Source organism: Panicum virgatum, chromosome 3N (assembly GCF_016808335.1).
Source record: "Panicum virgatum strain AP13 chromosome 3N, P.virgatum_v5, whole genome shotgun sequence".
Classification (NCBI taxonomy): Eukaryota; Viridiplantae; Streptophyta; class Magnoliopsida; order Poales; family Poaceae; genus Panicum; species Panicum virgatum.
In genome coordinates, this window is record NC_053147.1 from 33,781,608 (window position 1) to 33,852,038 (window position 70,431).

General features: G+C 45.5%; 4 protein-coding genes, 2 long non-coding RNA genes and 4 other non-coding genes across 12 annotated transcripts; 4 read left to right on the forward strand and 6 right to left on the reverse strand.

The window, feature by feature from the left end:
* Positions 1 to 25,419: 25,419 nt before the first annotated feature.
* LOC120665778 (60S ribosomal protein L13a-4-like) lies at positions 25,420 to 28,443 on the reverse strand. The gene is made up of 5 exons (XM_039945457.1): positions 28,310 to 28,443; positions 26,920 to 27,202; positions 26,706 to 26,822; positions 26,523 to 26,610; positions 25,420 to 25,743 (listed from the first exon to the last, which is right to left on the reverse strand). Exons 2-5 carry the CDS (start codon positions 27,189 to 27,191, stop codon positions 25,600 to 25,602), a joined length of 621 nt encoding a protein of 206 aa, XP_039801391.1. The 5' UTR covers positions 27,192 to 27,202; positions 28,310 to 28,443; the 3' UTR covers positions 25,420 to 25,599.
* Positions 25,938 to 26,021, reverse strand: LOC120668243. The gene has a single exon (XR_005672340.1). It is a non-coding gene; the product is annotated as a small nucleolar RNA SNORD24 (small nucleolar RNA).
* Positions 26,237 to 26,315, reverse strand: LOC120668245. The gene has a single exon (XR_005672342.1). It is a non-coding gene; the product is annotated as a small nucleolar RNA R12 (small nucleolar RNA).
* A 1,263-nt stretch (positions 28,444 to 29,706) lies between the features above and the next one.
* On the reverse strand, positions 29,707 to 32,702 carry LOC120665779. Of its 2 annotated transcripts, none has more exons than XR_005671328.1 (5): positions 32,237 to 32,702; positions 32,033 to 32,152; positions 30,206 to 31,538; positions 30,024 to 30,111; positions 29,707 to 29,936 (listed from the first exon to the last, which is right to left on the reverse strand). It is a non-coding gene; the product is annotated as an uncharacterized LOC120665779 (long non-coding RNA). The 2 variants fall into 2 exon arrangements; XR_005671327.1 differs by having other exon boundaries at positions 32,033 to 32,155.
* A 136-nt stretch (positions 32,703 to 32,838) lies between these two features.
* Positions 32,839 to 35,938, forward strand: LOC120665777 (60S ribosomal protein L13a-4-like). Of its 2 annotated transcripts, none has more exons than XM_039945455.1 (5): positions 32,839 to 32,991; positions 34,105 to 34,387; positions 34,485 to 34,601; positions 34,694 to 34,781; positions 35,591 to 35,938. In XM_039945455.1, the coding sequence occupies exons 2-5, from the start codon at positions 34,116 to 34,118 to the stop codon at positions 35,732 to 35,734; spliced, it is 621 nt and encodes a 206-aa protein (XP_039801389.1). In that variant the 5' UTR covers positions 32,839 to 32,991; positions 34,105 to 34,115; the 3' UTR covers positions 35,735 to 35,938. The 2 variants fall into 2 exon arrangements, with proteins under 2 accessions (XP_039801389.1, XP_039801390.1); XM_039945456.1 differs by having other exon boundaries at positions 32,872 to 32,991; positions 34,079 to 34,387.
* LOC120668246 lies at positions 34,989 to 35,067 on the forward strand. The gene has a single exon (XR_005672343.1). It is a non-coding gene; the product is annotated as a small nucleolar RNA R12 (small nucleolar RNA).
* On the forward strand, positions 35,299 to 35,381 carry LOC120668232. The gene has a single exon (XR_005672329.1). It is a non-coding gene; the product is annotated as a small nucleolar RNA SNORD24 (small nucleolar RNA).
* An 11,678-nt stretch (positions 35,939 to 47,616) lies between the features above and the next one.
* On the forward strand, positions 47,617 to 50,557 carry LOC120665781 (E3 ubiquitin-protein ligase MARCHF9-like). Its single transcript, XM_039945459.1, has 7 exons — positions 47,617 to 47,812; positions 47,929 to 48,000; positions 48,394 to 48,461; positions 49,623 to 49,737; positions 49,841 to 49,924; positions 50,011 to 50,118; positions 50,215 to 50,557. Exons 1-7 carry the CDS (start codon positions 47,678 to 47,680, stop codon positions 50,290 to 50,292), a joined length of 660 nt encoding a protein of 219 aa, XP_039801393.1. The 5' UTR covers positions 47,617 to 47,677; the 3' UTR covers positions 50,293 to 50,557.
* Positions 48,852 to 49,623, reverse strand: LOC120665782. The gene is made up of 2 exons (XR_005671329.1): positions 49,247 to 49,623; positions 48,852 to 49,169 (listed from the first exon to the last, which is right to left on the reverse strand). It is a non-coding gene; the product is annotated as an uncharacterized LOC120665782 (long non-coding RNA).
* A 2,684-nt stretch (positions 50,558 to 53,241) lies between the features above and the next one.
* Positions 53,242 to 55,497, reverse strand: LOC120665780 (pentatricopeptide repeat-containing protein At3g62470, mitochondrial-like). Its single transcript, XM_039945458.1, has one exon. It carries the CDS (start codon positions 55,442 to 55,444, stop codon positions 53,501 to 53,503), a length of 1,944 nt encoding a protein of 647 aa, XP_039801392.1. The 5' UTR covers positions 55,445 to 55,497; the 3' UTR covers positions 53,242 to 53,500.
* Positions 55,498 to 70,431: the final 14,934 nt, after the last annotated feature.

The window sequence follows — 70,431 nt, forward strand, 5'->3', positions numbered from 1 at the left end:
ATTTGTGTTTGTTGGATGTTATCAATCTTTACAATAGTCAGGGGGTCATATTTATACCCCACGCTAACACAATCCTAGCCGATTATGACAAAACACAATTCTATCTTAAGGACCAAAAAATATTCTAAAAATAAGATAACTCTTGCCAAACTGAAGCCAAAATATCTGGTCAACTTCCCCCTCTTCGGTCAGCAAGATCTTTGACTGTGGCACACGATCACCTCTCCAAATCCACTGATCGTACAATGCAGAACATTTTCTCCTTCGCAACACTCCTCCTTGACACATGCCAAAATCTGGTGTCAACACATGCCCCCTAATTTCGGAGTAAAATGTCCTTTTACTTTGAAATTAAGCATTGTCATGATTACGCTGCCGAACGGTCCTTTCACTTACTGCCGTCTCGCTTCCCGTGCGGGTGGCAAACGAAAATCTCTTCTTTGCCCTCAACCTTCCTCCTTCCCATCCGCACAACGGGAATCTGTTGATTCATATTCCGTCTTTTTACTCGCACACCCCTAATTAAATCAATAGGTACTATAGTTTCTTCATCGGCCAGAGCTATAAATCACCCCTTCGGCACTATAGTTTCTTCATCGGCACGCAACCGATTCATCTCCCCCATCTCGGGCTATAAATCACCCCTTCGGCACTATAGTTTCTTCATCGGCCAGAGCTTTCTTTGCCTTCTTCTTTCTCAAGCCCTCCAAAAACCCTAGCATCTCCTTCTTCTTCTGAGCAAATGGCCAGCAACAAGCGTGCCGGCGAGGGTTCTTCCAGCGCCCCTCCACCGCTTCGTCCACGCCTTGGGTAAGACCTCATTCTTTTTGTCAATGCCGCATCTCAGATCTGATCCTGACCACCTTCTCATCTCTGCAGAGACGCCGCCGTTGAGCTCCCGATCAACTTCCAGACCCTGGACGAGGGTACCCAAGGCTACATCCGTGACCTCCTCCGCCAACTCGCCGAAGCCCACCGTGACCTCGATCGAGTGCAGATGGACCAGGTCGTCATCCGCGGCCGGCTCACCAACGCCGACACCAAGGTCGCAAGTAAGTTTTCCGGCCATGTCTTCTTTAGTGATCTTCTCCAAGTTTTTACTCTAACCTTTTCTTCTCCCAGACTTGGAGACACAGGTCTAGACCCTCCTGGAAGCCTCCCGAGTCGCCATAGACTTGGTGAACGCGAGGGGGAGTACCGTCGCCGCACACCTCCGGAACGTCCCGGCCCGCATCACGGAGGTCGCCGAGCACTGAGTCCACACGGGCGCCGCCAGGGCCATCGCCGTCGTGTCCACAATGTCCGGGGTGGACTACCGGCAGTGGGAGCCAGTCTTCCCCGAGTGGGGTGCAGCGCGGGACGCCTTCGATGAGTTGGATGATGATCTCAGCCTTGCCGCTGATGCCATTGTGACCGACGTGAGCTTGGATGGGGTTGTCAGCAACCTCTTCGGGGTAGAGTCAGATTAGGTTGTAGCATGTAACAGCCTATCTAGCTCTTTGTAAATATAATTAATGAACGGGTCGCCTCCCCTTTGTCTTTTGTCTTTTGTCTTTATTTCGCTACGATTTAATTTCCTATCTTGCAATCCACGACCATCGTACCGAACGAACCAACACACTTCCATGATCAAAAATCGAACGGAAAATCTAAATCAAATTCGAATCGTATATCTGGATTGTATTTTAATCTAAGGGTGATATATGTCGTATAGGCCACGAAAACACTCGAATGCATTACGATACGATCAAGTCTTTTCTTATTTTGCGCTAAAAGCGATACGTTTTTCTGTATCGGCTATTTTGAAACAAACCGATCTTTTCGTGAAATTGGCTATGCATCTACCCACACACTTGGGTAATATTTCTTCAGATATTTTCCATTAAGTGCAATGAAAAACTCTTCTCCTTCTAGTGTCTCCAGAAAGTACGCGTTCCCAGGAACACATTTGCTGATCATGTACGGCCCTTCCCATGTTGGGGACCATTTGCGGAACTTGGGATCTTTCGTTCCTATCGGCAAGACCAGTTTCCACACCAAGTCCCCTTGGTCAAAAGATTTAGCTTTGACTTTTTTATCATACCATCGGCCCACTCTAGCTTTGTTAGCCTCGATATTGATGAGAGCATTCAGCCGATGCCTAGCCAAATCTTCCAACTCATCTTTCATCAATGTGGCATAATCTTTGGCTATGAACTGATCTTGAAACGCAACCCGTCTAGAACCAAGTCGAGTCTCCCAAGGAAGCACAGCTTCATGCCCATAAACTAGCTGATACGGAGACACTTTAGTAGCCCCATGGAAAGACATTCTGTAGGCCCACAAAGCTTCATTAAGAGTTGTATGCCATTTCTTTGGTTGTTCTTCAATTTTCCTCTTAGTTAACTTAATGATCCCTTTATTGGAAGCTTCTGCCTGACCATTGGCTTGAGCATAATACGGAGAAGAATTCAACAATTTAATTCCCATACTCGCAGCAAACTCTCCAAACTCCTCTGAAATAAACATACTGCCTTGATCAATCGTAATAGTCTGTGGAGTACCAAACCGATAAACAATATGTTCCTTCACAAATTCAATCATCTCTTTGGATGTCACAGTCTTCAAAGAAATCGCTTCAACCCATTTAGTGAAATAATCTGTTGCTACCAGTATGAACTTGTGATTCTTACTGGATGGTGGATAAATTTGTCCAATTAAATCAATTCCCCATCCTCTGAATGGCCACGGCTTAATGATAGGATTCATAGCCGATGCCGGTGCTCTCTGCACATTTCCAAATTTCTGACACCCTTGACAACCTTTATAATAAGTGAAGCGATCTTCCAACACAGGAGGCGATGTTAAATACTGCTTAATTTCATCCAATGCCTTTTGCTGTGCTTCTCCCCATACAAATTTCTGATCGGTCTTCAACTTCAATAGAGAACTAAACGGCTGTATTTTACCAGATAGATTAGCAATACATCTCAGAATAAAATTAATCTTGCCGATCAATTATTGAAGTTCAACTTTTGTTTCTGGAGCCACTACTTTGTTAATGGCTGTAATAGTTTTCTGACTAATCTCAATCCCTCTTTCATGAACCATAAATCCAAGGAACTGACCAGCCGACACACCAAACGCACACTTGTTAGGATTCATCTTCAATCCATGTCCTCTAGTACATTCCAAAGCCTTGCGTAAGTCGGCTAAATGTTCCTGGTACCCCTTGGATTTCACCACAACATCATCAATGTAAATCTCAACAATCTTGCTGATGATCTCATGGAAAATATAGTTCATGGCTCTCTGGTATGTTGCTCCAGCGTTCTTCAATCCAAAAGTCATGACAACCCATTCGAACAAACCGACATGCCCTGGACATCTGAATGTAGTTTTATGAATATCTTCCTCAGCCATGAATATCTGATTATATCCAGCATTCCCATCCATGAAACTGATCACTTTATGTCCTGCAGCAGCATCCACCAACATATCGGCAACTGGCATTGGGTAACCATCCATCGGCGTAGCTTTGTTGAGATTCCTGAAATCGATGCACACACGTAGCTTCCCGTTCTTCTTGTACATAGGAACTACATTGGATATCCACTCAGCATATCTGCATTGCCTGATGAACTTTGCTTCTATTAACTTTGTGATCTCGGCCTTTATATCCAGTAGAATCTTAGGATTGCACTATCTTGATCCTTACTGATGTGGCTGATACCCAGGTTTGATAAGCAACCGATGCTCAACAATAGACCGATCCAAACCTGGCATCTCATAATACTCCCAAGCAAAACAATCTTTGTATTCTTTCAACAGCTTGACTAACTCTTGCTTATACTCAGGATCTAACTTAGCACTAATAAACGTCACCTTGGTCTATCTCCATCTCCAATGTCTACTTCTTCCAATGCATCGGCCGACGTGAACCCATGCCCCAACTTCCCTTCATCTTCTAGGAACTCATCCATTAGGAATGGTTTGGAGAACCGACTGCTTGGATCGGTAGAAGCATGGTAGCTATGTTAATAGGTGTAGCCGATGATCCTGATTGTTGTCCATCATCAACCTTTGGCTTGACACACCAAACTTCAGATCTGACTCCTCTCCTGGGAGCCTCTCTTCTTTCCTCTTCTTCCAGTGCCTCTGTCTGACGCAGCCTCTGAACTCGTCTCTTCTGTGATCTGGTCAAACCTCTCGGACACCATCGAGGCCGATCAATATTATCATGAACAGGCTCTCTCTCTCTCTGGACCCCTGCGATGTGGGTACTCATCTGGAACTTGAGTAGTAGCAGCCCCCTCAATTCGCTCATCGGCAGAAATCCTTCCCCCTGCAGGATCACGCAGCATGGTCCTGCCCCCCAAGACGATCATGCACTGAAACCCTGCCCCCCAGCCGATCATGTACAGAGATGTGTCTGTCATCGCCCCTCTCTCTAATGATCGGCCCTCGAGGCCTTTGGTTGAAACATGGCGTCTTGTGCGATCGGTCTTCACGGTAGAAATCGTTGCACTTTGGGCAAGTATCCACTGTCGGCAGAGTCAAGCCTCCCTCCCAATAGTACACAAAGAAAGGACATCTCCAGTTCCCTTCATGTCGTCGTGCAGACTCTTCCCTATAATGTCTCCTTTTTTATCATGTTGGAACTTGTTCAGCAACATCTAAGACGTGACCTTCTTCTTTGGTACCGCTGATTCTTCTTTCTATTGCGGCTCTTTGCCCTTGGCTTCATCGGCCGTTATCTGTGCTTTGGGATCAATAGTCCCAGATTCCTTGGCCGATTGCGACGTGAGCATCTTTGTTTGTAGTGCATTCCCATTCTTTCAAACATCTACCATATTTGCTGGAAACGGATGCCCATCAATCTTCATCGGCTTTTTGGGTGTTTCAAATTTGAGCCTACCCTATTTCTATAGTCGATTGTGTCTGTTAATGAAACACTTTGCACTCATTGGTGTCATGAGATGTTGCATTGTGCCACTTGCAATACTTGACATTCTTCAACTCTTGATCTGTCGGGATTTTATGATATGGCTTCAACTTAATCTGCCCCTCTGACAGCAACAAGTCGATGATCTTGTCAGCCTTGGTAATATCAAACTCATACTTCTCGAGCTCTTTCTTACCAAAAGGACATGAGATCGGATTCTTATTGTTCTGAACCCATTCAGCCGATCCCACCATCTGATCATCATCTGAATCAGAACTATCTGAGCAGTCAACGAAATTGACCTTTTTCTGGAAGTTGCCTCTCTTCTGCTCATACGGTCTAGCCTCCCCTGTCATCCTGTTAGCCATCTGACTGATGCCGTAGAACTCTTGAGAAGCATACTTCTCCTTGATGTGTGACAGGAGTCCTTGGAAGGCAACCTCTGCAAGCTGCTGATCAGATAGAACCAGACTAAAGCACCAGTTCTTGACATCTCTGAACCTCTGAATAAAGGCAGCGACCGATTCATCATTCCTTTGCCTCAGGTTGGTCAAATCGGTCAATTTCATCTCTTCTATACCAGAGTAAAAGAACTAGTGGAACTGCTTCTCCAGATCGGCCTAGAATATAATGGAGTTGGTTGGCTACATTGTGAACCACGTAAAGGCCGATCCAGATAAAGACATGGAGAACAAACGCGCCTTCAATGCATCGTTCTGAGCTACTTCTCCACACTGTATGATGAATCTATTAATGTGTTCCATTGTGGAGACCTCCCCCTATCCAGAAAACTTGGTGAAATCTGGAAGTTTGTACTTGTGGGGCAATGGCAGTTGATCATAAGCAGCCGAATATAGAGTTCTGTACATCTGATTCTGCTACTTTGGCTTCAAACCAAACTGATCTCTTATCACCTTAGCAATATAGGACACCCAGTCAATCTATTGACCACCAGCTGATGCTGCCTGTGGTACTGGTGGAGTCATCGGCAAGGCTGCCGATGCTGGCTGGACACTCGGTGTGGTCATCGGCTGAGCAGCCGACGCGGTCTGTGTGACTTGCTGAGGGGATTGATTGGATGGCGATTGGTAGAGCACCATCTCATTACCATGATTGTTCTGCACTATTCTCTAGTTAGGTTGCTGTTGTGTCATAGGAGGCACATTCACGTGATGCACAAAACCAGTCGCAAGATCATGGAAAACCCAGGTGACTCCGTTAGCATGGGGAATCCTATTTGCCAGGACTTCTGTAGGAGACTTGGGCTGCAGTATCATTGCCAGATTCTATTGTTGAGGTGTCGGCCATGGGGCCGACACATTGCTTGGGCTTGTTGGCGAAGGTACTGACGCGGGTGTAACTGACGGCTGTGAAGCCGGTGCGGCATCCTGAGGCTGGGTAGGCTGTGGAGCCGATGCATTGACTTGTTGATTCATCGGCTAAGAAGCCGATGTATTTGGTTGCCCTGTTGGAGATGGAATCATGTATTCTGGAGGCATACCAAGTCCAGTAGTAGGATCCCAACTAGTTGGGTATCCTGCCATAAAGCTTCCCTGTGCATATGTAGCCATTGGTGTGGAATTGGTGTACATAGGAGGAAACTGAGTTGACGCTATAGTACTAATCGGCTCTGCATCTATAACACCCTCATCTACCTAAGCTTGAGGATGAATCTGTGACGTCCCAGTAGCCAATCCAATAGGAGAAAAGACCATCTGATTGGCCTGTTGATAGGCCGGTCCCACGAAACCAGGTGTTCCCTTATTTTGTAGCGTCTTGAGAACAGCATTGTGGACATAGTTGTCCATAATCGGAGCGTGATTGTCCGATCACCTGATTCATTTGATGTATCATCTTGTCCTCCTTTTGTGACTCATTGTAGGGTGGAAGAGTAGGAAAATCATACTTTTTTACCTCTCCACTCCTGTTGGTGCTGTAGGATAAGAGGAATTGTTGCTCAAAAGCTTCCATGACCGCCTGGAGTTCTGCCTTTTGTTCTTCCTTCAGCTTATCCTTGTCGATCAGGATTTGGTTCCACTCGGAAACCTCTGCTTTCCCTTCAGTTGACATCTTGATGTTTCTTGTCCCACCAAGTGTGCCAAAAGATGTGTTGACGCGAGATGATCACACACCAAGCCCAGGAGCCCTGTACGCCAAGCCCGGACTGCACTTGATTTGAACCAAGGCGTGTGTAAGCATCTAGGCCCTCTAGGTATGTTTCGGTGATTAATGACAACCATTATTGTGACTAATGAGTTTGTGCAGCTTAATGAATTATTATCGCTCATTGGATCATGTGTTAAAGAGGCCCCTCAATTTCATTATTCAAAAAGGCGATCTCGGTATTCAACTCAAGTTTATAACAAGACTAAGGATTTTTCTAATCCTAAGTGTCGCAAGGTTGAGAAGGACACTTAGGTTAGTATAGGTTTTATAGTTTTGTAGAGGTCGCACTATTAAGAGGGGTTAAGGCCAAGTAACTTGAGCATGGACATGGTCAATCAAAAATAAATGCACACTATGGTCACTCAGGTTCTCAGAAGTTCAAATAAGTGGTTTTCCACTTATATCTCAAGAATATTTGGATTTGATTCAAGACTCAAATCAGAAAAGGCAAAATCAGAAAAAGTCTATACACCGGTTTAACCGACAACTCCAATTTTCTATACGTCGGTTAAACGCAGTTGTTAGAGTCTGGACAAGTACATACACTAGTTAAACCAACAATATTTGAAATTAACGTTGGTGCAGTTGTCCAGAATGTTGGTTTTTCCAGGGATTTCTAGTTATACTCACTGGTTAAACTGACGATATTTGAAATTAACGTCGGTGCAGTTGTCCAGAACGTTGGTTTTTCCAGGGATTTCTAAGGTTATACTCACCGGTTAAACCGACGATGGATTTGAGTTAGCGTCGGTGCAGTTGTCCAGTGAGTTGGTTTTTTAGTTGATCGGTGGACAACTACACTCACCGGTTAAACCGATGATACGTCGATTAAATTACCCGAGTTGTAACGGCTAGTTTACCAAATGGGTAGTTTACATTCATTGGTTAAACCGCCGATGACTTTTGGAGGACCGTCGGATTAACCGGCGTTGCGTACTTTTCTGGCAGCTTTTCTCCAACGGCTCTATCCGCGTGAGCTGCCTATATATACCCCTCCAATGGGTCATTTTGAAGTCTCTTGACACCAGGCAACATTCATATACTCATACTATTGTTGAGAGCCACCTTGAGCTTCATATTCCACTCATTTGATCATTCAATCATCCAAGAAGCAAGACTAAGGACTTGAGTAGAGAGAAGCTTGTGTGCATCCGTTCTTGGTGATCGGTTCTTTCTCAAGTGAAGGCCCTAGCTTGTTACTCTTGGTGATTGGCAGCACCTATGCGATCTTGGTGATTGAGGTGTTTCTTCCGGAGCTTGCCAAATTGATTGTGGGAGCCCGAAGAAGTTTGTATGTGGCTTGAGCTCCACCACGCTGGGATGGTGAATGGAGACTCTTAGTGAGCACCCTTGTCTCGGTGACTTGGGAGGTGACAAGACTCTTAGTGAGTGTCACAACGTGGATTAGGGGTGTGTGCCAACACATCGACACCACGGGAAAAAATCCGGTCGTCTCTTGCCCACTCTTTACTTTCAAGCACTTACTTTCATGCAATTATTCATGTGCTTGACCTTAGATATCATAGCTTAGCTCTACCTTACTTAGTTTCATATCTTGTTATATCCTTTATAGCTTGTGTAGTTTGCTTAGTTACCCGGTTGGTGAATTGAGCCTTACTAGTATTGCATAAGTTAAGGTTGCTTTATTTTGTTTTAGAAATTTGAAAAAGACCCAATTCACCCCCTCCCCCTCTTGGTCCATCGATCCTTACAGCGTGCCAGTCAATTTAACCTGTAAATTGACAAGGAAACAACAAACTGTCAAATTCAAAAGTGTATCGGCTGGATTTCTGAATTACTCTTACGTGGGGTATCGGCAAGGCCCTACCGATACAGAAGACGACAATAGATCGGGTATGATAAGCATGTAATAAGAGCGATCTACAAGGGATCGGTAATGAGCTGCCGATGCCGATAAGCAACTAGACGGCTAGATCTAAAGCCGACACGTGCCAGGTAACAGTGTACAAACCGACGAATGTATGGATCTGGACAAAGCTAAGCATATGATCAAATCTAATCGGCTTTACAAGATTTATCATGATAAACAAGGAGCTTACAGCCGATTAAATGGATCACTAAGTGTGGCGGAACCACCCAAACTAACTGGGCCCGGGTGCACTGATCTTTGTTGCTAAGCAACTCTGACCCAAATTGGCACTCACCGGTAGTTCCTCGAGTGAAGCCTCGATAAAAGCCACGCTCTTCCAGGATCAGCAGACAACACTCACACGAAGGTGAGCCCAGAGATTACAACACAAAACATTTCATACATCTCAGAGTGATTGCAGCGGAAAGGAAAATTTATTACAAACCATATTCAGATTAGTAAAGTACTACAGAGTTCCATCTACTCAAATTATTCAAGTCTCATTGTTCAGCGGAAGCATTAAAAGATAACTAGTGAAATAACGTGACGCATCGATAAAGCCCGCACGAAAGCGTCACTCAGCGGGAGGGTGGTCAGCGCCAGCTGAAGGACCATCCCACTCAAAAGACCAGCCCGGAGGAAAGGTACACGGCCAAGCAAGACTTGCAAACAGGTCTTCGAAGTTAGTACCTGAAAAACAGTGCCACAAGCAAGGCTGAGTATACTAATACTCAGCAAGACTGACCCGTCACCGGATATAACATAGTCCGATAACTAGACATGCAAGGCTTTTTGATTGGTGGGGTTTGTTTTGCCAAAAACACCACTAAATGTTGATCCTTATTTTCAGATTTTATTTAGCCATCTTCCAGTTGGATTAAGCATTCTAAGTTTGCATCTAACTCTACACAAACATGGTAGAGTAACCATTTAATCAACCAGCAGTATTATCATCATCATGTTCCACTTGTTACTCTATGTGACCGAAATCATTAAGCAGTCTCATGCCGTGAGAGGCGGACGATTCTGAATCGGATTTCAACCTGGCCAGGGGAACCTAGACCACACGTATGGGAACCAAGTCACCCACACAACATTTCCCCTTTCTTTCCAGTCCGTGGATCCGGAACACCCTCCCCGACTACAGAGTCCGACCACTCTGCACCCGTACGTCCGGACAAAAATAAAACCTACTTCTACCAAGAGGGTGCGAGATCGTTCCACTCGCTGGTCCAATCAGGTACTTCAGCTTACCGATTACCATATTTCTCGGCATGTGGCTAGTACTTTCAAACGCTTAACGAAATGAGCCACACCCCGCGACCTTAGCCATTTTTGACTACACCAGCGGGGTCTCACAACTACACAACCCCGCCCGTTGTCCTTATATTTCAGCAGGAACTAAAGTCAGCCAACTCCTATAATCTCGCGAAAGGCAGGAAACCTCTCGACTTTTACCGCACCTAGTTAGCGGGGCAACTAGTCGAGAAAAAGATCCGGATAACAAACATAGGTACCTAGTGATCATGCACCTAAGGTTTTCGATCAACTCCTAGAAAACATAAATGCACAAAACCAACTATTACCATACATTAATAGATAGATAGCAGAATGATCATTCGGAAAAGTAGTGGGATTATGCTCCGGGGCTTGCCTTCTTGGGCACTGTTCAAAAGTAGCCTTGGGCTCTTCCGAACATTGGTTCGGGTCTTGATTCAAGTCAGTAATATTAATAGAGACACTCTCCGGAGTGGTAGTATGCGCGGGCACCAACTCGTAATCACCGTCGAGTAGATTTACTGTTTCTATATGCATGCAGAAATGATATTGTTACAACATGATATAAACATATTTTTTTATCACTATAAAGTTGTAGTCCAGAATAACACATGTTTGTTGTGGTGGTCTTAGTTAACTCTATTTTCTGGGCAATCGTTTATAGAGTAGTTCTTAATTTCACTTTACTTCATAAAAGAGCTGTGTGTTTTGATTTTCATTCTTATCATTAAAACATAGCAGACTTTCACTATTTCATAGCAACCAATTTACTCATGAGCTAGTGATGAAAAACTAAAGTAACACAGATCCCAAACTTTAACATCTATGGTGTAAATTTCAGCATCTAATCATAAAGCAATTAACCATAACAAAGCATGTAAGTAGATTACTCTAGTTGCTTCACCTTTTTGCACAGAAAGTTTGACATGGGTTCTGGCGCTACAAATTTTATGGAAGCATCTACCAAGCATCTACTCAGTACTGTAATTTTTCCAGATTTTATTCACTTACACAGCTGAGGTAATAAAAAGAACAAAAACAACAAGCCATTAACTAAGATTAATTCTCCAGAGAGTTGTACTAGGGATATGGTTCTCAAATTTTTACCAGAGCCTACTCATGAGCTAAACATACTCCAGAAAAATTATCGAGCTTTATAACCACCAGATAATTTAGTTATGCATTTAACATAACATGATTTAGCATAAATTTCTCAAGGTGCATTTAACTAGTACTGCATATGAAATTTTTATTACAGATAGAACATACTGTAATCAAGATCATATCCAAAGATCAAGATCAGTTATGGTATAGATTACTCAGAACAAAAATAGTAAATCTAGCCCTAAGATGCTAAGCATGAATATTCAACAAAGCAAAACTCAGTAACTGCAGCTCAAAATTTTTAGACAGGAACATATAGCTAAAAAGAGACTTCAGAAATAAATATAGATTTTTCTGAGCATAAGAACTATATATGGAGAATTAAGTTGATTAAACAAGCATAAAACATGGTATATAGTAAATGAACTCAAATAAATCTGAAATTTATGGATTCACAAGATTTCGGTTACAAATGTATGTAGTAAAAATTCCAGAGCAAGTTCATGTGCATATTTTCCAGTATTAAATCGAGAAATCTAGCAACAGATTAGAGAATCTTGATTGTTCTAACATGATAACTGTTTTGGTTGGGTGTCATATTTTTACTGTGATCTTAATATTCCATTAGTGATAACATATCCAAAAATCCAGGTCATTTGCTGAGTATAACTTCATGAACATGCATAAGGTTATTTTCTTATTCTTTTTCTCAGATTAAAATAAAAGCAAAATATGAACATGTGAATGTAACAAAAGTTGTAGTTCTTGTTCTAAGGATTCCAGAACAGTTGAGTTTGCATTTTTATGATTTTTCTACGATTTTCTAGGAATTTTTGAAGTTTGCTGTTTTGAGGTTCATGTACATTTTGCAGTTGGACCCCTGGAAGTTTTGGTTCTTTTAATTTGGGGTCCCTGGCGGAACTGCACAGAACAGAGGGGCGGCGGCGCTGGGATTTCCGGCGAGGAGAGTCGCCGGCGGCGAGGGGAAAGTGGGGGAAAATGGAGAGGGGCTCGAGAGCTACCTTTGGGTGGCCGTGGCTCATCGGGATAGGGTCGGAGGAGGCGGGTTCGCGGAGAGGGGCGGCCGGCGGTGGGTCTGCTCGCCGGCGTCCATGCTCCGGTGAGGGAATGAGGGAAAGGATGGGTCGGAGAGCTTCAGGAGGGCGATGGGGTTCCATTTCAGGGGTTGGTTCGGGGCGTGGATGGCCGGAGAAGGGGGCTCCGCGGTGAGCTGCGGCTCGCCGGAGTTACTGAACGGAGCGGCGGCGGTTTCGGCGCGCGAGGAGGGTCGTGTTGGCCTTTTATAGGCAAGGGAGGAGGGGGAGGTCGAGCTGGGGGTGAATTTGCCGGGGAGAACGGTGCTGGGGAAGGCGCGCACGGCCGTGGCAGCTCGGCCGGCCATGGTGGTCGCCGTGGAGAGCACAGGAAGGGTGGGGGGCGCGTGGCGAGCTCTTGTGGCGCCAGGGAAGGTGGGTTGGGGCCATACCAGGGGCGCGGGAGCGGTTTTGGGCGGAGGCGCGATGCGTGGGGCGGCCAGGTGGCTTCGCCGGCGTACGGACGCCGTCGTAGGCGCGGTGCAGGGAGCCGGAGGTGGAAGAAACGGTGAGTGGCAATTTCGTAAATAAACCGAAGTTCCAAACTCAGTTCTGTAATTTTAAATTTTCTCCCTCTTCTTGGCTCCAAATGAAAAAGTATTGAATACCACTTTTGCTCAGTTTTTCCAGATCTACAACTTTCGTGTTATGCACTTTTTCATTAGAGCAATGGTTTGAGAGTTATTTAATTATTTCCAAAAACTGCCATTTAAGATACTTATCATTTTATGTGAATTTTGGCACTTTTACTCCTAGGCTTCAACTAGGTTTTTGTTGAACATGACATGGTGAATATGTAGATTCATTTTCCTATGCATAAGTGCATTGGTTTGAAAGTTATTTTTAACTTCCTTATTTCTAGAAATTGAACTCTTGTTTATTTAATTTGTTTGAATTAGTAGCTCTTCACAAATCCAAGAATGGTTCCAATAATCATTTCATGTGATGGTTTTCCAGTTTGAATTTGATTTGCATAGAAAGTTTATAGATCATTATGAAAGGTGTATTTTATTACCTTATTACCACACATGTCAAGTCAAGTTTAAAAGGGTATCAATTATTGTTTTTCAAACACATTGCACTCAAACACATGCACACATACATTCACACACAAGTTTGCAAGAACTAGACATAGGGTTCTTATTTAAGTTTTCTTAGCTCATTTGTGTGTGGAGTTATGTTAATTGCCTGGCTTTGGTTAAACTGACACCAGAGGTGTCACACTAAGCCGGATAGTTTGTGAATGAATCTAAACGAGAAAACAGCGATGCGCCCGAGATCAAAGCTTAGATAAATTCGGTAAATTTTGAATAGATCTGAACGAAACCACAGCGATGCGTTCGGAAGCTAAAGCTCAGATTTACTCGGTAAAAAGACTTTCCAGCAAACCAAGTCGCTCGAATGTGAGGCGTTCTTGATAAACTTGAAAGAACTCGCAGAAAAGAAAAAGATGGCAAGTCGCCGACAAAAAAGTAAATTGCAAGTAGAGTAAATTTGTGTTTATTGGATGTGTATCAATCTTTACAATAGCCGGGGGGCTCATATTTATACCTCCACGCTAACAATCCTAGCCGATTACGGCAAAGCATGATTCTATCTTAAGGAACAAAAACTATTCTAAAAATAAGATAACTCTTGCCAAACCGAAGCCAAAATATCTGGTCAACTTCCCCCTCTTCGGTCAGCAAGATCTTTGACCGTGGCACACGATCACCTCTCCAAATCCACCGAGCCTACAATGCAGAACCTTTTCTCCTTCGCAACACTCCTCCTTGACACGTGCCAAAATCTGGTGTCAACATTATGCTATAATTTTTATTCAGTTTTATCCAATGCATTGACATGTCTCTTTGGTAACCATTTTACAGGATCATCCCAAAGATGCTGAGTTCCTCAATGTTCCACTGGTCAACTATGTCCAGATGCCGGCCATCTTTGCAAGTGGTGTGGCTACAAGCAGGTATGCAATGGGCATCAATGAACCACTAGGAGCACCTGCACCAGAAGATCCAATTGAAGTGGATGCTGAGGAACCAGCAGTAACCCATGAGGGAAAGTGCAACGCTAGTGGCCAAAAGAGCAAGGCTGCAAGCTGTCAGACACTAGGCAAAAGGAAAAGGGGCATATGTGAAGAGGGTGCATACATTGCTGGTCTTACTGATGATGTTTGGGGGTTTGTAGATGCACTCAAGGAATCAATTCACTCAGAGGGAGCACCTGGCATTTTCAATGCAGTGATGAGTTGCAACAACTTCACAAAGGCACAACTCATGTTCTATCTGGACCATCTCATGGAGCACAAGAAGACGGCGCTGGGTTCCTGGGAATGTCTCCAGATGACAAGGACCTGTGGCTGGCTACCCATCTGACCAAGCACAACTTCTATGGCTGAGCAGAGCTACCGTTTTTTGGATCTCACACACCTAACCACCTGACTATTTGGGCCAATGGCCAATATTATGTAACCTGAAATGGAGTTCTAACACCCTAGACTTGAACTTTACGTTGCAATTGCAAGGTTCTATTGCCTTGCTTTTTGTAAATTAGCTTAGAAATGGTTGTCGTGGTGGTTTGTGCATGCATGCTAAAACTTTCTGAGTATGCACACATTGGTTGAGATGAATGAGATGGTGGTGTCCAGAGGGACATAAGTTTCATTATACTTGGCGCTTGTTTGGTTTACTTAATTATCTAGATGTCTCGATTCTTTGTTCTTCTGTATCTAATTCCATGTTAAACATTGTAGATATGAAGTAGTATGTTGTTTTCATTGGGAGGAAGCCGGGTGTGTATGCTGATTGGGAGAGCTGTCATAACCAAGTGATTGGATTCAGCCGTGCTTGCTACCGGTCTTTCAAGACAAAGGGAGATGTAGTGGCTGCCTATAATAGGCATCTGAGGGCTACCAAAGTATCTGAACCTGTACATGATGCGGAGTTCGAAGGAGTGCAACCAATAGAATTTGGTCGTGCTTTCATCATTGCACTAGTCATGGTGCTTGTAGTTGCAGGAGCATTTGCAAAGCTGCTGATGTAGTGTCAATTTATCCTCAAATGTGTGTGAAATGATTGGTGTACTGCCAAGACAATTTATCATCAGACTAGTCAGTGTTTCATATATTGCCAAGACAAATGTGTGTGAAATTGAGATGTCATGATCTCCAGTTCAAAGAGAAACACACATTTGTCAACCTGATTCAGCAAGGTGGCATTAACCTTACCAGCTTCAGTTCACGACCCAACATTACAACATCTAGTCACAAAAGCTAAAGACAAAAGAAGTCAAACAGCCAGGTAAACACCATCCACTCCCATAGCATCACCAGGTGCCATAAACCAGTTTCACAGAACATCTACTCTAGTAAACCAAGTCCAACAAATCAAGCTACAGCTAACACAAAAGCATCTTGGAGCTGTCAACCTACATCGGCACCAACTGCATGTCACTTCTGCTTCAAGATGACCCCAAACAACAGAGAAACCATCACGCCAAGCATGCACAGGATGACACCAAGCTGCAGAGTTGTGCATGAAGCTCTAGCAAACCTAGCCCTCTGGATGGACTCCCTCTGATATTCCTCCTTCTCTCTGATGAGCACAGCTCGCTCTTTGGTCCAATCTTCCTTCTCACTTAGCAGAGCCTCCTTCTCTTCAAACATCTCATTCCTAAGGGAAATTGCGCCAAGGAGGTCGGCTTTGGCTTCATCTGCTTTCTTCTTGTACATTGCTACGACATCCCAGAGTGCGCATGCAACTTCTTGGAACTTAGGTGGCCATTCATCATCAATTCACTTCACAAAGTGACACATGGATGACCTCCCCTGTTGGACAAGTAACAGACAATTCAGTTGTATCAAATGTGCAAGGTTTCTACTCCAAATAGTTGGCCATTAACTTGTGACAAGCACATACATTTCACAGAATTTGATTAGACAATTCCTACCTTCATAGGACACCCAAGGTAGCAACGGCCAGTGTTGGCCCCATCCCAGCAGAGCATTTGCCTAGGTCGCTTCCCATGGCGGCACCTATACTAAGTCACATGATCAATTCCACCCCATTCATCTACCTCCTTGCCTTCTAGGATCTCATCAACCGATACCAGCTACAAACAACCCCAAATGTACCAAAGTTCAAGCAATTTCAATATGGTGCACATGTACATAACAAATCAACCAAATTCAAACACATTTTGATGCACAGTTAACCCTAGCGCAAACCCTAGCAGCCGATTAATTCCAAGATTAATCTACAAAGGAGTTGAAGGAATGACTCAAACCAGCGTTAAAAGCGACAAATCAGTGTTGTTGTCCTCCGAATTGTTGTCATTCTCTTCGGCATCCTCCTCCTCTTCGGCATCATCATCCTCTGCCGACTCCAAAATGGGGGCCTCCGAGCTGCTTGACCCGATTCCGCTGCGGCTCTTCTTCATGGCTGCCGCAACCGCAGCAGCCTCCTCCACCTTGCACTTGCACTCGTGGTAGTCAAGGCACCCGGCGCACGGTCGCCCGGACTCGTAGATGAAGGGGGAGTAGTTGATGACAATGGGCGCCGAGGAGGAGATCTCCATCGACTTCGCGCGAGTAGAGGCCGGAGCCGCATCTCGCTTGGCAGCACCCCTCCTGGATCCCGACCCAGCTCCACTCATGACGCTCCGGCAGGCTTCACATCGGCGAAGGGATGAGAACTCGAGGCGATGGTAGCGGAGGAGGCAATGGCGTGTGAGTGGTAAGAGTGACAAGGTAGGGTTTGGGCGAAGGAGCGCTGGGCTTTAGTATGGGCCGAAACGGTGACGACACCGGTAGAGTGGATCGGTGCTCACACCCATGCCAAATTGACCAACCAATCAAACTCATTTTGCATACCACAATGCAGCCCAACTCTGAGTTTAGCAATCCAAACACAATTTAAGATGGGCCAGATCTCCCAGTGCAGCCAACCAAACATAGCTACAAAGCCTAGCATAAGTCTGGCTGGACCTGGCCATGCATAGATCTAGGCCTGATTTGGGCTAGCCCAACAAACCAATCACACCCTAAGTAACTCCAAACATCCACAAGTAACTCCAAAAGACTGACCGGTAGATCCTAAAAGAATAGCATCAATTAAATTCTTAATTAAACAATTTTAAATACAGATGCTGAGTCGAGTCGAGGACTCAGATCCTAAAAGAATAGCACTAGTCAAATACTTAGTAATGGAAAAATAGCACCGGTTAAATCCTTAGTGACAAGTAGATTCCATTTAAAAAAATCCTACCAGCTATCTACCAGCCCATTTGAGCTACGGTCCGTAAGCTTCAATTCAATCACCTAGACATTCTTAAAAATCAAAACAAGAAACATTTCCAAACATTTCTTTTTTTTAGGGCATTTCCAAACATTTCTCAGCAGTAAGCTTCAATTCAACCGCCTAGACATTCTTAAAAATCTAAACATTAAATACTTCCAAACTTGAAATGTGCATTCGAGAATAGCCTTAGCTAGATGCCCGTACGTTCCGAACCTTCTGGGCCATCAGAAATGACGCTTGAGCCCCTCAATAATTCTTTAGGATTAGCAACTCCAACATTTCTCAATCTAACTTTACTATCCTTGTTTCTTTGAAAAAAAAAGTAAAAAAAAAACTCTGTCCAATAATTCCTTATCTCAATTCCCCGTCTTCTAACAATTGCAAATCCAGCTCAACCATGCGTGGCATCGCACCTCCCGATCTCGTTTTTCATCGCGAGCTTCTTGCCGCTCGCACCGCACTTCTCCTTCGCCGGCTGGATCTCTAGCGTGGCCATGCGGGGCGCGCCAGATGAGCGCCGCGAGCGTCTCGAAGGTCCGCTGCACCGGCAGACTTCTTAATCATGTCGGCGTCGGCGCTGACCCTATCGGCTCTGGGGAGTGGCGCAGCATCGTCGGGAAGATGGCGGCCTACCGGAAGGGCGAGGTGGCGCCATGATGCTAGCGTGGACGGCCGTCTCGTGGCAGCTCTGCATGATGGGACTCATGGGGTTGGTCTTGGCACCAACGGGATCAGGCAGCAGGGGCATCGCCGCCTCCGCTTTTGGGTTCCGCCCTCGGCCCTCCGCACGGACCGCGACACCACACCGAGCAGCGCCGCGCGCAGGAATGTCAGCAGCTGGCACGCGGTGGCCGCAAGGTTCACGGAGAAGGCCGCGGGGCCCTCGGCCCTCCTGCCCGAGGCGGAGGACATTGCCGTGGTGGTGGCGGCGGCCTCTACAGAAAGTGCTCCCCTTTCTCTGACACCACCAATCTCTACTTCCGCAAGCTCTACGTCGTGCTCTTCCGCAACCGATCTTCTCGTCTCCTACTTCGCCATGGCTGCCTGCGCAAGGGGCATATACCGCCGGCCACATTGGGGAGAAAAAATGGAAAACTATTGGAGATGGACTTTTTTTTTCTCTCGCCATATCTATTTGGGGAGTTGGCGAATATCAAATTTTAGAAAGAAAATATAAAAAACTCTTGGAGATGCTTTAGCAACTTCAATCAGTTCCCAATCTCACTACCCGGTTCTTGTTTTTTTGGAAAAAGAGAAAAAACTCTTTCCAATAGTTCCATATCCTAGTTTCCCATATACTAACAATTGGCAAATCCCTCTCTCCTGTGCTTAAAAATAGACACACCATCACTCCTCCCAATCGCCCTTCCTACTCGTGCGTGGCCCAGCCATTCCCCTCAACCTCGCTGAGCGCGCCGACAACTGGTTGCGCCTCATCACCAGCAAGAGGCTCTATTCTGTCTCCCAAGACTGTAAGAACCGTCCAATTTGATACTATTTTAGCCAAACCGTCGGTCATTATCATAAAGATAAGAGCTAACGCGCGCTCGCCCGAGAGCATGCCACGTGTTAACCCACATCTAAAGACACAAACAACCGACACGTCATTTGCCCAAAATAATATCAAATCCGATAGTCCTGGTACGTGCTTGCCACATGCCCAAGATTAAGCACACGTATCGTTATACAAAAGATACATCATCAATGAACCATAAAGAGCAATTTTAGTCATAAAAAGAGTACAACATTAGGGATTATAAGTCATGACAAGGATAGTTTAAATCTGGAATGAAAATGTTCCAATTACAAGCCTTGGGCTCACGATTGACATAAAAGAGATAGGAAACTAAAGTTTAGTGTTTCAACATGCTCGCACATACGCAACAGATAAAGTGATAAAAGCGTAACAAAACAATGGCGTCTTACTCAAGGGCACCATTGCGGCCACATCGATCGAACAACTTCGGGCTCACCTGCAACTTAGTTTAAATAGAAAAGCAAGATGAGTACAAAAGGTACTCGCAAGACTTACGCAATTATATAAACAAGGAGTATGCAAGGGGGCTCAAATGAGGCTTTAAGGTTAAGTTATTATTGCATAAGCATGAGCTCTCTAACCAACAACTAGCTCTCTAGCAAAATTAATTAATCTTGCCCAATCCACCACAAGTTTTAGTTGATTATGACAAGAATAAAATAATTCAACATAGAGATGGCATAAACCATTACCAACACAAATGAAACTTTTTACGAAGAGTTCATGGGATAGTGAGCACGCTCATGTTCGAGAGCGCGGCAATTTGAATTTATTTAAACCTTGCAAGAGTGTACTACTTTATCCACACGACGCAAGGACCATGCGACTTACCCAATCAGCCAAAGTTGGATAAAGGGGTACTCACATCAACCGTTCTCAATAAGGTTCAATCGATGAACATCACGCCTAGCTTACGCGGAGAGTCACCTAGGTCCACCGGGGACGCCCCTAAGCCTCTCTACATAGCCCCTTGGACATGTATCTAGGACCGCGTATCAAAGACCAAGTCAAAGAAGGTAATTGGCTCATCCATATCATTATTTAGGATATGTGGTAGCACGAAAAGTTGCTCAAAACCAATGTCATCCACGGACGTTCCTTAATCGGTTCAAGCGGACTATGCCTCCGAGACTCCTTTCTCTAGGCCCTATCCTTCCGCACAAACCACGAAACCAACTTTCCAACATAACCATCACCAACCCTTCCAGCATAGCCTAAACCGAACATGTGCGATCAAGGTAACCAAGTGGGGTGTAGTGTGATCCTATTCCAATAATTTCATCACAAGTGATAAACTAATTCTAAGCATTGCTAAGCATCTAGTCCATCATTTAGTTACTAACTACGAGTGGCAAGGACATGGATACAACAAGTCAAGGAAGGTAAATGAATAAAATAGGTACAAGAATGCAATAGATAACATAATATACATAACCCAATAATACCCAAATGAGATAACTAAATTAACTTAAATTAAATAGGTGCAAAGAATCATGCTTAGCTGCTTGCCTTGGTTAGCTTCGGGCTCAACCACAAACTCGACACTAGGCGCAGGCTCAACGGACTCGGTGGGCTCAACGGGCTCGTTCTCCGACGGTTGGGTCACTATAATGCATGAATGAGATGCATGCATTAGAATGATGCTATAATTGCGCATGAAATGATGTCATGAAGATTGAATGGTTCAACATGCGATAATGCACAAAAATGACACAAGCAATAGCAATCACGCACAAGTCACTAATACAAGAATAAATCAACAAAAATTTATACAGCAAGCATAAATCATGAAATAAATTAAGTATATAGAGGACATCATAAGGAACCCAATAGAGTTGGATTTGCAGCAAAAACATTTTTCTATAATTACTTATGAATATTCCAAGTTTCAGCTATTCTAAAAAAGTTAATTCAGAAAAGGCATGGAAATTTAATTGAACAAATCTAATAAAATTACCACAGATACTAGGCATGAATACAAAGCTAGCAAAACCAGTTTCATCATTTTAACATTTTTCTACAAAGAGTTATGTAATAAAAAACCTTTCACACAGCAAGTAAATTGAGATAAAACCCTAACAAACATGTGAGACTCAAGCAAGAAAGTTGTACTACTGAAAAAAAAATCTCCAGGAACCTAACAAAATTTGTTTTAGCATTTTTAGAATAGTACACTATTATAAAAGCATTTTATTCACTTTTCCAACAATAAATCATAAGTAAATCTACAAGACAGTAACATGCAAAATAATATTTTTCCAGAGTAGATCTAAACATTGTGAATCCAACAAAACAAGTTTCACATTTTTCGGAGCTCTGTACAAATTTACACGCATTTTACAAAAACACAACACAACTCAAGGATCCCTAAATGCTAGATCCACCCGAGGGCAGCCAGCCCAGAGGCCGACAGGCGGGCCCCATGAGCGGACGGACCCAGGCCAGGTCAAGGCAGCCTCTTCTGGCCTTGACCCGCGGCCAAGGCGCGCCTACGGTGCGCACGCGCACGGCGCGCGGCTAGCGCGACGCGGCGGCGACGGCAGCGGCGAGGCGGGGCCGGGGAGCGGGCGCATGGCGCGTTCCCGAGGACGGTGAGGCTCACCGGCAAGGCACAGCACGGGGAGCGGCAGTGAGGAGGTGGCGCGATGGCGACGGGCGGTGGCGGGCGGAGGTGCTCGCCGACAGCCCTGCACGGCGAAGGAAGAGGTCAGGTAAGGAGGGGAACGTGTCGAGGAGAAGGGGGAGATACTCCCTGCGCGAGGAATCGAGCCATGGCTCACCGAATACGACGAGTCGACGGCGGCAAGGAGCTCCGGGTGCGGCGGCTATGGTGGAGCAGGAGCTAGGGTTTGGGGGAAAATGAAGGGGCCGCCGGCATGCGGGTTTTAAAGGGAGGAGGGGGAGGCGAGCGGCCGACGGGGCGCCGCGGCTTCCGGCCACGGTGGCCAACCGGCGGCCAGCAGTGGGGGCGCCGCCGCCCTTGCTGCCCAACGGGCGAGCGAGGTGGCGCGGTGAAGGCGGATGGAGGGGATGACAGGTGGGCCCGGGCGAAGTGGAACGACGGTTTAAGTTTGAAATTCAAAATGAAGGTTTTCCAGGGCTAAAAAATTCACGAAATTTTCACTGAAGCTAGATAAAATCTCCAAGATCATTTTCCAAGAAGAATCACTCAAAACTCTTTTGTAGATTGGTCACAGTAAAATAAACAAGACGGCTGTTTTTAAATCTTCCAAGAAGTTTATGGCTCAGGTAAAAAGGCATAAAATCCCAGAAAAATATTTTAAAATCGGAATTTGAAATCTAGTATTTGAATAAAATTTTTAGAGGCACAGTTACATGACAAAAATTGAACTTACTGCATAAGCATACGTTCAAACAAGGCAAACAGTTAAACAAACTTTTGCAACCTCGTCGCGCTGGCCGATCAGAGCCTCAGATCCTTCGCCCTTCCGACGCCGCCCATTGGATTCGCCGGGTTCCATGCCGTGGCTGCGCTCAACCTCGACCAGGTCCTCTTTCCCACCGAGAATGGGTGGAGGCAGGTGGAGGCGACGTTCGCCGCGGCTCCAGGCCTCCAGGAGCTCAACCTGAAAGACATCGTCTTCAGCGTAGCCGACGAAAGCATCCCTGGCAAGTGGGTTCTTGGAGGGCCCAACCTCCGGCGGCTTGTGCTGTGCTTGAGGCTCGCCTGCGCTGGCTGTGGAGCTTGGGGACCTGCCCAAGCTGGAGGATGCCAACGTCATAAGAGTTTGTTTTATTTGGTGATCTCCCCGCCCCGCCTCCTGTGCATAAAAATGCGGCACGGCAACGGCGGGCGGCTGCAGGGAGGCGCCATGGACATGCGATCACGGGAGAAGAATCGTTTTGGCAGGACAAGGGGAGATCGCGGGAGCACAAAACTTGTGGGCACTTTTTGATTCTTGGGGAGAATAAATGAGCAACTGTTGGAAAGTCTTTGACATACATGGCATTAAGAAAGTTGGGTGTGCCATACATGCCACTAAAAAATTGAGTGAGTCATTTATGCCATCGCGCGAACTTCTTTTGACGTTTGTGGCATTCCATCCATATTCCGTTAGAACTTAACATAATTAGAGGCCTTACAAGTGGGACCCACCAATCCAAATGACCATTGTGCCCCTGGGACCCCACCTCGCTCCTACGGTCCGTGCGCCGCCGCCGCCGGCAGGGCGCCGCCTGGGCGTGCCGCCGCCGCCAGGGCGCGCTGCAGCCGCCGCCTGGGCACGCCGCAGCCGCCGCGGGCAGGGGGCGCCGCCGCCTGTGTGTTTGGTTCGGTTTCGTGTGGGGAGCGGAGGGAGAGCCATGGCCGCGGTGCTCGGCGGTTCGTACCAGACACCGCGGTGCGGTGGCGCGGGGTGGTGGCGGGGGACGTGGCGAGGCGGCGAGGCGTCGCGGCGGAGGCTCGGGCGCAGGCCGGGAGGCTGGAGCGGGCGGGCGTCGCGGCGCGGGACGCTGAGGCGCGCGCTGGCTCACCAAAGCACGCGCCGCGGCCTACGAGGCGGACGCGGCCGCCGACCGGTGCAGGGTCGCGGCGCGCCGCCGCAGGGCCCGGGAGCAGCAGCAGCCCCACCACCACCAGGCAAGAATGCAGGATCGCCATCGCCGCTTCGATTAGTTTTCCGCGAACTGCGATGCGATCATGGCACTAGCTTATTCAGCGCCCGTGTCGCAGCAGGTCGTCTGTCGATTGACTCGATCCCCTCCTTTTGCTTGTTCCTTGTCGGCAGCAGGCTCTTCCTCGGCTGTTGTCCTCCTGCTGCGACACGGACGAGCCCGGCGGCGACGTCGCCGCTGACATCAGGAGCCTGAACCGGAAGCTGCAGGTCATACTCAAGGAGAAGAACCGGCTGCAGCTCCGCTCATTCCTCGGCGACCACCACCAGGCCGCGGCACCGAGGCACCGGCAAGCTCCGGGGACCCGGGCACCTGGCGGCGGCATCGTCGGCTCAAGGATCGAGGACGACGTGGCCGGACTCGTCCGACAGCTGACGGAGGCGGACGGGCAGGCCGGCTGCGCGGTCGTCGCCATCGTCGGCCCCGACGGCATTGGCAAGACCACGCTCACAAACAAAGTGTACGACAGCGAGAGGGTGCGACGCCGCTTCGGGGCAAGGGCATGGGTGCGCGTCCCAAGGGAGTCCACCGAGGCCGCCCTGCTCGCTCAGGTCATCGACTCGTTCGGCGGCGGCACGACGGGCGGCGAGAGCTTCGCCGACCTCGAGCGGACGCTGGCGAGGCTGGTGGGGAAGAGGAGGTTCCTGCTCGTGCTGGACTACGTGCGGCGTGGCGGGGTGTGGGAAGACGTGCTGCGGCGGCCGCTCCAGGGCGCGGGGCGCGGGGCGCGGCAGCAAGGTGCTCGCCACGACGCGGCACGGCAACATCGCTCGGGAGATGGGCAAATCAGTCTTTCTCCATCTCCGTTAGTGTCTATTAGACTTCTTTCCGTCCAAAGTGGCATGTGTGTCAAAAAAATTCGCGCGATGGCATAGATGACCCAGCCAACTTTTTAGTGGCATGTACGACACACCCAATTTTTTTAAAGGCATATATGTCAAAGACTCGCTTTTGGAGGAACTTTTTTTTCTCATCCTATGTCTATTTGGAGAGTTGATAAATGAGAAAAAATAAGAAACTGTTAGAGATGCCCTCTTTTTGCCGTCTCCAAATAATCTTATCACAATCCAACTATTTTATTGAGAAAATCGCGACTCCTTATTTATTTAGAAAGAGTTGGGATAAATTATTAAATTGTCCCAATAATTATTTGGAAAAAAAGGTGAATTATTAGATTGTCCCGATAATTATTTGAAAGAAAAGGAAAAATTTAGAAAGACTGCTGGAGCACTAAGCAGAAGGTTGTTCAAGTGTGATGAAATAAGCAGGCGAAGGTATCTGTAATTTGTGAAGCCCCAAGCGCAGTAGTAGGTCACGGTCGTCTCTGCTTGAAGTACATCGAGTCGAGCCAATACAAGATCCAAATTGGACTTAAAAAATGGAATAGTAGTAGGAACAACAGACAAGATTCTGATGAACAATCAAACTACATTAGCGAAACACAAGCAAACTAGAGGCACATGTAGAGGACAAGTAGCGAGACGGACAGGCAAATGCAAAAACACCAAGGCATGCACCAATGACACTTGACAAACGAAACGGTTCATTCGACTAGAAAATGTTTGAAATAACAGTCGCAGAAGGTGATGGATAACACGTTTTACCACTAAGATTATACTGTCACAAAGTTTTACCAAACTACTTAAAGTAAGGGGCAAGATGTTCAACAAAACTGGTGACGCACAAAAGAACACAGCTTCTCAGTACTTGATCGGGGCAAGAATCTTCAGCTGAGATCCCAGCTTCTCCTCAGCGGCCTTCTCAGCCTTGACACGGAGCTTAGCCAGTTGCTTCCTCCTCTCATAGGCAACCTTGGCCTTCTCCTTCCTCTTCTCCTCGAGCTCCTGATCAAGGACAAAACACATGGGCAGGCAAACTAATTTACAGCAGAAGCACCAAATAACATGGGGCATATGACAAGAGCTATAAAAGCAAACCTTACAAAAAAAACATACTCAATGTAAAAACAAAGATGTGATATCAAATTCCAGCTAACAGAAACTCAACAATACAATGAAGATGCCGCAAAAAAAGTAATGACATCAGAGATCTTGGTGGTTTAGGATCATCAAATGGGGCGCACCCATCAAGAGTAGCAAATATTTTGATCACCTCACCGGCTCATCACAAAACAGGAGCAAATTACATAAAAATGATGGAGCCTTTAAAGAATCATACAATACAACCTGAAAGTACTATACTAAATCTAGGCAGTTAGATTATTGTGACCAAGTCATAAAAACTGGATGTATAATCATAAAAAGCACAAGCATCAGCTAACAAGCATCACAAAACTGGATGTCAAAATAAAGGCGAACATGTTCTGAAATGGCATGGTCTTGTCAGAAGTAGCTGGTTGTTAAAATCATATTGAAGAATCAATGGGAATCCGATTGATTTTCTTCATCATCCAGAACCATGACATTTCAGAAATATCAACATTCAAGCATCAATAGCAAAACTTCTAGTACCACTAGAATTAGCAAGCATCACATTACTTGTACACAATACTAGATGTAACAATTTGAACAGTTCTCCCTATAGTCAGTTTCCTTCAGTAACGAGCATGTGGTGTCTCCATGCAAACAAAGTCACATAAGAACAATAAAGAGGGGGTGCTTACCCTGATGGTGTCATGGTAGTTCCATCCGACCTCTTTGGAGAGCTCGCCGAGGAGGCAGTACTTGTGCCCAGGCTGCAGCCTCAGAACCCTACAAAACACACCGAGAAAATACCATCAGACGCGGATCACAAAGGCAAATCAGTAGTAATCAAGACGTAATCTCGATAACAATTGAAAACATACTTGAGCGCGTCAGGGATGACCATGCGCTTGGTCCTGTCGTACGGCGGCGGGACGCCCTCGTACGTCTTGAGCCTCGCGAGCGCAGCCTCTCCCCTCTTGGTCTTGTGCGGAATCATACTGCAAAAACCATAACAAGCAGGAAAATCTCACCAACCAAATCACAAAATGGGCAAAACAAAGCACGAACCAAACAGATCCAGTGAAGCTCACGTACCCGCGGATGGTGCGCCACAGGATCTTGGCTGGGGCGCGGAAGTGGATGGGCCCGTGGGACGGCTTGGTGTTCATCCTCTTGCGGAGGAAGCGGAGGTACTTCATCTTCTGGCGGACGAGGCCACCAGACATGCAGATCTCGTCACAGCGGACCACCACAACCTTCTGGCCGTTGAGCAGCTCCTTGGCGATAATCGAGGCGAGGCGGCCGTGCATGTGGTGGCGCGCGTCCACCACGATGCGCTTGGCGCACACGCCGGAGCCAGACACCATCGCGCCCTTACCTGTGAGATAGATAAACAAAGTTACCCTGAAGAATAATTGTTGAAACAAGATTACTAGCAGAGCAAAAGCTTTCTGATACAAAACAAATGGCAGTGAGCAGAGCACAGCAACCAAACAACACAAAGAAATAGAAAATACAAAGGGGTATGTAAGATTTATTGCAAATAAAAAATAAATCATATCTTCACCAATAGGTCAAATTCATCCAGTTGACATACAACACCGATACATTTGAACTTTACTTAAACCAGATTAATAATCCCAGGTTACATCTTTGAAAATCTTTGAAAAACAGCAAACATTTCAACATTCCCATTTTGATCTCGCCAAAATAAGAGCAGTAAGAAAACCGGCTAAGTTGGTATCTGTTTCAAAAAGGGTAACTTAGACATGTGATCGCATCTACACCAATAGGCCAGGCCCACCTAGCATGCATGCAACACTAACACATAGAATTGGGTGCAAATTAGTGCACAAGACCCAACCAAAACTAACAAACTTAAAAAATTCAAGGAGTTCCAATTTTGTTCGGCAAACAAAGCAACAGTAAGAAACTGGAATATAGTGGTGTTTGTTCCAAAAATGTAATTCAGACAGCAGCTGTTTTAGTGGTGCGACTGTTAATTAGCCAATCTGGTGGGTTCAACAAAGCAAAAGCTTTAGAGACCGCTACACTGTCTGGGCAGTGGCATCCCAAACTACTGATAACTAGATAACCGCGAATAGCCAGAGACGTGCTACACAGGGATGAAATGGGAGCACTAGTCAATCAACACTACATAAGCTCCAGTGTGTGACCGACAAACAATACAGCGTCAAACAAGCAGTGTGACCTAGCAACATTTCAGCGATTAGCGCCAAATAAATCCGGGACCGGCTCGCAAATTCAGGCCGCGCTGCAGAAACCGCGACAAACGCTAAGGCGAGGGATCCCACCAGAAGAATCCCACCAGCCTAGCGCCCGCAGGTGTGATCTCACAACGACAACTCCTGAACCAAACGCCTCTCCCGAGTAGCCCGCCGCCTCAGCTACGACGGCGCACGGGCACAAGCGAAGAATCCGTGGATCCGTCACACGAGGGCGGGGAGGAGGATCGGCCGCTCACCTCGGGTCTCGCCGCCGCCTTATGGGCTGGAAGGTGGGATCCGTCGATGCGCGCGCGCCGCCGGATAGAAGGAGCTAGATAGAACCCTAGAGCGCCGCCGGGAGAAGAGGGGAGGCGAAGGGGCAGGTGGTGAGGGTTATGATATATATATATATATATATATATATATATATATATATATATATATATATATATATAGGGCAGGTGGTGAGGCTGGGTCACGGAGTGGGCTTTACGGGCCGGCGTGCAGTTGTTGGGCCTGTCAACAAGCTCTGGGCCTAGTTGGCGGTTTTGGCCCGCGCGGTGCTTCGGGCCGTTTCAGTTAGTTTGTAGGGTGGGCTGGCGGGCCGAGAGAATCAGAAAGGGCCCATCGTAGTGAAGCCCAGCAAGCACACGCACAGTCCTGGAACTTTTTCCGAAATCCTCCCAAAAAGCGCAGACTATTTTCCCCCAATTATATTTATATCTACTCTTTCTATCCTAAAATGTAGTATTTCTAATTTTATGACAAATTAAAATATATTAAATATTTTACAAAGTCATTGTAGAAGAGTATGGATACATGCCATCAAAAAGTATACTATAAAAATTCGTTTCGCATTGGGTCTAAATAATACCAATTTGATATCATAAATGTTGTATTTTTTCCTATAATAATATTAGTAAAATTGAAGATGGTTTGATCTGGTGTTTTTTTTTGTGATATGATCTGGTGTATGTACAAACTAAAGATACATAACATATATTTTAAGTTTTAAGATGGAGAAAGTGCATAGCAAATTTAACCCAGAAGTGTTACGGCGACGGCGGGCTGGAGTCAATCATTGTGTGCCAGACAGGTCATGAGAGGTGCAATATGGAAGGTATGCCGCTAATACACCGTAGTGATGCACGAGTGCACGACCACAACCGGTGACTGCCACCTTGGATATATAGTAGTAACAACATGTCACGTCGTCTCTCCAGGAAATAAAAAGGGATTGAGCAATACGAAATCAATGTGAGAGGCATTAGACATTATCCAGATCGATCCAGTTGTGTGTGGGTGCTCGCCACCACTTTGATCTCAGGCCCTAATTTTCGAGTTGGAGCCAATGTGTGGCAGACACGGCACGGCACGCCACAAGAGAGGCGTCTCTAAGAGCTTGCCGCTAACACAACATAGTGATGCACAACTCAACAGGTAACTACCACTTAGATAGCAACGACTAACAGCAACTAGTATCTATACTCCTCTGCAATAACTTTGTAAAATATTTAATATATTTTAGTTTGTTATAAAATTAGAAATGCTACATTTTGGGATAGAGAGAGTAGATATAAATATAATTAGGTCTATGCACCTGCGTTGCAACGGGTAACAAATAAATCTAGCAGATATCAAAAAAAAATATCCATAAAAAGTAATGAAGCAAACAAAAACATATATTAATTGTAATCATGAAGATATTGAGAGAAGTAATAAAATTAACTATGAAACTAAACTTTAACTTTATTTAATAACAACAATGGACATTTCATAGTAAAAATTTGCTACATTTTTATTAGGCTTAAAATGCTCTTCCCTCGAGCTCAGCTTTTGTTATGTCGTGCATCTATAGCAGCCACGTTCCCATAAGATGCTTACCTAACACAAAGAAAACACTCAGCTCATTATCTGATTTCAAAAAGAAAAATGTTGAAAACTTGCCAAACTACAATAGCGTGCTTGTACCTCCAGCGCCGACAACCACGCGTTTGAATCTCGGCTTCCAGCTACTCATGCTCAAGCTTGTGTCGTCTATGGGCACGACACCAATGACCTATGTTCCAGCACACCAGTAGGAATTCAATAAGAATGTCGACATACAATCTGAAATGTGACAATATTGTTGACTTATTGACATCAGTGCTAACCATAAGTGAAGTAGAACTGAAAGTTGAACTTTCCATAATCTGCAACCAAATATATTCTTTTCAATTGATTATGCAATAGACAAATGATTTGCTACGTACTAAGTTTCAAGCACAATCTTATTTCTACTTGGATGAGATATGGCAAAGCATGATAGCAATTTTCTACACTTGACTCATATTATAAATAAATTCTCATTATATTTAATGATCAGTCAATTAGTTGAAGAACAGCAAAGATGGACGTGCAGCGGATGGAGCGGGCCAGCGGCGACCGCGTGGGGTGCGAAGTTGGACGAGCTGGAGGGCGGCAGATCACGACTGTGGAACGCAGCTCACGAAAAGGAAAGGCAAATCTGATGAGAGAAATCTGAGGATTGCGAGGCGGAAGGCACGCACGATGGAAGACACTGCGATCAGACGAATCATGGAGCTTAGCGGCTGGACGAACCCGATCGGACGAACCAGGAAGGTTAGCGGCTGAACCAAGACTGATTAGTGGGGCGTTCGCACCTCGGCGACACACAACAGATGATTGCGTCCCGCTTAGAGTTTTTTTAGTAGTAGAGATAATGACTTGTCAGTCATTGCAATAGAGAAGTTTACTTGGATGTCTGAATATACATTGATAATCCACAGATTATATCTATCCTACTGTACTAACTGGGATTCCAGGAGGTTATGACTGGTGTTTGCTTATTTCAAGCGGTGCAAAATGAGAAATCTGTATAAATTCAGCACTAATTTACCACTCATGACAATCCCATCTCACCACTTAGTTATTACCCTAACAAACAACACACATGATTTGAGACTACAAATTGATGGAGTGATGGAGGAGGCAACATGAGTAAAGCTTTGGGTGCTTCGAATGCACATGATCAATAATGGAATGGGTTATGCTTCATTTAAAGACTGATCCTCAATACTATTCTTAATTGTTCACCAGCGATTTTGCTTTCCCTTGCCAAAAGCATTTATTATTAAATAAGAGGTCATTATTCAAGCTATTTGCACAATTGCACTGACTTTACTAAGTAGCTATATTTGACACTGATTTAGTTACATGGCCTTCTGTAACAAGATACATAGAGCTTTGTTAAGTCTTATTTAATTAGGGAAGGAAATCTCTGATTCTGTTCACAGAAAGCATAACCAAACCAAACAACAATGTTAAATGCTGATAAGTTTACATGGCAGAACTTGAATCTTTCAAGCATTTATGAGATCAAGGAATAGCATACTGAAAAGAATTAACCTGTGTTGAAGTTTTTGGCACTTGAAATTCCACCCCTTTTCAAGTGACGATCCCCACCCCTTGGTAATGAGAAGCTACCTGATACTTATCACTTATCAGATCAATGATTCAATGGTAATGAGAAACAAAAATCATATACACGCTGCAAGGCTTCATTTGTGCTGAACAAACCAAATGCAAATTTCCTCATTTTTGTTAATTCACTTCATTAATTAGTTCATCTCGCAGAGATAAACCATCGAGCACATGGTCTGCATCCCAAGCACGTGCAGCATAAAGAAGAAATCAAGAAAGATGAAAATGGCGACCTAGTAGATGCAGACCGTAGGTATTGATTCATAAACTGTGATTGCCATCATATATCATACGGATACCTAAATTGCAGAAATTGATTACACAAAGAGGGCAACTGATGATGGATCACAGATATTACCTGTTTATGCTAACACAATTGGTTTATCAATTTTCATGGCAGCTCTACATTAATGGGATTGAAATAGATCGATGTTTCTACATTATGGAAAGAGAGCACGGTTGCTCCTAGACAATAAAATAGGGCCCAAGAGCAATACCTCTCATATTTCACCCAAAGATGGTGTCTTTATGATTCATATCTGATGAGGGGCCATGGAACAGCAAGGGATGTCCTAACACTGAGAAAAGAAGTAGGTTTCCATGCCTTCCGCAAGAACCTGCTGTAAACAGAGGGTTAGAGATCAACTGGACTGAACTAAAAATGGTGAGAACCAAGGGGAAAACGTGAAAGGGAAACTCACCGGATCACACAACAAAGGCACCGTCTTTTAGACCCAGGGCAAGTAGGCCTAGGGGAAGTTTGGAGCCATGGAACCTGTGATGGGCGTGGGATCCAATATTGTCATTCGCGGAGGACTGCAGGGATGGAGTGGGATGGGCAAGGGCACGAGATCTGCCATGGCGCTTGCGGAAGGCGGCGGCGGCCTTGGAGTTGGGGTTAGGGTTGCAGCGCACAGTCGGGGATGGCAGATCGACGGCTGGGGCAGCTGCGACGCCAGGACTGAGAAGTGAAGACGCCGACGCAGGAAAGGAGCAGCGGACGATGAAGGGGACGGAGCGGACCGGGGCAGCGGCGATGCGGATCGGGATGGGAAGGGCGGATTCAGATGGGGCCTCCGGATGCCTGCTGCCGTCGCCGCACCTCAGGACCGGGATCTGCGGCGAGAGGCGGAGCACGGCGTGGGCCGCGACGGCCGCGGAGACCGACCACCAGGGAAGTCCGGCTCACAGAATCACGCAAGCTGCAGGGGATCAGGGTGAACCAGGCCCAGAGCTTATTGATAGGCCCAACAACCGCATGCCGGCCCGTAAAGCCCACTCCGTGGCCCAGCCTCACCACCTGCCCTATATATATATATCGTAACCCTCACCACCTGCACTTCGTCTCGCCCTCTTCTCCCGGCGGCGCTCTTGGGCTCTAGCTCCTCCTATCCGGCGGCGCGCGCGCATCGACGGATCCCACCTTCCAGCCCATAAGGCGGCGGCGAGACCCGAGGTGAGCGGCCGATCCTCCTCCCCGCCCTCGTGTGACGGATCCACGGATTCTTCGCTTGTGCGCGTGCGCCGTCGTAGCTGAGGCGGCGGGCTACTCGGGAGAGGCGTTTGGTTCAGGAGTTGTCGTTGTGAGATCACACCTGCGGGCGCTAGGCTGGTGGGGTTCTTCTGGTGGGATCCCTCGCCTTAGCGTTTGTCGCGGTTTCTGCAGCGCGGCCTGAATTTGCGAGCCGGTCCCGGATTTATTTGGCGCTAATCGCTGAAGTGCTGCTAGGTCACACTGCTTGTTTGACGCTGTATTGTTTGTCGGTCACACGAGACTGGAGCTTATGTAGTGTTGATTGACTAGTGCTCCCATTTCATCCCTGTGTAGCACGTCTCTGGCTATTCGCGGTTATCTAGTTATCAGTAGTTTGGGATGCCACTGCCCAGACAGTGTAGCGGTCTCTAAAGCTTTTGCTTTGTTGAACCCACCAGATTGGCTAATTAACAGTCGCACCACTAAAACAGCTGCTGTCTGAATTACATTTTTGGAACAAACACCACTATATTCCAGTTTCTTACTGTTTGCTTTGTTTGCCGAACATAATTGGAACTCCTGGATTTTTTTTAAATTTGTTAGTTCTGGTTGGGTCTTGTGCACTAATTTGCACCCAATTCTATGTGCTAGTGTTGCATGTATGCTAGGTGAGCCTGGCCTATTGGTGTAGATGCGCCCACGTGTCTAAGTTACCCTTTTTGAAACAGACAACATCTTAGTTTTCCTACTGCTCATATTTTGGCTAGATCAAAATGGGAATGTTAAAATGTTTGCTCTTTTTCAAAGATGTAGCCTGGGATTACTAATCTGGTTAAAGTAAAGCTCAAATGTGTCTCTGTTGCATGTCAACTGGATGAATTTGACCTATTGGTGAAGATATGATTTATTTTTTTATTTGCACTAAATCTTACAGACCCTTTCTTTGTATTTTCTATTTCTTTGTGTTGTTTGGTTGCTGTGCTCTGCTCACTGCCATTTGTTTTGTATCAGAAATTTTTTGCTCTGCTATTGCTCTGCTAGTAATCTTGTTTCAACTATTCTCCTTCAGGGTAACTTTGTTTATCTATCTCACAGGTAAGGGCGTGATGGTGTCTGGCTCCGGCGTGTGCGCCAAGCGCATCGTGGTTGACGCACGCCACCACATGCTCGGCCGCCTCTCCTCGATTATCGCCAAGGAGTTGCTCAACGGCCAGAAGGTCGTGGTGGTCCGCTGCGAGGAGATCTGCATGTCCGGTGGCCTCGTCCGCCAGAAGATGAAGTACCTCCGCTTCCTCCGCAAGAGGATGAACACCAAGCCGTCCCACGGGCCCATCCACTTCCGCGCCCCCGCCAAGATCCTGTGGCGCACCATCCGCGGGTACGCGAGCATCACTGGATACGTTTGGTTCCTGCTTTGTTTTGCCCATTTTGCGATTTCGTTGGTGAGATTTTCCTGCTTGTTATGGCTTTTCCAGTATGATTCCGCACAAGACCAAGAGGGGAGAGGCTGCACTCGCGAGGCTCAAGACGTACGAGGGTGTCCCGCCGCCGTACGACAGGACCAAGCGTATGGTCATCCCTGACGCGCTCAAGTATGTTTTCAATCGTTTTTGAGATTACGTCTTAATTATTGATTTGCCTTTGTGATCCGCGTCTGATGGTATTTTCTCGGTGTGTTTTGTAGGGTTCTGAGGCTGCAGCCTGGGCACAAGTACTGCCTCCTTGGCGAGCTCTCCAAAGAGGTCGGATGGAACTACCACGACACCATCAGGGTAAGCACCCCCTCTTTATTGTTCTTATGTGACTTTGTTTGCATGGAGACATCACATGCTCATTACTGAATGAAACTGACTATAGGGAGACCTGTTCAAATTGTTACATCTAGCATTGTGTACAAGTAATGTGATGCTTGCTAATTCTAGTGGTACTAGAAGTTTTGCTATTGATGCTTGAATGTTGATATTTCTGAAATGTCATGGTTCTGGATAATGAAGAAAATCAATCGGATTCCCATTGATTCTTCAATATGATTTTAACAACCAGCTACTTCTGACAAGATCATGCCATTTCAGAACATGTTCGCCTTTATTTTGACAATGCTATAATTTAGCTGATGCTTGTGTGCTTTTTATGATTATACATCCAGTTTTTATGATATACTTGACTCAAGTCTTGCGACTTGGTCACAATAATCTAACTGCCTAGATTTAGTATAGTACTTTCAGGTTGTATTGTATGATTATTTAAAGGCTCCATCATTTTTATGTAATTTGCACCTGTTTTGTGATGAGCCGGTGATGTGATCAAAATATTTGCTACTCTTGATGGGTGCCCCCATTTGATGATCCTAAACCACCAAGATCTCTGAGGCCATTACTTTTTTTTGTGGCATCTTCATTGTATTGTTGAGTTTCTGTTAGCTGGAATTTGATATCACATCTTTGTTTTTACGTTGAGTATGTTTTTTTGTAAGGTTTGCTTTTATAGCTCTTTTGATATGCCCATTGTTATTTGCTGCTTCTGCTGTAAATTAGCTTGCCTGTCATGATGTCTCATTACCCGTGTGTTTGTCCTTAATCAGGAGCTCGAGGAGAAGAGGAAGGAGAAGGCCAAGGTTGCGTATGAGAGGAGGAAGCAACTGGCTAAGCTCCGTGTCAAGGCTGAGAAGGCCGCTGAGGAGAAGCTGGGATCTCAGCTGGAGATTCTTGCACCGATCAAGTACTGAAGCTGTGTGTTTTTGTGCGTCACCAGTTTTGTGGAACATCTGGCCCCTTAATTTAAGTAGTTTGGTAAAACTTTGTGACAGTGTAATCTTAGTGGTAAAACGTGTTATCCATCACCTTCTGCGACTGTTATTTCAAACATTTTCTAGTCGAATGAACCGTTTCGTTTGTCAAGTGTCATTGGTGCATGCCTTGGTGGTTTTGCATTTGCCTGTCCATCTCGCTACTTGTCCTCTACATGTGCCTCTAGTTTGCTTGTGTTTCGCTAATGTAGTTTGATTGTTCATCAGAATTTTCTCTGTTGTTCCTACTATTCCATTTTTTAAGTCCAATTTGGATCTTGTCTTGGCTCGACTCGATGTACTTCAAGCAGAGACGACCGAACCTACTACTGCGCTTGGGGCTTCACAAATTACAAATACCTTTGCCTGCTTATTTCATCACACTTAACAACTTTCGCCTGCTGCCCCGTTCCTGCCCCGATTCCTCGCTTCGCCCAAGCAGGTTGAGGAGCAGAAGGAAAACGAAGGCTTTCGATGCGATGAGCTGTAATTGTTTGGAAGGTTATAGAATGTTAGGGAAAATCTAAGAGGATCTCCAGCAGTCTTTCAATCCTCAATCCAAATATTATATTAGGAGATTCGAAAAAAAATAGTGCAGTCTCCTAAACATTTTTCTTTTCCCAATAATTATTGGAACAACCTAATAATTCACTCCAACTCTCTCCAAATAAATGAGGAGCTGTGATTCTTCCAATAAAGTAGTTGGATTGGGATGAGATTATTGGAAAACTGCAAAAACAACTACCCTAATAATTCTAAGATTACTATTGGGACATCTCTTAATACCAGTTATTGGGAAAGAATTATCAAGGGACCGTTGGAGATGGTCTAAGCGTCATTTCTGATGGCCTGGAAGGCTCGAAACATACGGGTATCTAGCTAAGGCTATTCTCGAATGCACATTTCATGTTTAGATTTTTAAGAATGTCTAGGCGATTAAATTGAAGCTTACAGAGAAATGTTTCATGTTTAGTTTTTTAAGAATGTCTAGGTAGCTCAAATGGCTGGTAGTCAGCTGGTTGGATTTTTTATGAAATCTGTTTGTCACTGAGGATTTAACAGGCGCTATATTTTTTTGTTACTAAGTATTTAACCGGTGCTATTCTTTCAGGATCTGAGTCCTCAACTCAGCATTTGTATTTTTCTAAATTTGTTTATTTAAGAATTGATGCTGTTCTTTTAGGATCTATCAGTCAGACTTTTGGAGTTACTTATAGATGTAGGTTGGTTGTATACATGCGTGTCTGCATCTATAGATGTAGGTTGGTTGTATACGTGCGCGTCTGTATCTGGACGGTACAGTGTTTCGAAGAGAAAAATATCTATCTAAGATTATTCTTAAATAGGCATTTCATGTTTATATTTCCAAGAGTGCCACACAAGCAAGATGACATTTAATTTATAGTTGAAATAGCTTCACACCAACTATTGTTCTTTGTTTCCAAGATACAGGTTACATACACTATATAATTGAAAGCATCTAGGCCCCTAATTCATATTTTGGTAATTAATAACAATATTTATGGACTAACGATTTTTTTTGAGAAAATGAGTTTAGGTTAGTCCATTGATAAATTAGAATTTATTAATGTTGTGAAACGTTTTGAAGATGATGTGCAAAGCATGGGCTAAAGGCAAAAGTATACAATAGGGTTTTCTATTTTTGCCAGTCAAAAGGTGCTTAGCGGATGAAAAATAACCGGATTAATAGGATAAATAGCTGTATTATCAAGAGGGGTCCTTGTGCCTTTGTTTGACCGTTCTCTAGTGCCATATTTTTCAAATATCTTTGTTGCATGCAAGAGGGCTAACAACGTTTTGAGAAAATGGTGACTTGGTTTCAAAAGTTGAGTTAACTGCCTAGTGCGGACGGTCCAGCCCAAATGGGCGGACGGTCCAGCCCAAATGGGCGGACGGTCTGCCACTCCTTGGTAAACTTGACTAGAGACATGTTTGTCTCTGGTGGGCGAAAATTGTGCAGGGCGGACGGTCCGACCCTACTGGGAGGACAGTCCGCCCCTTGTTGAAAGTTTTGTCCAAAGGCTCTTGCATCTCGGTTTGGATCTAAACGCCAAGGGCGGATAGGCCCTTGTGGGCGGACGGTCTGCCTCACTAATTTGAGTTTTTACATAGGCTAGTTTGGCTCTGTATGCGTTGAAGGTTTGAACGGCGGACGGTCCGCCCCTGGGCTGTGGACGGTCCGCCGGTCACTTGAAGAAAGTGTCCAGATACTTTTTCGTCTCTGGTGGTCAGGGTTTTTGTACGGCGGACGGTTCGCCAGGGCTGTAACATTCATCTCTGACACGCAACCATTGCACTCTGACTCATGGGTTTTTGAATGGCGGACAGTCCGGTTTCTATGAGGCGGACAGTCCGCAAAAACTCTGTTTTCACGGGTTTAGAGTGTATGACTAGATTTCGAGGGGACGCCTATATATATCTCATGCCCGACCATGAGAGGGCTCTCTTGGCCACTTTGAAAGCTTCCTTGACATATTTGAACTGGTCTTGCCCTCTCTCTCACTCTTTGCTTAGGGATTGCATTCTTATGAGTGTGAGAGCATCCTAGTGTATTGCATCAAGGGTTTGAGCTTTGTGGCACTAGGGAATCTTCAAGCAAGCATCATCAACTTGTTACTCTTGAGAGTTGCCGCTCCCTAGATGGCTTGGAGAATGTGATTTCGTGGAGCCCTCCGAGAAGATTGTTGAGGTGCCCCGAAATTGGTTGTGAGAGGTACTTGTGCTCACCTTGTCGGAGCGGTGAAGAGCAACTCTAGTGGAATCGAGGTTTGGAGAGGTTCATTGATTCAAGCCGGCTCAAGATCAAGAGATTTCTTGATAGAGGAGCAGTTGACTCTTTGGATCTACCTCAACATGGATTAGGGGTGACCGGCAAGTCATCGACACCATGAGAAAAAATTCTTGTGTCAAGCTTGGTTATTTCTCTAGCTCGTTTAAATTATTGCAATATACTTTGAGCACTTTACTAGAACTTGAATTGAGTCTTGTCATCTTAGGTCGCAAACCAAACTAGTGATAGTTGTTGCTAGACATCAGGGGCGAAGCTAGACCACAAGAGCACCGGGGTCTGACGTAGAAGAGGACGGGTCATTAACAGCTAGCTACAGTAATTTGCACTTATTTTCTCAAAATTTGTCGGGGCAGACCCCGATAACAAGCCTGAGCTCCGCCACTACTAGACATAGGAGCTCTCTTGTGTTTCTAATTAAATTTTTCTAGTGTTTGTGATTTTAGTTTTAAACCGCATATTCACCCCCTCTAGTCGGTGTTCTTGATCCTACAATAATATATCTTAAAATAGTATATGCGGGATTTTATGGTGACGAAACTTATTACACATCTCTCTTCATTAATTTTCACCATATCATTGAATTTGTTTATATGACACTCTATTTAATAAGAATGAAACTTCCATTCAGAATGGTCCGAGAAAACAACATTAGCTTGTTTAATTTACACCCAAACGTACCTAGAAAATTAGTTTCCAAATCATGCGGACTAGTTAGAATATTGGAGCATCCAACATTACCAAATTTGCCAACACATACCCCATTCAAAAAAAATGATCCAACACATAGTTCTTTTTTTCTTCAAATTTGCCAAGCACGAGCCTCTCGTTTTAACACCCACACGCGATTAAGCGCTCAAACATGGATAAATTCGCTTCCATATCTAGGATAGTGAATCAACCTTCCAATGATCTTTCTTTTAAGAGAAGAGAGCTTTATTACTAGAATAGAAAGTGCATTACATTCCTGACACACACTAAAAAGTGCATTACATTCCCAACTAGAAAGAGAGCTACGAACCACCACACTGCTGAATGCGATTCCAATTAAGCCAGCTGTACAAGCTCATGGGCCACACCATTGCTCTCTCTTCTAGGGCCATCCCCGCAAAATTGGGGACCCTATGCCAATCTTTAAAATGAGGCCATGTGCCCTGGAAGAATGCAAGTTTTTTTAAGAGGAATGATAGAAGGCAAGTAGTAGGACATCAATAGCTTCAATCAAAAAAGCTTTATTTTGTATTTTGTTAATCAATGGTTACAAAAATTGTTAACAAAACTGTATATATGTAATAGTTGCATTGGGAAAACAATCATATCGCTTTAAAAAATTAGAATTTTTAACAAGGCCTATATTTCCTTTTGTAATGAAATCTCTCAAAGAAATCTCATCTCCTATATATTTTTTTAGCATTAATGCATGTCAGATCTTTGATCTCTTTGAAGAGCAGCCTCGAAATTATCATAAGGAGATGAAAAGAACAAAGTTTAGAAAAACAAATCCCTACGTTGTCTAATTCATCTGAATTTTGAAGGACTTGGAGGTCAAATTGAAGAAAAACAAATCCCTATGTTATCTAATGGGTTTTGGAATATTAAATGACAACATGATTAAAGGATTAATGTTGTTGTTTGAGATATCATGAGCAGAAATTTATTCGTAGAAGATTTATCTTGTTGGCTCATGTATTATGGATTCAAATAAAATGAAAATATTGATAAATGTCAAGCAAAGAGTGAAGATAAACAAGGAATAAGTGTTTATGCAACCACAACAAATGGTTTCTATTCATGGCTTGACACATTTGGTAGATGATTTATCGCAAGTATGATTGCAAAGCAAAACAAGCAAGTCGTTGATCCCTTGATGCAAATGTTAGATTAACAAGTGATGGATCATCATGGAATCAATGTTTAAATATGATATTGCAAGGCTTCATGGAGCTATAATACAATGACATGATTTGGAATTACATATTGATCTTATCATTGGAAGCTTGCAATCCATGGAATATGTTTATTAATCAAGAACAAGCGATTAAATAATGTGACAAGTGGAATTCTTTGATATGCAAAGCTTAACTCAATGAGGTAAAGGTAAGTGGTGAAGAAACCAACCGAGATGACTAGTACGAGAGACTAAGCAAGCTTTGGTGAAGCGACGGCATACAATGTGCGAATGGCTAGGGTGAAGTGGCTAGTATTAGTGGGGTTTTCGAATATCTAAGCCTTGTTGGGAGAAGCTATGCAATGAATCAAATAGTTTGGTTTGCGACCTAAGATGACTTTAGGTTACAAGGATAGATTTGCAAATGTGATGGGAATTCTAAGTCACTAGCTCAAGTATGGATTTGCTCAAGAGATGATTATGCAATATTGAAATCCCAAGGTTGACAAAGTCAAAGTATAGCAAGATTGAAGTGTTTTAGAGCTCAAGTGGTTGAATTGTATTCAATATCCACGGACACTGGTCGCTGGCTCGACAAGTTCATGGCGCGGTCGGTGGCCGGATCAATGAGGACGCAGCATCGGTCTCCACGACGCGCGACATGATGCAGGCGCCCCTGTGAGGCCGTGACGGAAATCGACAGCCGAGACGAGCCGCGCGGGGAGGCGGCGCGCCGGGACGGCGAACAACGACGGCGCAGGCACGACCACCGAGAACGGGAACGCGTCGGCGAAGATCCTCCGGTGGCCCTTGTGGTGAGCGGAGGGCACGTCGCAAAGCGAGGGCCAATGCGTGAAGCAGACCGCGCGCGGGGGCGTGAGGCAGAGCGAGGGCTGACAAGGCTCCCTAGCCGTGGGCGAGCACCGCGGCCCCACGCACTCGCCCGAGCGCGCTGAGCCCGGCTCGATGCGCTTGCCCGTGCCCTGCTGTGCGCTGCCGCGGCCCCACGAGCTTGCCCGAGTGCTCTGAGTGCTGCTCGATGCGGCGCCGCTGCGTGGGCACCATGGCCCCCTGTGCTCGCCGGAGCGCCGCTGCACGGGTAGCACGGCCCTACGCGATCGCCCGAGCACCGCCGCATAGGACGAAGGGGAGGGCATGGCGCTGCAGAGAGGGAAGAAGGAGAGGGGAGGGGGTGGTGCTACAGGGAGGAAAGGGAGGGGAGGGCGCGACGGTGCGCTGCAGGAAGGGAAGAAGAAATCGGCGTACCTCAGACAGGGTGAGGGAGAAATGGGGATGATGGTATTTTGGTCCAAATTTTTTGATAAGCACATCGAAGAGGTATGTAATGGCATGTTTCGAATAAATAGGAAATTATAATGGTACATTTCCGATATCGCGACTAGTAATGGTATATCTCAAAAATATTGAAAGGCCCTTGCTTGGTTTTGGTAATTGAGTGACAATTTAGATGGGCTAATAAGTATTTATGTTGAGATACACAGGTGATTAGTCCACACAAAAGACACTAGTATGAGCAATATGTGCCATGGAGGAGAAATGGCTAAGGGTTGATGCTATGCTCATGTAGTGTGATGATGGAACTCATTGCATATGAGACATGACATGGAGTCATGTGACCAAAGTGGAGAAGATCATGACAAGACTTGGCTTAATGTACCGGTTGCAATGGTGAAGGGCAAGTCAAGACTTTGAAGCGATGGATCGCGAGGCGGTGAAGCTTGGGTAAGACTTGGCACCAATGGACCGAGGCGACGGTGAAGAGCGAGCAAGGTCAAGATCGATGGATCAAAGAGGTCATGTGATGACATGGAGTGGATCATATCATTCAAGGAAGATCAAGCCAAGTGTTGACTCATGATGATGATCAAAAGGCTTGATGGAGTTTGGTGCTTGTGTGGCATCAACATTTGGGAAGATGAAATGGAATGCGCAAAGCAAAAGTATGACTTGTAGGGCATTTCATTTCACCGGTCAAAGGTTGTGTAGAGAAGTGCATGACCAGATTTAGAATAGATGGCCGTACTATCAAGAGGGGCAAACTTATTTGCATATCGGTCATCTAGTGCCATTTGGGCGATCTAACATTGCGATGTTGCTAGGATCGAGTGGCATAGTGAGATCAAGTGAAAATCCTTTAAAAATGATTATGAAAATGCTAACACACATGCACATGGTGTTGTTCACTTGGTGTTGTTGGCACATTTGCAAAGGAGAAGGTGTTGGAGTTGATGTTGATCAACTTGGGGAAGCAAGAAATGTTTTTCGGTGTTCTCCGAAAACTAGGTTGGATCTTGGAGTGGAATACTGCTTCAATCCATTATGTTTTGGATCCAATATTCAGTTGGGTTGCGTAGTCCTCTGAATAATCTTTTCATAGAGTCCAAGATCACCTAATTTGGACATCGGAGCTAAGAGTTATGGTCCTTTTACCGTGGTTCATTTCTGCTGGAAATGTACCTGCGGACGGTCCGCTTCTGGGGGGCGGACGGTCCGCCGTTGCCTCGTTTGAGCTCGAACAGAACCGTTCTTGGCTCTGGATGGTGGTCCAAAATGAACTGGGGACCGTTCGGTCCATGGGGGGGACGGTCCTCCCTTAAAAACTAAAACGGGCGTAGAAACTTGGTCTTTCTATATGGGGTGTCCAAATGAACTGCGAACTGTCCGCCATTTGTGAGGCGGACCATCCCCCCCCCCCCGGGCTGTAACGGTCGACTCAGAGAAGCATTTATTGAGAATATAGCCATTGGATTTGAAATGGCGGACCGTCCGGGCCCTGTGGGGCGGACTGTCCGCGAAAACTCTGTTTTCATGGGATTTGAGTGTAACGACTAGTTTGGGACTTCCCTCTATAAATAGAGGTGGTGGCCGGCCATTTGAGAGGTTGAGCACTTTGGGGACTTGGTGTCCTTGTGTGAGAATGCTTGAGAGCCCTCTAACTCACTTGTGCTTGCAAAGATTGTGATCCGAATGTGAGAGAGCGATTCTAGTGCGTTGCATTGAGAGATTGCAAGAGTTTGGCACTAGGTGATCGTATTGAAGCCGGTGGTGCTTGTTACACTTGGAGATTGCCACCTCCTAGACGGTGTGGTGGTGTGTCTCCGTTGTGAAGCCCGCAAGAAGATTTTGCGGTGCTCCGGAGAAAAGATTGTGAGGGGTATTGTGCTCACCCTGCGGGAGCTACGAAGAGCAACTCTAGTTGAGTGAGACGCGAAGAGCAACAAGTGGTCCGGCCGGATCATATGCTAGAGCTCGATGTGAGCACTCCACATGGGAGAGTGTGACTTGAGATTCACTACTAGCAAGAGAATCGGCGGCAACCTTGGAGCTTGTCTCAACGGGGATTAGCTTGGTGGCAACCAAATGAACCTCGGGATAAAAATCACCGTGTCAACTTTGTCTACTCTTCTCGGTGGTTTGCATTCTCCAAATCACAAGCCTTGCATTTACATATATATATACATACACACACACACACACACATATATATATATATATATCTTGTGCTTGTGTAGTTGCTCTAGTGATTAGTTAGCTTGTGTAGCTTGCTAATCATCTTCTTGCTTGTGTAGCCTTGCTTTTGAGAACTACTACTATATATATATATGTATATATATATATATATACATATATATATATATATATCTTGTGCTTGTGTAGTTGCTCTAGTGATTAGTTAGCTTGTGTAGCTTGCTAATCATCTTCTTGCTTGTGTAGCCTTGCTTTTGAGAACTACTATATATATACATATATATACATATATATATATCTTGTGCTTGTGTAGTTGCTCTAGTGATTAGTTAGCTTGTGTAGCTTGCTAATCATCTTCTTGCTTGTGTAGCCTTGCTTTTGAGAACTACTAGTTGTGTTAGTTTTTGTGAACTTTGCATACTAGTATGTGTAGGAGCTCCTTGGTTGTTTGAGTACTAGTTGCGTAGGCTTGTGTGACCTTACATACTAAAATTGTGTTGGTGAGCTCTATCTAGCCCGGCACCTTAGTTACTCAATTAGGATCCATTTGTAAGGAAGTTTTAGATAAAGGAGTGTAGTCTTTGCTAGACCGATTAGTTTAATTCCGCACTTGTTTTGGTTAGCCGGCGCAATTAGTTTGAGAAAAGAGTATTCACCCCTCTCTAGTCCGCCATCTCGACCCTACAAACGTGACAATTATAATGACATAGATCTAATTAACCCTATTTTTTCACATATTTTAGCTCCTTTTCCTCTTGGTGCTCGTTCGTTTCCTTCGATTCTTTTTTCCTTCCATAACTTATCTTTTCCTTTTATTTTGCTAATATTTATATTTATATTTTCTATTTATTTACTTTTATTCCCTTATTTAATTTTTCTTCTTAACTATGCAGATGTTTTTCTCTATTTCATAACCCGTAATAAAAGTAATAATTTTAGCATTTTGTTAGTAAAATCAATGAATCCTTATTATATAGGAGGTTATTGTTGTAATAAAATTTATTCTTTCATAGCATATTGTATTTATGCAACGATATGAAGTCTATTTGTATTATCAAAAGTATAACAATATATTTGATTATTTCATTTCTGCAGATCATATATTATTCTACAATATTGCAAACTCTTTCCTATATTTTTTTGTACAACACTTTTATAAATTTATTGTTGCTTTGTATATTTCTTTTCACATTCATATTATTTGTTCGCGACCCAAATGAGTCATAATATTCATTTCTTTATATCTTTATATTTCATTTTTCTCTTTTTTTCAGTAATACTAACTTTCCAATTTTTTCCTTCCTTTTTATTTTTCGTTTCATATTTTGTTTAACTAGCTTGTCAACTATGAACCTATGTAAGATGTGGAGTTTGAATGTGTTCGCGTAGATTTATTTTATAATTTAATTTTTATATGCTAACTTATTTAACACGTGCATGTATGCTTATAAGAATATTTTTTTAAATGTGGATACATTTTTCTTTATGTCTGTGCGTAACTAATTTGTTCGCAATGCTAAATTATTTGTTTGCTTTGTTGATTAAACTGTTCAGGGATATTGATTCATTTGTTTGTGATATTTATTTTTTATTATTTATCCTATACAATCAAATATTCGCATTGTTTACTATTTTTTTGTTCTACATTATTATTTGTTTGTGATATTTAATTTTTTGTTCATAAAAATAATTATTTATTAGTATTTTTCAAATATTTGTTTGCATTATTTAAAATTCATTATTTAGTATTAATATTTTTTGAAACTATCGTGCAAATATAGGCAAGTGTAGCCTTGTTTTGAAGATCTTATTATAAGAAAGATAATAGCGTAATCTAAATTTACTTTGGATGCTCGATTTTATAGTTATAGCTTTTTTAAGTTTTGTATTTGCATGCATGTGGGTGATGTCAGCATTTTATCTATATTGGCTTATTTTCTTTCCTATTTAGCTGGAAATTTGTTCATGTTTTTAAAATATTATTTGACTACCGTGAATGCTTTTAATTTGGATGCATGGTTAATAGTTATAAGTTTTTTAAATTTTGGATTTGCATGTACGTGGATAACTTTATCTTCGTTGTATTATTTTATATGCATGCGCAAAACCTCTCTCCTATTTATTTAGCTGACAACATGCATGAACCAATTTTTTTGTTCGCGATGTTCAAATTTTGTTCGCAGTGACTATTATTTGTTCGTCGGGTTTAATATTTTGTTCGCAAAGAGATATGCATTTGTTCGCAGTAGTCCATAAATTCGAGTTTTATCAAAAAAAAATACTAAAAAGAAAATTCTCTCAATATAGTTAAGTGTGGTCTTGTTTTAAAGATCTTGACGTAAGAAATACAATGGTGCAATTGAAATTTAATTTGAATATTTGCTCTGAGATTTACGGATTTTTTTGTTTCAAACTTGTTTGTATGTGCATGATGTCATTCTTTTATCTTTTCTGGATGTATGCATGTGTGCTTCCTCTCTGCATGCTGCAATAATAAATAGTGAGGCATATCTAACAAGCCTACCTGCTAATTGGGTCGCGTCTTCAGGTGATGAAACGGGATTGTATTGCCTGAAGCGATGAATAGCCCCCCCCCCCCCCCCCCCCCCCCATGTCATGGCCTTGAGAAAGGTTCCGAAACAGCAGAAGGGATTCAATTCCTTGGTCATCCTAGGATCGCGGATCCTATGGAAGTACTGCAGTGCTTGTGTTTTTGATGGGGCAGCATCTCCACATCCAAGGAGCTCTACAAGCCTTCAAGGATGAATTCCATTTATGATGAGGTGGCAGTGGCACCAAGGGTTTAAAATCCCTGGGCCAAGGGAGGCTTGATGATGTCCGTTAAGCCATTTGGGTTGGGTCGGGTCGGATCACTTTTTAGTTGTTTCCTTTAAGAGTCTTCTACGGTAATCTTAATGCCTCCCACTCTTGGTCCAAAGTGGGGTCGTGTCTCTGTAATAGGACCTTTTAATTCTCTCTTAATACAAAAATACATAGCTCTTCTGCGAATTTGAGAAAAAAAAAAAGAAGGATGGTTGCAATGCTATCTTTCTCCAGTCTCTAGTGACAACAAAGAAATAAAAAAGGAAAAAGTTGCGTCTATTTACTTGTTCGAAAATTTGCACTTGTTCTCTATTTCTTCAATAACTTAAGTAAAATAAATTAAAGCAACGACGAGAATGAATCTCCAAGAACAAAAATAAAGAAAGAAAAATGTCTGGATCGTCGGCAAGAGATCACATAGATATGTGTACAACTAGTCGTAAAAAGAACACGTTGATGTATAGTTCAAAAAGACCGAGATCCTAGTTTCATCTTTGTACTGATTTGTGTCTCTTGTCTAGCAATGATAGCAATATCCAACTATCTTCCACTAGGCTTCAAAAGCCAAAGAATACGTGCCTAACAATCATCCTATAAAACTATGATGATATTGATAGCAGCTAGTGTTTTTTTCTAAAAAAATCTTGGATGATCAGCTGGTTTAGTTTATATTAACTGAAGGAACAAACCAAAAAGGTCCCTCTTAACATATCATTGGTTGGTAAGCAGTTGGTAGAGTGGGCTCCACCTCACAGCATTTGGATTATCCTCCTCCCCATGAGGCGACTTCCCCTCCATGGCTATTTAAAGCCCCTTCTTCCTCAGTGCATTGCAAGCATGGGAAGGGAGATAGATCATTGGAAGGGAGGAAGGAATGGAACACGAAGAGGATCTGCCTTCATCATCTTCTTCCTTGGACTACCTGACACAGTGCAGGATCTGCCATGAGGAAGAGGATGAGAGGCGCGCGACCATGGAGTCCACTTGTGGGTGCTCTGGCTCTCTCAAGGTATAGGAACATGCATAATTGTGATATTGGTCTGTTTCTCGTGAGGCAATTTCTTGCTGGAGACTACTATCAATGGTGATTTGATGTTGTACAATTGTTTGTGTCTATGCATGCAGTATGCTCACAGGGAATGTGTGCAGAGATGGTGTGATGAGAAGGGGAGCACCCTCTGTGAGATTTGCCTTCAGGTTGGTGTATCTGCACTCTGTTCTTCAATTTTCTTGAGAAAAAAATTCTTTCTCTGCACTGTCGACGAAATGCACACTGTACTTCTTGTGGGGTGGCCAAAAAGTTGTCATTAGTGGGGGAAAGTGTCAGCTAGGCTCACTTTACTTCGTAATGGACTGCAATTAAGGGTTGACAAGTACATAGTTCGTGAAACCTAAGCAAAAGACATTTCTTTTAGTTTGAACAAAGTCGGTCTACCTTTCAACCGTAAGCAAGTGCAATGTGGTGTAAAATATTAGTTACCTTGTGCACACTTTACGTAGAAGCCAAAAGAAAACATTCCGAATCGTTCTTTTGGTTTATGCATCTTTTGGGAAGAAAGATAAAAATGATTTTTTTTGTTCTGTTGCCAGAATTTCGAGCCAGGCTACACCATGCCTCCAAAGAAAACTCCGGTGGCTGAAACAGCAGTCACTATCAGGTAGATCTCTCCCTATACACACATTCTTCTCTCTATCTACACAGATTCTGCTGCATTACTGTCCAATCAGGGCACAAATGATGACAAAAAAATATATGCACTCCTAGCTGATCACATTTAAGCTTAGCTGGCCAGTATCATGGCACTGCCATCTCATCCAGGAGCAGTAACAGAGGTGCCCGCCCTTCAACGGAAACATACAGATTATTAGGTAGCACATTGTTTTCTGACAACCATCATCCAAACTGCAACGAAAGCGATTAGGCTGCTAACAACCGAGGGTTAATGAGATCTGATCCATGTCACCATTAAACATTTTAAATGGCCAGCCAAGTAGACCCCAACTCGTACCAAATGCGCAATGCCAGACGCCCAGAGCCCCAGACCCCACAAGCCAAGCATATCTTTCCCAATTCGAATCCAGCCTCCAGGCTCAAGACTACACCAGCATCTGGAGCACCCAACATGTAAGATCGAGCAGCAATACACATGTTAGCAATACGCTCGGTAGAACTAGGAGAAGAATTACAGTTTGGGAAATAACGTTTTCTCCTAGCTCAATGAAAGCCGTAGACACACTGTTCATACAGCGCTTATACTGCAGTTGTTATTCCCTTAGTAACATGGCAGGTACTGAACACACTCTTCATTGCCACGATGAACAGAAAAGGCAGCTGCACTCAACGATATGACCTGTGAGTTGTGCCCCTGCATTGGTGAGGAGAGTGGTCCTGTCAAAAGCGTGTGTCCAAAAACCAAATCACATAATATCAATGCACATCTACCTCACACCTGCAGCTGATGTCCCGGCCACTTGGTGTCTTCAGTCACAATACGCAGCATTAACCCGTTGCATCCTCACGCAAGGGAGAAAGTTATGTGCAGTTCAGCAACTAGATTTACCATTTTGTCCACAAGGGCTCCATTTACAGGGAACCCAGTTACTAAGTAGAGATAACAAGGACTTACTAGATTTCTTTTTCACCCGAAAATCTCAGATAAATTTTTAGTTTCAAAATGTTAGCCCGGTAGATTTGAAAAGAAAACTGCAAGGGGAAATTCCAGAAATTTTGTTGCAATTCAAAATTATTCAATAGGACATGTACGAATTTCTTGCCTGCGATCCTCTGGTCAATTGATGATGCAATGCTTCTCTTGTAGTGAGGACATGCAATCTGTGGAATATCCCGAGAGCTTGATTGACGGTGCAGATTACACCTGGTGTTCCTACTCTGCAGATCGAGGTGCCCTGTGGTGCCGATCGCTGATGATTATGGTATGTAAAGTGTTTGCAGTCTCGCAGTCTTTCTGCAAGACAAAGTCCTGAACTCCTGATGCATGGTGCCCCCTGGACTCTGACTTACGCAATCCTGTTGCAGTTCACCATTATGCTGCTGGTGTGGCACCTAGTTGCAGTGGTGACGGTTGAAGCGGCAGATCACTGCGCGTTCAGTCTCCTGACAGTGAGTTCATTGACATTGTCCCAGCTGAAAAAAGAGGCTCGGTACCTGATTTGATGTTACTAACAGCTGAGGGATTTTCTTTGCAGATGTACTTGCTTCGTGCTGCTGGTATCTTGCTGCCATTCTACGTTGTCATGCGGCTGATTCGTATGGTCCAGAGAGGGCAGCAGCAATATCGCTTGCAGATGCTGCAGGTTAGTCCTGGCTTCCTTCCATTGATTTCTTGGGGCCACAGATTAGTTGACTAGAAACATGATGAGTTTTCCCTATTTTTTTCATCTGTTCTGCAGGACCAAAGAAGAAATGTATCAACTATGAATCATATGCATGGCCACGAGGAGCAGCGGGTAGTAATTAGTATTCATTAAGCCAACAAATTTAATAAATCAAATATAGAAGGTTGCACAGATGTACATTATGTATTGCTGGGGAACAATTTTCGAACAGAACGTCATTTGTAAGCTCCCAGTCTCGGAAGTTGTACAACGAAAGCAGCAGCACTTTCTCCCCCAACATTTATGTATTGCTGGGGAACATGTTCAAATAGAACATCAATGTAAACCTTCAATACAAATATAAGCTCAAATAAGGGGATGAGGAAATGAAATCAAGTCGACATAGTCATCCTTAGTACTTTTTCATGTATTGCGGAGTTGGTTGAAGAAGATCACTTATAGTCTAGCAAGTGCACAATTTCGAGGGAAAAATTTTCTGGGTATCAAAATTCTAAGGTAACATCCAGAAAGTAAAGGGAAAAAAAAGCTAAAAGAGTTCAGTACTAAAGTACTTCATCATTTATCATCATGTAACCCTTTTTCCACCAGCAACTGGAAAAACTAAGCAAGAAAATAGTAAAAATGGCATTTGCACATAACACTTCAGAGGGGGGAAATATTTTTTGACATGTCACTGTCAGTCCATGAGAATGGAAGTAAAGAAATTACTGCTATCTCGCTAATACTCTGGACACAAAAGTTTCTCTTTGTGGTAGAACAATCATGCATCCAGGTTGTCAGACTTTTTTTTTTCTTACATAAGTAGCTAAACAGACATGCCTACGTATTTATTGACATGAAAACAAACCAACAGCACAGCCTGTGCGAGGACCACAGAAGTACCGGATACACTAAAGAAGTCAATGTCTGAGCAAAGATAAAAAACCAAAGCCTCCAGTTGTATCTTGTGCAAATTTAAGGCCTCACAGTCATGTCACCCTCATTATTTTCAGTTCACTCATACTTGCCAAGTGATCCGATCAATCCAGGAGAGGAGCAATAGTAAACAAGATCTGAACCTGTCAGAATCAACTATGAGCCGGGACTGGAATAATTTGAGCTCACCAAACATAAGCATAGAAGTCACAAAATGGTGAAGCAGTGCCCAGAGTCACAGGATCTAACAAACTCAATAGTAGATATTTGTTAGCCTCATACCAACCGAGTGCCAAGCTGGAAGCACCCACCACATGGGACACCAAAAGTTCTGCATGAGATGTGATACATTTATTAAGGTTTACTATCTTGTACTCGTGTGTAAATCCAGTTACCGGAACAGAGTGTAAGAAGATAGGTTTGTAACAAGAACATGACAAAATAATAAAATGCGATGACAAAATCTGGAGGGCTGAGAAATTATCCACATGTAAGTCATCTCCACAATCTGCGCTATAGTCTATAGAGTTCAAAAGAGAACATCATAATGCAGATCTAATTCTCAAAGGCCCAACAAACTAGACGCCAAAGAACCACAGCAACAGAGCACATCATGAACTTTCCAGCCTGTCAGCCCTGTGAATAGCTGCGAAAACTCCATATAGGATTTTAGGCCAGGAAAGAAGGCCAATCATGTGAAACTTTTCCTAGCAGTAGGCATTTGAATATTTTATACTGATGAATATGTTCTTTTTTGAGATGACATGAAAAAAGAGAGAAAAAAAAGAAATAACTCAGATAACTAATTAATTGAAGAAACGAACAAACGTTTAGGAAGGAGCTATATCATATGACCATGTGAATAACAAGCTTTTCCTGACAAGATGTGATAAATGCCTCAATCTCAAAATAATGAGTGATAAAAAAGAATTTATAAGTTCAACTGGTATTTGAAGAGCAATACCCTTTAGCTGTAATTAAGCAGATGGTAGGCCTTGTATATCTTGCAAAAAAAAAAAGACTGTCAGATGACAATTATGTCAAAGCTGACCTGAGATGATAATACAAGATCTGTAATTCAAATTCTTCGTAAAAGAATAACTATTTATCTTAACATGATATGATAAATTTGTGCATCACAAATAATGAGTGATAGAGAAGCACTTAGAAGTTATAACTAGTAGTTGAAAGAGCAGTAACCTTTTAGTGTCTCGAAGAATGCTGAAAGGTATCAACTATAATTAAAGAACTTTGACCGTCAGGTCAAAATTGTATTAAAGCTTGACTTGAAAGGAATAAAGGATGACACAAGATTTGTAATTCATATTGCTTGATACCTAAGAATATTTGTGTACCCAGTACGTTTGATCTCATCACCCTTCACTAATCTAATCTAATATTCCAACCAGACCACACATAGCACATGTTAAACATACAGTTATGCTCAGTGCAAGGACTACTATATCTTGTTAAAACATAATTACATAATATCTGTCAGTTCCCATCCCAAAAAATAAGTCGTCAGGTGCTTCACTTTGAGTAAAATAAGAACAGCATCAACAGTTTTTTTTTAAGGAATAATACACAAGAGCTGGTTATGACTCATGGGCTATACTATATGAAAGTGATCCTACTGAAAAGCACCAAGGAGCAGAAACTATCATGTTTGAATAGATTTCAATAAGTCTTAGCTTGTGTATGGGCCTCATGACAATAGAAGATCACACAGGTTCACATCTGCTAAGGCATAGCATGGATGAAAGAAACTTGAGATGAACATGCAATATGAGTTCAAGTACTACTTTGCCAAAATTGAAATTGCAGAAAGAGGCCATTTTGAAAGTAACAGTTACAACTGTACATGTTGTACTGCTTCAAACACACATAGCTCATAAGAACTTAGTTTTCCACTTCTCTGCAGTATTTCTAGTGAATGTGTATCTCAATCACCACGGGAAATCAGTCATCATTCAGTAGTGGAAATTTTACTTTAGGGTGTAATTGAAAATACGGACATTCAGCATAACCCTAGTGACCATTCATTGCTTCATTTTAGCATTATAAAGAAATATATGTATAACATGCTTGCCCGAATAAGGGAGTAGTGGCCTTAATTTCTAGCCAGCTCCAATCTTTTAGCCTAAACATCCGGAATATATAAACATATGCATCAAAAACTGGCTGAAGAATAATATTCCATGAAGCTTTACCGTACATTACATCTGAGCCTGACGAAAAACAAAACAACTAAAACATAAATTGACTAAACATTGTCGTTCTAACAAATATTCAAGAATGTATCTTAAATGGCACATTACTATACACCAGAGAGAGAAAAAAAAAGGTAGCAGCTATGAGCTATCCTAAATAATCAAATTTAAAAGCACCATGACAATACCACATTCCTGCTGACAACATAGTAATCTTAGAACATTCTGTTACCGGTCTGATTTGGGATAGTTCTCTTGACCCGACTCTTCATTCTCTCTGCCCACTCATGGAACACATTAGAAGCATCAAATTCCCCGGCAAATTTTACTTTCTGAACCAACTCATACAATATGTCTGGATTCCCAGCCTTGGAGAAATCTGCAGCAAACTTATTATAGTCTATCTGCGGAGCCTTCATCCCTTTGTTGATCATCTCCTCGATATATTTACATGCCTTCTCTGGCCTGCCATGCCGTATATGCCCATTAATGAACACCGTGTAGGAGTTCACATCAGGACAGATACCCTTCCGGTGCATCTCCTCCCACACCACACAACCCATTGCGTAGTTCCTACCACCAAGGAAATATGACTTCATCATCATGTTGTAAGTATGGATTGTGGGCTCAAGTCCCTTCTTGATCATCTTCTTGTATATCCTTGCAGCATCGTCTGGCATATTCCTATTTGTTAGCAGCTTAATCAGTGCATTGTAAGTCCGGGCATCAGGGGGGCATCCCTTCTCTGTCATCTCCTCCAACACAGCAGTCACTCTGTCCATACGCTTTGCGTTCCCGTATCCAACAAGCAAGCATGTATAGGTAGCAACATCAGGTTGGCATCTGGCCTCCTGCATCTCGTCAAAGCACTGCATTGCCATTTCCATCTTCCCTCGCTTACAATGGTCACGGATCAACATTGTATAAGTCCATGCATTTGGTGGAGGTCCCTTCGCCTTCATCAGCTCAAACATCTTCACGGCCTCATGTCGCCTCTGCCCACGAAGCAGCCCCTCAATCATCGTGTTGTGCACGACAACATCTGGCTGCATCCCCTTCTCCAGCATCTCATTCCAAACACGCCCAGCCTCGACTAGATTCCTCGCGTTGCACCATGCCAGGATCAGAGCAGTATAAGAGCGCAGATCTGGGGTGTACCTGTCATGCATTTTGTCAAACACCTGCCTGGCCTCCCTGCCTAATCCCTCCTGGGCCAAAGCGACGAGCAAGCAATTGAACGACTCCACCCCATCATCGAAACCATTCTTCCTCATCAACTCGAACACGCCAACTGCATTCTTGATCTCGCCAGCTGCAGCGAAAGACTTGATGGCGATCTTGAAGGCATCCATGGACAGGGCTCCAGCCTTCCCCATTTCTTGGACTAGCGCAACCATCGACTCGAACTGCCTCGCCTTGCCAAGGATGTGTACCATCTTGCAGTAGGTGATGGTGGTGTGAGCGAAGCCGCCGGACGCGGCGGCCCACCGGAAGAAGCGGTGGGACGGCTTGTGAGCGTGCTTGAAGCGGTCGAGCACCGCGAGCACGAGCGCCTCGGAGAGCGGCGGCGAGAGGGCGGACAGCGCCGCCTCCAGGTTCGCGTCGGCCCCGGCGGCGACCACGTCCGCGATGGCCGCGCACACGCGTCTCACGTGTTCCTGGTGGCACGACGCTGCCACCACATCCTGCTCCGACGAAGCGCCCTCGTTGTCGTCGACGTCGGAGGCAGCCGAGGAGGAGAGGCACCTTGCGGCGGGAAAGCCCAAGAGCGGGTCGGTAGCCCGGCTTGCCGGCGGCGCAAGGAGAGGGGAACCTGAGAGGGAGCGGGATCTCGCCGACAGCTGAGGGATCGCGCAGTAAGCAAGCGGGACCACGCCAGCGCCGCGGTGGCGGCCGCCACAGGAGGAGCCGGAGGTCAGATGCGGTGGGGGCAGCGGTGGGGGGAGATGAGGTGGGCGAGAGGTGTGTGGCAGTAGAGGCGGAAGTGGACAGTGAGGGCGATGGAGACGATGATGAGGACGAGAAGAAAGAACACCAGGCACGGGCACAGCATCACCGTCGCCGCGGAGGGCTCCCGCGGCGGCGAGTAAAGCGGTGGCGACTTGCTGGTCTCCATGGAGGGCGGCGGCGGCGGCGGTTGGTACGAGTTTAACGGCCATGGAACGGAGGATGGTCGTCAAGCGTCGCCTGAGCCGCTGGGGGAATTTTGCTATTGGGTGTAACCTTAGTTGGGCTTCAGCATGTACATCACTGGTTGGATATTCTGAGATCGTATTTTCAACTTTTTTTTCTCACATTCATTACTCAATGGATGTTCTTACTTTTGTTTTGAGTAAAACAAATGTCACACAATTTTTGTTGATTCTGGATGAGACATCCTCCACGATAGGGCAGAATCACACCGATTTGTTTTTTTTTTCTATCGGTGTTTTCTTTCCTGGTGCCTCTTTATAGATAATCGACTGGTCTTAAGTATGTCGTCACCTATTATTTTGTATTCTTATCCGTGCCACATGGCTTCATCTCATTGATTCGAAAAATTGATTGAGACACAATAGAAAATCACTCGAACATGAGAACTATTGATTGATTTAAGAGCATCTTTAAGAGTCTTTTTAAATTTCACTCTCTAAATCATCATTTGAAGAGTCATCTACATAAAAATTACTTTCTATACATTTTCACTCTCCAATAGTTTTTTTTATATCTTGTTTATACTCTAGAGAGTTATTTTCGCTATCTATCTTTGGCTAACGAGAAATCCGAAATAGATGATGTCTATATTTGGATAACCACTTAAAGAAGCTCTTGAAGGGTATTTTTCATCAAAATCTCTATTTCTAACAATTGGGATGGATATAGAGAGTTTCTTGGAGTTGCTCTAAGCATCTCTTCACCCATATTTTGTAGACAGGTTAGTGCCACATGGCTTCACCTCACTAGTTTAAATAATCGACTGAAACATGATAGAAAATCACTCGAATGGTAGGGAGTCAATCCCAAAAAAAATGACAAAAGTCCAAGACGTGGGTTCGACCGTGAACATTTTGAAGGCCCGCTGGTGCGTAACCTTAGTGGGGATATTGTTGGCTCAACGGCTCTGATCCTTTCATGACTTGTGCTGCTGTTGGCTAGTTCTAGTTGACGGCCGATGTTAGCTTTGCTAATCAGTCCGTTCATTCCGTCGGCCCGTCAGCTTGCTGCCATTCTGGTTCATGATTTTCCTCCTATCCACTCACTCGACAGCTTTTTTTGGTGGCCGGGTGTCACGAGCCAAATAACTACCGGCGTCACGCTCGGCAAGCGGCGGCGGAAGCACGCCGGACGGAACAGAGGAAGAACAAGAGGTGTTTAGGTTTTTTGATTATCGATGTCCTCCCCCTACAGTCAGGTTTCACTTACATAGTCTTGGCCTGTGGGCCGAATAGACATGGGCTCTTAGGCCCGATAACAGGCACGCAGGCCCGGTGATGTGTCAGGACGTCACATGCCCTTCCCCTTAAAACACAGCTTGCCCTCAAGCTGTGGCTGCTGACGAAGACATCTAAATATCATGGAGCTTCTCCCAAGTGGCCCACTCATCAGGAAGATGTGCCCACTGTACCAGCACAAAGGGTACTGTCGCGCCACCAACCTTCCTCAACTCCGAGCGCAACAACTTCATAGGTTCAAACAACTTGTCAGATGCAAGCATGAGAAGTACAGAGTCAGGATTTACCACCGTGTCAGGAGGCAATGCTTTCTTCAGCTGGGAGACGTGAACCACCGGATGAACATGACTATCCGCTGGGAGCTGAAGTTTATAGGCGACCTTCCCAACGCGCTGCAGCACCAGATAAGGACCAAAATATTTGAAACTCGGCTTCTGATTAGTGCGCCGCGCCACCGATAGCTGAACATAAGGCTGGAGTTTAAGATAAACCCAGTCCCCACAGCAAACTCTCATTCCAAACGGTGTTTGTCAGCCTGCTGTTTCATACGATGTTGAGCACGCTGTAAATTGTCCCGTATCACTTGCTGCATGAGTGATCGGTCCGACAACCACTGAGCCAAGTTCTGACTGGAGCACTGATCAGTCGCCATAATGCCAAAATGCCTAGGAGAATGGCCATAGAGAACTTCAAATGGTGATTTGCCCAATGCGGAGTGGAATGTAGTATTGTACCAAAACTCGGCTAAGGCTAGCCAATGAGACCACTTCTTGGGGCATGCATGGACCATACATCGCAGATATGTTTCGAGGCATTGATTCAATCGTTCCGTTTGCCCATCGGTCTGTGGATGATAAGAGGAACTCATGTTGAGTGTGGTGTCAGTCAACTTGAATAGCTCCTGCCAGAGAGAGCTAGTGAACACCCGATCCCTATCTGATATGATAATTTGGGGCAGACCATGCAGCTTATAGACGTGGTTGATAAACAATTGAGCCACGGTGAGAGCCGTAAATGGATGAGACATAGGAATGAAATGACCATACTTGGTAAATTTGTCAATGACGACCAAGATTGTGTCAAACTGCTGGGACTTGGGTAACCCTTCCACAAAATCCAAGCTAATTATTGTCCAAGCTTGAGTGGGTATAGGAAGGGGCTGTAGAGTACCTGGGGTTCTGGTGTGCTCCACTTTTGCTTGTTTACACACACTGCAAGCTGCAACATAGTTACAGATGTCCTGTTTCATGTGGGGCCAAGCGAACAAAGCCTTGACCTTTTGATAAGTTGCCGTCATTCCACTATGACCACCCAGCCCACTAGAATGCAGGGCCAATAATATTGCTTGATGAGCTGCAGCATGAGAACCGAGCCATATCTTCCCTTTAAACCTGATCAATCCATCAGCTAATGTAAAACCTTGATCATTATAGCCAGTGATACTGAGTTCAGCAAGCAGCTGCTGAGTATGAGGATCCTTGTTGTATCCCTCTGTTATGATCTCCAACCACCTTGGTTTGCTTGCTGATATTGCGGAGAGCTCTAGTGGAGGTGACTGTCTAGACAGAGAGTCTGCAGCTTTGTTTTCCAAACCCTTTTTGTATACAACTCGATACTGTAAGCCCATTAATTTGAGGAAGGCCTTGTGCTGCATGCCTTGATGAATCTTATGCTCCCCCAAATGAGTAAGACTTTTATGATCTGTTGCTATAGTGAATTCCTTATGCTGCAAGTAGGATCGCCATTTCTCCACTGCCAACAAGATTGCCAAACACTCCTTTTCGTATGTTGACATAGCTCGAGCTCGAGGCCCTAAAGCCTTGCTGAGATAGGCTATAGGATGCCCTTGTTGAGTGAGGACAGCACCAATTCCAGCATTGGAGGCGTCGGTTTCAATAGTGAAAGACCTCGAAAAGTCAGGCATTTGCAAGACCGGTGCGGAGATTAAAGCTTTCTTTAAGGAATCAAAGGCAGCTTGATGTGTAGGAGTCCAAATGAATGGAACATTCTTTTTCAACAAATCCGATAAGGGATGGCTGAGAACACCATAACCTTGAATAAACTTGCGGTAATATCCAGACAGCCCCAAAAAACCACGCAGTTGCTTCACATTTGTTGGTGTGATCCAGTGCTAGATAGCAGCTATCTTGGAGGGATCGGTGCTGACTCCCTCAGACCCAATGATGTGGCCTAAGTACTCAAGCTGTTGTCTGCCAAATGAACACTTAGATGGCTTGATTAGCAGCTTGTTATCCCTGAGAATATCAAGGACAGCAGATACATGTTGTCTGTGTTCCTCCAGGGACTTGCTATGTATGAGAATGTCGTCAACAAACACTAACACACACTTTCTCAATAATGGAGAGAAGATGGTATTCATGATAGCCTGGAAAGTGGCCGGTGCATTGGTCAACCCAAATGGCATGACCCTGAATTCCCAGTGACCATTGTGAGTGCAAAATGCTGTCTTTAATTCATCAGCTTCCACCAACCTTATCTGATGATAACCAGACCGTAAGTCCAGTTTGGTGAACCATTTAGCTCCATATAGCTCGTCCAACGGCTCATCCACGATAGGCAACAGATATTTGTTCTTAATTGTAATGGCATTCAGATGGCGGTAATCAATACAAAAGCACCATGTACCGTCTTTCTTCTTCACCAAAAGGACTGGAGATGCGAAAGGGCTGGTGCTCGGCTTTATTACCCCATTGTTCAGCATCTCAGTGATCTGGCGCTCAATCTCATCCTTTTGAGTGGGGGAGTACCGATATGGCTTGATGTTCACCGGTTTTGTTCCAGGCAGCAGATCAATCTGATGATCAAACACCCTCTTGGGTGGGAGAGAAGTGGGTTCTTTGAATAAATCCTTGTTAGAGTCCAGAACTGACTGTATGGCAGCTGGAATAGCAGCATCTTGTGGTTGTTCAGCTACTGCACACAGTTGAACCAGCTGTGCAAAATTACCCTTCCGCAAAATACCTTGCAATTTCTTGGACGAAAGCTTGGTGCATGATGTTGTATTATCCTTGACTCCCCGCAGGGTGATTCTTTTACCATGATGTGTGCATCTGATGGATTTCCTCTTCCAGTCCACCCACATGGGACTAAATTCCTCTAGCCACTCCATGCCCAAAATCATGTCATAACACTGTATGTTGAGAAGTTTCAAGTTTGTGGTGAAGGTGTGTCCTTGTGTCCACCAGGACAGAGCAGGAGCTACTTTGGATGTTGTTAATTTACCACCATTGGCCACTGTGACAGCTGTAACAGGGATGTCCGCCAATGAACACTTCAGTTGCTGAGCAAGAGTTTCACTGATGAAATTGGAAGAGCTGTCTGAATCCACTAAAATCAGAATTTCCTTGACCTCGATTTGGCCCTGCAAACGTATGGTTTTCTTGCCCATAGTTCCAGCAGCTGCCCAGTGAGACAAACTCATCAGATTGTCCTCATCGCTGCTATGAGTACTTGCTTCTGAGTGATCATCTTCCTAATCTATCTGAATCACTTCCAACAATTCCTCCAGTATATGCAAGGGTACATGTTTGGGACACTTGTGATTGGGTCCATACCTGGCACCACACTTGAAACATTCTCCTCTCGCCTTCCGCTGAGCTCTGAGAGAATCAAATTTAGAAGCCCCCTGGGGTTTAGCTGATGATTTTTCCTCTGTAGGTGCAGCCCCTAAAACACCCTTATCCGCTGATGATGAGGGTCTCTCAGGATTAACACCACCACCAGTATAATGTCTTGCATTTCTGACAGAATAACGCTTCTGATTATGCTCCAGCATCTCCTGCATAAGGGCGAGTGACAAAGCCGCATCAACAGTTCTCGGCTTATGTAACATTAATGCATTTCGAATCTGTGGCTTTAGCCCTTCCACAAATTTGGTGGCAAAGAAAATATCATCTAGAGCTTCATTATGCATGAGGACTTTATGCATAGATTCATTAAAAGTGGTGTGGTAAGAAGTGACATCTTCAGTTTGACGACACTGCAAGATGTCCTTCATGTGATGGTGATAATTATCTTTACCATACTTATTGACTAAAGCTACACACAACTCAGCCCAAGTTTCAACAGAGTGTTGTGCTTCATATGTTTGCAACCACCTAGCAGCTGTAGTGTTAAAGTGCATGGTGGCAAAAGGAGACCACATATGTGCAGGGACCTTAAACAAACGAAAGTACTTCTCAGCCTTATCTTTCCACAATTTAGGATCTATGCCATCAAATCTAGGGAAATCAGTTTTGGGCAAACGGTACTCCTTAGTGTGTGGTGACAAAGGCAAATTCACAGTAGGATTACAATAGGGCTGGTCCGGCGGGGGATGCTCACCCGTGACCAGGGCAGGATGCAGGGCAAGAGCCCCGGCATCACGACCCTGGTGATTCTGTAGTGGACGGTGGCCGTTGGCCTGCACCTCTTCCTCGCGCGTCGGTGCATTGGTGGAGACGAGAATCGGATGTGATGCCAGCGTCTCCACACGCGACGTCAGGTCTCTCACGGACTGGTAGGCGTCCAGGAGTCCCTTGTCCACCGATGGGCGCCATCGGTTGAACCCCTCCATGAGCGTGAGGAGGTTATCCAGCTTGTCCAGCTTCTTGTCGATGGAGTCGAACTTGTCTTCGACGGCTGCGACACGCGAGGTCACCGCAGCCAGATCGTCCTCTGTCTTCGTCATCCGCGCCGTGAGGGTGGGTCCTCGACCACGCGCCAGTGGTGGATATGCGGGAGGGGAATTGGGGATTTATGGTGGATTGGAGAGGGTGTGGCTGGTGATGGTTGGTTGCTTGTCGGGGCTAATAAGCTCGGTTAAATTGCTCGCATCGCACGGCCAACCACGCCGAAATCCACAAGATCGAGAGCAAATCAGGAGAAAAATTTTCCCCCCAAATTCGCCCCCAAATCAAGAAATCGCGATGGGATTTTAGGGCCTGCTCCACGAATCCGCAATCGAACCTTGCTCTGAATACCAAATGTCACGAGCCAAATAACTACCGGCGTCACGCTCGGCAAGCGGCGGCGGAAGCACGCCGGACGGAACAGAGGAAGAAAGAGAGAGGTGTTTAGGTTTTCTGATTATCGATGTCCTCCCCCTAGAGTCAGGTTTCACTTACATAGTCTTGGCCTGTGGGCCGAATAGACATGGGCTCTTAGGCCTGATAACAGGCACGCAGGCCCGGTGATATGTCAGTTGGTCACACCGGGTTCTCATCTCAGAGGTTGATGCTTGCGAAAAGCCACTGCAATGAGAGACGCTGTTGCTGGTGATTTGCCGACAGTTTGTACCCGGTCACCTCTTTCTACCGGCAGCAGCTCAATCACTCCACGAGCATCTAGGTGATCCACATATGCATCTTCATTTTTGTTTGTTCGTGCATTGATTTTACTGCATTATATTTCTGCAGTAAATTGTTATTGTGTCATGCATGCGATAGTGGGATAGTTTCTGTTTTCTGTCTTATTTTCAGTGTGTTATCCTATTAGACAAAATGGTGAGCATGTTCTATGTTCTGAATGTTTATTAGAAAATATTCAGTATATTCATTGTTATCTGACTATTCAGACTAATGAATCAGTGTTCAGTAAATCCTAAATGTACAACGTGTTTTTCTAAAACCACTATATACAGTTGAAGATTTTGTACAAACAAGAGCAATTGGTAATAGTTATTCAGTCTATCAGGCTTACTATCCTGTCAAGCTCACTAACAATATCCTCTAGTATGTACGGTTCCAGTGTCTAGACGCACCTTCATCATCATCAAGGCTGACAGGGTCATGTGGAATAAACATGAGCTATTCTCTTTCTGATCGGAAAGATTTCAATGCAAGATGATAGAAATCTGAGTGATATTTGTAATTTTTCACTCAGTTTTAACAAGATGTGCAATGTTATTTACTCTTAATTGAAATAAATGGCCGTGTCACTCAGTTTATATTTCTTTTGTTCATATGATGTGCCATAGTCTGATTGGTCCAAAATGTGGTTGATAAATGAAAACAAAATAAAAAAAAGCAGATCCCATGTTGTCTCGGTTTACCTTGCAGAAACGGCCCGACTTATTTTCCAGCACGGCCTGAAGCCTGCGGTCGGCCTTGCGGGCTTCGTCGGGCATATCGATTGGTGGGCCTTTTATTCTTGGAGGCCCGAACTTACAAAGTGAAATCTGGAACGATATTTATCTGGCACACTCACGGACGTACTTGCAACTATTAAACAAAACCCGTACGTGGCGAACTCTTTTGTGTTGGAAGAAACACATTTTCGCCCCGTGCGTGCCCGGCTGGCGGGTGCTCGAGTTCGGCACTGCCTGGGCATCTAATTTCCCGGTCAGGTTAAAGTCGCCCCGGTCACCTCGTCGCCTAATCGTCTTGGGTCTAAGCCGAACCGGAATCTCGCCAAATCTCACTCAGTCACAGCTGGATGGAGTAACATTCTTTGGCACTGACCCTGTTCCTATCACTATCAGGGCCGATCTCTCCTCCGGCCGTCTCACTTTTTTCTTTCTCACCTACATCACCGGAGGTCGTTGCAACCCCCACCCCGGGTGCGGGTTGGGGTGGGACTGGACACAGGAGCCGAGAAAGTGGCACGACAACGCAGACGGGAGCCGAGCAGGGCAGAGCTAGGACGTCACAGCTGGATGGGGTCGGGCAGAGCCAATTGCGTCCACCGAACGTCCACGGCAACCGGGGAATGTCGCTGGAAAAAGAAAAGTAAAAAAAAAAAGGAGAGAGGGGGAGCTTTTGCCGTGGACCCGGCCCCACCCTGACGAACGCACGTACTACCGGGCCTTGCCGGGGTTGACCCCCACGACCACCGCCTGCCGGCCCGCTCTCCTCGCCATCGGGAAACAGCGCCAGCCGCAGCGAGCTACGGGATCAGCTCCGCCGCTGGTGCACCGGCACCGGCGCGTGGCGCCCGGCGCGGGGCTGCGAGCCTGCGAGGCGACTAGAGGCATCGGGAACCGTGACGCGGGCAGAAGGCGACGGCGCGGCCGGGCTCCAGGGAGGGAATCTCCGAATCTGCCCGTTCTATCCGCCCGGCCGCCCGGGCTCGCGCCGGGACTGGCGCCAGAACGCCGCAGGTCGCAGCAGCTTTCGCAGCTGAGGTCGCTGCGCCTGCGCGCGTGCACCGCTGCGGGCGTCAGGGGCGTGCCGTGGTCGGGGCGGCGCCGGGACGGCCGGCCGGACAGTCTTGGCGTGACGCACTCCGGAACTGAGGTGCGTGGACGGATGCGCGAGGACGCTCCGAGGATACCGGTGCCTTGTTTCCGGTTCCTCTATTGTTGGTGTTGGATTACTTGATCATCCGTCAATTCGGATTCGGGTCCGGTCATTTCGGGTTTCGGGTCAAAAAATATTGGCCCATACTCGGTTCATGACATGGTCGGATCGGATCGAGTTTGGATCGGGTTGGCCCATAATTTTCTATGTAATTTTCGAGTCAGATTTTTTTGAGTTTTAGGTCAAATATTTCGATTCGCACCCGGCCTGTCACTTGGTCAGGTCGAGTCGGGTCGGATTTTTTTCGAGCGGGTTGGTTCGGGTTTATTGGGTCGGGTGGCCTGTGATCAGATCTACTGTTGGATTACTGGATCTTGAACTATTAAGCTAATTATTTAAATAATTTTATTTTGAAAGAATTAAATAATTTTTAAGATAATACAAAATGATGGAGTTACATTTATGGAAAAATCACGTTGAAACTTAAGAGAGTCCCTACCAGCTTACAAGGTGGAGTCTGCTACCCCTATTGAAAAGGAAGAAGGTATAGAAGGATGCCACGCACGCATGCACTCGCTCTCGCCCAGCACGTGCCGCGACGTGTGGCTGGGCTTATTAGGTGTGTTATGCAGTTTTTAGTCTCTGAATGACGGCTAGTAACTGATGTCGGTTGATGGCAGTTGGTGACTAATAACTGATGATTAATGACTGGCCCCAAATAACCAGCAACTGATGGTCAATGACGGTTAGTGACTACTCCCTCCTTCCCTGTTTATAAGGCATACACGTATATCAAGATTCAAACCTTGTTATCTTTGACCAATAATTTGACTATTAAATTTTTATTTTTATAATGCAAATTTCATATGATTGGATTCATAATCAAATATATTTTACAATGATTATAAGTTTATAATCAAAAGTGATATAATATATGATAAATAAATGGTCAAAGTGTTGTTTAGAAGACCGTGTCATGTTCCACCATGCCTTATAAACGGGGAAGGAGGGAGTAATAACCTATGATTAATGGCTGGCCACAAAATGACATGTAACTGATGGCTATCTTATGATCGAGGGTTACTGATAACGGATGCTTGATAGCTGTCGTTGATGCAATGAACCTGGACGTTCAAAGGTTTACCAGTGGCAATATATGTGGCAATCCTCTCCTCTTCTACGTGTCCAAACCAACACACACTCCAATGCATTTTCTGCTCCTCTGCATCTTCGTTCCAATGGTCTTGGTCGCACAGACTCGATGGAAGAGCAGATCTCTGGAACTCTGTCCTCTTTGAGACTGCATCGAGTGGAGGGTGATCTAGTTTTTACGGAGCGCATCTGCGCGACTGCTCGCTGCGATTATTTCCCGACGAGTTGTTGTGAATGAGTACTTCTTGTGGCACATCTGCACATCAATCAACTGCACGACATCAACATATGATCAACTACATCGAATAGATCTCATCAGAATGTCGATTGATCTGGTTGCATCGAACCCGATGCCTTCGATTTATCTTGGCCCTTCCTCAGGGCACCCACTAAATTTCCTATTTATGTTTGTTATCGTTGTTGCAAACATAATGAACCATACTCTCCTAGTTTTGCAAATATTTTTTTTTCATATTTTAGCTTATATTTTGAATTAAAATGAACAATAAATTGCCTCTAATTCCAACACCGGAGGCATTCTCGCTCGCTCCCTCTGGTAAGAGAATGTCGAAATAGAGGACGGGCCATGGAAAAAGCCAAAACGGTAAGGTTCTTCCTTCATGTTGTTGGGATAAGTCTAAACCTTGGACCTGATTTTTATACTACAGCCTACGGTACGGTACCACATCGAGGGGTCTACGTTTGTGTGAATACAAAACATGTTTTGTTTCAATGTAAACCAGACAAAAAAAAAAAGACACATGTGTTTTTGTTTTAGTAATTATAATCTTCTTTGTTGTGACACTCCCTCCATCGTTTAAGGTTGGGATAACCAACGCCAAGTATTTAGGAATATAGGTAGTATATCCTTCTATTCAGACTTTTAAAAAAAGCATATATGTATCTTCAAACATATTTTATACACCAAATTGTATCATGTACCAATGGAGGGTACTGGTCGATGCCTCCATTCTAGGATTCAAGTTTTGCTACTGATCGATCGAAGCATTTGACTCTAACTAGTATCTATCAACCGTTCACTAGTGGAGAACGGGCCTTATTGTCCCGGTTCTCAAACCCAGGAATCGAACCCAAGATGTCTCCCTTCACATGTAGCTTCCTTACCAACCCACCTATATAGCACATATGACTTTAAAATAGAATGTCTTCCTTTAATCTAATCCATGAAGAACCCTTTAGTACCGGGTTGGAGCCACTAACCGGGATTAAAAACTCTTTTGGTTTGAGTTGGAGCCACCAACTAGGACTAAAAGGTCATCTTTTAGTCCCAGTTAGTGGCTCCAACCGCGACTAAAGCTCCCCGCCGTTCCATAGCCATTGGACCTAGGACTAAAGTCATTATTTGGTCCCGGCCTCCCAGGTCTAATAGTGGCCGAGACTAATCTGCAGGACCAAAATCCATTTCTGTAGTAGTGGTTCACCATCTTGACCTCTATCGCCATCGTATGCAAAGCCATCTTGCCTCATCACCACCCTCCATTCAATGTCTTGGTTTCAATTTCTGTAGTAGCACTAACCGAGTTTCAGTTTGATTTGCACTTTGAGACAGACAACTTAAGAGATTGTGCTAGCTCCCCAAACTGGCGCTCTCACCTAAAGTTGGAATACCAGATACCATGGATAAAGTTAATTAGCCCATTACTAGTACAGAAAGAGTCTTTGGTTCTGCACATTTATCCCCGCCGCCGTTGGACTCGGATTAATCCCGAGTTCAACGGCTAGGGGGCAGAAGGGACCTTTAGTCCCCGTTGGAGCCTCCAACCGGGACTAATTGGTGTTACAATCCGGGAGTAAAGATCCAAAAATTTTAGTCTCGGTTGGTAACACTAAGCATGACTAAAGAGTCACTATTTAATTCATGTTGGAGGCTCCAACGGGGACTAAAGGATCCTTTAGTACCGGTTGGTAATATCAACTGGGACTAAAGAGGGTGCCACGAGTTGTTTTAGAAGGAAAGCATTCCAAGTAGTGTCACATGAGCTATGTAAGTGGGGTGGTAAGGGATCACTCAGCCATGTCGACCCCGTAGGGTAGTGCGAAGAGGCGGAGGCCACCGGCATGACGAGGTAGGCGAGGATTGGCGTAGGAGCCCCACCGGTGCCCCTGTCAAAGCCGTGCCGGTCTTGATCCCTTTTCTCCCTCTCTCATCCCCTTCTTCTTTCTCTAGCCAAGAAGAAAATCGAGCTGGGCAATCACCATCTGTCGGGAAAAATGCACCCTTCTCTGGCCACCGCAGCCCAGTAGCTTGCACCCTTAGCATGACCACCTCCCCAACTCCATCCTCAGCCACTTCTAGATGAGCTCCGACCACCACGCGGACGGGAATTCAGGATCCTGTGGTCGCCATTGAGTGTGCCCAATGGTGGAGGTGCAAAGGTCGCCGGCGAATGGGCTATGCGGATTCGTCCTCCTCCTCGCCGGAGCCACCACGATTGGACGGGAGGGGCCGTGGTAGCTGACATGGAGGGCGGGGCTGCGGCGGTCAGCGACGAGGGGTGGGGCCGTTGCGGTCAGCATTGAGAGATGGAGCTTCGGCTAGTGTGGATGGGAGGAGCTCGGTCGGCTCACGTGAGTGTCGGGTACCATAATTAGGGGCACCCTAATTAATGGACTAAAGTACCCTAAAAACGCAAAACATGATTAAAGCAATCGGGCCCACAGAACCTACCGCCTTGTCAGACTCCACAGTCACACCGAACCAAGGCTAACAGTCTTTCACCGATCCGAAGGGGAAGAAGGACTACTCGACGGCGATCCTGGAGAGGAAGAAGCCACCAATGATGACAACTCCGTCGTCACTCTGCACCCGGATACCATGGATTTCCTTTAACTCTCCTACAGCACCCAGATCCTTCCCAGGTCCCAGAGAGGCCCAATCCTCACTCAGCCTACGGCCCAGTTTCGCGGTACGGCCCATCCGAGGGCCCCCTCGAACCCTTAGAGCAATCTCTGCTTCGCTCGAGACCTCCCCGCCGAGGCCCTCGACAGTGCACCACACCTCCGCCTCGCTCGAGGGTAGCGGACCTACCCTCGGAAGGCAGGCCATCTTCGTCTCGCTCGAGGCTACCCCTCGGCAGATGGAACTAGCAACCCATCTGCTCACCGGCCCGTCTGACATAAGCATTAAATGCCAACCATTCCCCCGCGGAGTACGGAGTTAGACGACGTCAGGCCACCATGCCGCACAGCAGCTGTGACCGGAATCCTGTCCTCCAACTCCGGTCATTGTTCCGCCATCCCTGGCACTGTTGCGACCCTGTGGGAACCTGCGACACCCTGCGCAGACATGCCTGGCACTGCTCTTGCCACTGTGCTGCCTACTCCACGTACTTTCTCCTCTACAGAACCCTCGATGGGCGTGGGCGCAACCCTCGGACGGGGTACAGACCTTGACCAAAGAAAGATCCGCCAGCAGGACCCTCGACGCGCCGCCACGACAAGCATGGAGGACGGTACCCTCCACAGCGACCACTATGAAGCCCACAGGAGCCACCAGTACGCCGGCGCGATCCCCGCAAGACCAAGAAGCTGCCCAGGACAACTGCCACGCCCGGCGCCATGTCCTCCAGTGGTCCACATTGTACTTTCTACAGTGGTCATCCACTGCTCACCCCCGATTCGGGGAGAAGACGAGGACTTCTGATCTCCTCGAACATGTACCCCGCGCCCTCCTTGTATCTATAAAAGGAGGTGGCGGGCTCCTTCCCACATCATCACGCCCCACATCCTGATCCGCTCAGACCAACTCATCTCGCAGAACACACACACACCCGCTCCCCGGAGCACAATATTGGCACTCGCCTCAATCACTTAGCTGAGACTTGGGAGCTTCCCTCCCTCTCTCGTCTCGCTTGTACCCCTACTACAGGTACTCCGGTGCAAGATAATACAGTGCACTCGCACACCCCTGCTGGACGTACGGCCTCGTGGCCGGAACCAGAATAAATCCTTGTGTTACTGTATTGCCTCTTGCATCAACCATCCAGGATGAGGATCACGTAGCATCATCACTAGTTGGTGCCGCGCCGCCGGGTCTGGACACCGACAGTTGGCGCGCCAGGTAGGGGAGCGCTGCGTGATTCTTTTGTCTTCGTTCCCCTTGTTCCCAGGATGGCAGACGGGCCACACCTGCTCCCGGCAGGCATGATGCTCTGGTTCGGGAGCCTCGACTTCGTTGCGACCGGCAACGGTTACGACATGGAGCTTCTCCCGGCCGGAGCCAACCCCGACACTCCGACTCCACCGGCCCAACGCAGGAGGCGCTCGGGCCAGCGCGCGCGGCAAGCGCACATGGAGCGGCGCAGAGCGGCTCGCCTCAGCTCCCCCATGTGGGTCGAGGCTAGCGTGTCGCAGCCTGGCGCCGCGGCGGAGGACGTCACCGCTTCACCACCACTAAGTGCAGCCCCGGTGCCTCCCAAGGAGGACGCGACCGCATCGTCACCCTTTTCCCTTCTAGATGCACTCCGCTGCTGCAACCTACGCTTCGTCGATCAACACCAACATGAGTGCGTACGAGGATCTGCCAAGTCATCACCTCATCTCCATCCGTAACCTCGTTGCGTCGACTCCCGACGACTCGTACCCCGAGTCTGCGGACGACGCTTACTTCTTTGTGGAGAATGTCACGGCCCCGGAATGGGACTACTCCGAAGTCCGCAACCTCGGCGATTTCTTGTCGTTCCAGGCGGCAGCGGACTACTGCCTCACCTGCTCCGACAACTCCAGTGAGGGGGATTACAATCCCGCTCGGGAGTGCTTCATGGTCGAGCTGGCGGATGGGGCCATCGATGACATGCCAAGCGACGATGGAAACGGTCAGGAAAACCCACCAGCAAACCCAGTAGTGGTGCCTCCCGCGAACCAGCTGCTTCGTCAAGCTCGGCGGCGCTGCAGGCGCAGCTGGCGCAACTCAAGGAGCACCAGGCCAAGCTCGATGAGGAGCGTCGGCAGGCACGAGAACTGCGTACCGCGCTCGAGCAGGAGCGCACCGCGTGCGATGCGCTAGCTCGGGCGGTGGGGCGTGTCGCCCAGGAGCGGATCCTAGCCGATGACAACGTCGACAACCCGCTGGACCTGAAAAGGGCCAGCCAGAAACTCGTCACCGCGGCCTACCTGCTTCAAGCAATGACCGAACCCTCTAGCCCGTAGGCCGCAATCTGTGCGACGAGGCATGGATGCTCATCGAGCAGGTTGCAGTGCAGCATGCTGAGAGCTCCGCGTCTCGTATGCGCTCAGTAGCTTCGGCAAAGGCTGGTGGGACTGCCTAGCAGGACCACAAGGCCTCGGTGCGCACTCCACCGGGAG

Excerpts from the sequence above, each read along its gene's own strand:
- LOC120665778 (XM_039945457.1), bottom strand. The coding sequence starts at position 27,191 with ATGGTGTCTGGCTCCGGCGTGTGCGCCAAGCGCATCGTGGTGGACGCG. Across the intron at positions 26,611-26,705 it reads GTCATCCCTGACGCGCTCAA|GGTTCTGAGGCTGCAGCCTG; the intron begins GTATGTTTTCAA and ends TGTGTTTTGTAG. Across the intron at positions 25,744-26,522 it reads ACTACCATGACACCATCAGG|GAGCTCGAGGAGAAGAGGAA; the intron begins GTAAGCACCCCC and ends GTCCTTGATCAG.
- LOC120665777 (XM_039945455.1), top strand. The coding sequence starts at position 34,116 with ATGGTGTCTGGCTCCGGCGTGTGCGCCAAGCGCATCGTGGTTGACGCA. Across the intron at positions 34,602-34,693 it reads GTCATCCCTGACGCGCTCAA|GGTTCTGAGGCTGCAGCCTG; the intron begins GTATGTTTTCAA and ends TGTGTTTTGTAG. Across the intron at positions 34,782-35,590 it reads ACTACCACGACACCATCAGG|GAGCTCGAGGAGAAGAGGAA; the intron begins GTAAGCACCCCC and ends GTCCTTAATCAG.
- LOC120665781 (XM_039945459.1), top strand. The coding sequence starts at position 47,678 with ATGGAACACGAAGAGGATCTGCCTTCATCATCTTCTTCCTTGGACTAC. Across the intron at positions 47,813-47,928 it reads GGTGCTCTGGCTCTCTCAAG|TATGCTCACAGGGAATGTGT; the intron begins GTATAGGAACAT and ends CTATGCATGCAG. Across the intron at positions 49,925-50,010 it reads GCGCGTTCAGTCTCCTGACA|ATGTACTTGCTTCGTGCTGC; the intron begins GTGAGTTCATTG and ends TTTTCTTTGCAG.
- LOC120665780 (XM_039945458.1), bottom strand. The coding sequence starts at position 55,444 with ATGGCCGTTAAACTCGTACCAACCGCCGCCGCCGCCGCCCTCCATGGA.